Here is a 60948-nt window from a genome sequence, read left to right as displayed (position 1 = left end):
AAACAGGACACCAAGTTATATTTAGAGTTTAATCCTAATTTTGTAAAAACCAAAAAATATATAATCCATATAATGTATATGGGTGATATGTGTGTGTCCATACAGAAAAAAAGAGAAACAGAAAGAAGAGATATATCAAAATATTTTGAGGCAAGGGAGGAGCCAGGATATATAGGAGTTTTTGTAAGGAAGCATTAAGCAAACCAACAGAAAGCCCAAACAATCAGGTAATTAAACATCAAAAGATTACTGCTAATTAAAGAAAAACCAGACATCTCAAGTTAATGAACTTAGTGCTTTTCTGTGTATGGGAAGAGTCTAGGCCTAATGAAATAATTCCTTTGATGTGCACCTTAACTATCTAGGGCCATTCTCCTGCTTTTCTTTATCCTGAATCCTCTCAGGGTGCACTTTGGGCGAGGGTGGCTTCAGTGGCTGATGGGGTCATGGCAGCAACATCCTTTGTTTACTGTTGCGGCTCCTCCCTTACCTCTTTGTAACAGTCCCTCAGAGCTATCTTAGAGGCTGTACCTCAGGCTTACGTCCTCAGTAATGCCCCAAGCAAAATATAATTTTCAGCTTTTAGGTTGTGCTTTTTTTTTTTTTTCAGTCCACACTGGATACCTAAAAACATTTTTAAAATTTGAAGATTAATTATTGATTGTAGGGTTTTCATATTTAATTTTATATGAGGAAAATGATTGATATTGGAATTTTCATTTTCTTATGAGGAAAATTATTTACCAAGCAATATAGAGGCACTGAAAAATCAAAAGGGGCTTCCCTGGTGGCGCAGTGGTTGAGAGTCCACCTGCCGATGCAGGGGACGCGGGATCGTACCCCGGTCCGGGAAGATCCCACATGCCATGGAGCGGCTGGGTCCGTGAGCCATGGCCGCTGAGCCTGCGCGTCCAGAGCCTGTGCTCCACCACGGGAGAGGCCACAACAGTGAGAGGCCCGCGTACCGCAAAAAAAAAAAAAAAAGAAAAAAAGAAAAATCGAAAGTATTTTTGGAACAGTTTCAGATTTACAGAAAAATTGCCACAGTACAGAGTTCCCATAAACCCCTACCGATGTCCTGTTATTAACATTTTACATCAGTATGGTACGCATGTTACATTTAATGAATCAATATGGATATAGTGTATTAACTGAAGTTATAGAATCACCCTGAAAATCATACTATGTGACTAATAGTTTCTCTATGGTCGTTTAGTCGATTTTGTCTTGCACATGCTATACTGAATAACAGTGTTCTACTGCCATCTACTGTTCTGAATAATTTTTTTTAATTTGATTCTTAGAATTTTTCATTTATCTATACTTTCATAGCCTTTTAGAGCTGTAACTTTCCCTACGGTTCACTTTTTTAACCACCTCAATAAATAAGTGACTATATTGAGGCTCAGAGAGACCAAGGCTCACAGGTAGCTATTGACACAGCCATTCATCCATTCATGTATTCATCAAACAATTACTTAACACCTGTATTAGAAAAGGTGCTGGGGATACAAGGCGAATAGGAGAATGGTCACTTTCCTCAAGAAACTCACTGTCTAATGGGGACAAGAAAAGGATGATTATAAAACAATCTGATTACTACATATGCTTCAAGTCTTGTGGGAGCACAGGGAAAGGACACATGGTTACCTTAGGTCGGACGCGGGAAGGTAGGGAATATGCCAAGATTCAGGGCCATCTCGTTGGAAGACATGTGGTCTGAAGCAGATCTTAAGAGATCAGCAGGAACTAAATGGGTGAATAGGGCGGGGACTGGGAAGAGAGGAATTCCAGAAATAACGTCAGAAAGAAAGGCAAAAATAGTCCGCTGTATGTGAGAAATTTAAAAGAAGAGCAGAGAGTGTAAAATAACAGAGGTGACAGATGAAGCTGGAGAGGCTCACAGGGGTCAGACCATGGAGGAATTTGTGTGTCACTTTTGGAAATCTCATTTTTGTTTGTTTGTTTGTCTTTTGCGGTACGCGGGCCTCTCACTGTTGTGGCCTCTCCCGTTGCGGAGCACAGGCTCCGGACGCGCAGGCTCAGCGGCCATGGCTCACGGGCCCAGCCGCTCCGCGGCATGTGGTATCCTCCCGAACCAGGGCACGAACCCGCGTCCCCTGCATCGGCAGGGGGACTCTCAACCACTGTGCCACCAGGGAAGCCCTGGAAATCTCATTCTTGATCACAGAGGTGACGGAGCAGCAGTGAAGGGAGCCTGGAGGAGTGTCAGGGTCAGGTTCACATTCAGTTGCATCATGTTAGTAGTCCTGTGGAAGATGGATTAGGGAGGGCGGGCGGTGTCCAGAACTGGAAACACGGAGGGCAGTGAGGAGGCAGCGTGGCAGTAAAGACAAATGAAGTAGAGCAGGAGGAACAGGGATGGAGCAGAGAGTCTGCATTGTAGAAATACTGGGGAGGTAAAGTAGGTGGCAAAGCTTTCAATGCTGCCTATATATTGGATACACAAGAAAGAGTCAAGGATGATCTTGGAGTTTTAATTTCGGTGACCAAGGTGATGGAGATACTGCAGAAAGAAGCTAATGGTTTAGGGAAGAGAGGGCCATTTGAACTCTGCACAGGTTGAGGTTAAATTGTCTGAGGGAGAATCCAGGTCGTGCCACCTTGCTGGAAGTTGGTCTAAAGGTCTGAAGCACAGAGGAAAAGTATGCACTGGAGACGTGTATTTTCAAGTCATGAGTATGTAGGTAGGGGTTGAAATCATGAAAGTGGATGATGTAACTCAAAGCAAATGTATGGAAGGAACAGAAGAGTGGTGAAAGGAAAGAAGCCCAGAGAACGCAACCCTGGATGAAGGCAGGGGCAGAGGAAGACTAGCACAGTAAGGACACAGGGAGGGGGTGGATGGAGAGCTAGCGTGAAAGAAAAAGACATCTCTGACAGCTGGTAGTTGGCCTGGCAACCAATGTCTAGGCTATGACGATCCAATGCCGAGCATAACTAATTTCACAGACTATTAACACCAGACAAGGTTACTCTGTAATTGTGGTAGCACAAGACAAAAACAAGCCCACTCCATAATTAGATTTGAATGCAGAAAAAACAAAAACACCATGCAATTCTTCCTGAAATAATGTAACTCAGAACAAAACACCCACTTCCTTGAATCCTCTTCAAAATCACCCAATAGAAGCCTAAATCTTATTACTAGCCCCCCCAACACCCCCTCACTGAGACATCCTCATGGGGTACAGCCTCCCTAGCTGCAATGAGTCAGTAAATCTAACTTTATTTGACTATCAGTGTGTTCCTGGTGGTCTTTGGAATGGCACTGGAATTTAACATCTTTTTTTTTTTGCGGTCCGTGGGCCTCTCACTGTTGTGGCCTCTCCCGTTGCGGAGCACAGGCTCTGGACGCACAGGCTCAGCGGCCATGGCTCACGGGCCTAGCCGCTCCGCGGCATGTGGGATCTTCCTGGACCAGGGCACGAACCCGTGTCCCTGCATTGGCAGGCTTACTCTCAACCACTGTGCCACCAGGGAAGACCCTAACATCTTTACAGAAGCCAAGAGAGTAGAAAGCTTCATGGAGGGAGATATTAAAGTATCTATTGCCACAAAGAGGCCAATGATATCCATTGAATTTGGCAATAGCTTACTGGTGACCTTTGTGAGAGCAGTTTTAGTAGGATATTAGGAGTAGATGCAGTGGTGTGCTCTTACTAGCTTGAGACAAATGATTATATATATTCTTCCTAACTCTGTGTTCAGGGACATCAAATTGGTAGCTGGAAATCAGCCATGGGAGAGTAGCTACCCCATAGAAATTGGCAAATACTATATGTCAAGGATTTTTTTTTTTCTTCAGAGAGTTGGTTGTTAAACTTTGGCCATCACATCACTAGGTAGAAGGAAAATTACAGTTGGCTGAGGAAGGAAAATGGAGAGAGAGAGAGTAGCGATAATTGAAAGGTTGCATAAGCCAGGGAGAAGAGATTGGATGAGGATTAGAGGGGAAATACAGGGTCAGCAAGAACCAGAACTCAGACTACCTGATTTTCTGTTCAGTGCTTCTTTTACCATCACCTCTTTACCGCACTGCTGTCAGTTTGGTTTACTAGTGAGGACGTGACAACTTACACGGGGGTCATTTCACTACAGCTTGGGAGAGAACTGGCAGTGGTTTGGATGCTTTTGAGGGCAAGGAGAGGAGAGAAAGAAGGAAACTTCTGGAGGAATATCTCCCAAACTCTAATGAGTGGCTGTTATAAACAGTACTGTCTCTGGTGTCAAGCTGGGTGGCGTGTGGCTTTGCCACTCAGGGACTGTGTGCTCTTGAGAAAGCTTCTTAACTTCTTTGTGCCCCAGTCTTATCATCTATATGCAGGCGATAGTGGTACACACCTCATTGGGTGGGTGTGAAAAACTTACTGGCACATAGCAAACTCCCAGCAAATGTGAGTCAGCTATTATTATTACTGTTACTTTTTCTGGACAGGAGGGTAAAACAACTAAAAATTTTCACTTTAAAATGATATATTTATGTATTTTTGTTTATAACACTCATTGCTTTTATAACCATAAAACCCCCAGATTTATAAAAATAGAAACTTTTTTCAGTAACAATTTACGTTGTTGAGTGTTCTGCAATCCACATATTATCCAGTAGGGGGCGCTATTTAACCGTCTAGTATCCGCTATAATCCATCATTTCAGGAATATGGCTGGGTGAATGATTGCATTGTCTATGGTAATTATTTACTGTTAATATTCATACATAGAATTTGCCCCTTACAAACATGAAAAGCCCCATTTCCAGCCTCATTAAAATGGAAAACCTATGTGAAAATCATCATCATCATCATCATAATCATCATCACCAACACTTTTGTTGCAGCTTACTAAGTGTGGGCATTATCCTGAGCATTTTACATATATTAGCTCTTTTGATACTTATTACAATGCTGTGGGGTGGGCACCATCCATTCTATAGATGAGGAGACTGAGGCACAGAGAAGTTAAGTGGCCCAACGTCACACAGCTAGTATGAGAAAGGATCTGAACCTGAGCTATCTGGTTCCACAGTCTCGGAATCACGTGTGAGGTATGTTATTGTTGCAACCCAACCAGGGTCAGTTTGGGTCTCTTCCAGAAATTCTGAAGAGTACTTTCCTTGCTTTCACTTCAGCATTAATGAGCTCTATTCCTCAAATCTACTGAAACAAGACAAAGAAATCACATCTCATCCAAAATTATCTGAAGATGCTAAGACACCAATGAAACTCTCAATTTGTTTGAAATCACTTTGCCTGCAATCGGTACTTTATTTGATTTGTAAGAATATGATTTTTCGTCACAAATATATTATACAGCTAATAAAACAAATATTTTCATTACTTTTGAAAACTGAGAGCATTTTCTTCACACAGTCTACACCGTATGCAGTTAACTCTCGGCAGAATAGCCCCTCGTGCTATTTAAAAAAAAAATAATTAATTTTTTTTTGCTGTGTTGGGTCTTCGTTGTTGCACGTGGGCTTTCTCTAGTTGCAGGCAGCAGGGGCAACTCTTTGTTGAGGTGCGCGGGCTTCTCACTGCGGTGGCTTCTCTTATTGCGGAGAATGGAGTCTAGGCATGCAGGCTTCAGTAGCTGGAGCATGTGAGCTCAGTAGTTGTGGCTCACGGGCTCTGGAGCGCAAGCTCAGTAGTTGTGGCGCACGGGCTTAATTGCTCTGCGGCATGTGGGATCTTCCCGGACCAGGGATTGAACCCATGTCCCCTGCATTGGCAGGTGGATTCCTAACCACTGCACCACCAGGGAAGCCCCTTTGTGTTACTTTTGAAAGTGAAAATTTTTGTTTTTAATGAAAATATGTGAAGCTGGTTTATGTAAAATGAAGGCTGGGGAAATTATTTCAGGTGGTTTCAGACACTAACTTTCTCAGTAATTTTATTTTATTCATCCTCAAAAATTGCCAGAGAACTGCATAACACAAAATATAGTATTTTGTTTCTATTGAGAATACCAAACTGAAATATAGGAGACTAAATTTTAAACACTGCTAAATATTTCCCACTTCTTTCATTTTAAATTAATGGGAAAAGTAAGGGATTCACATCTGAGAAATGCAAATCAAACCCACAGTGAGATATTTCCTCATGCCTGTCAGAATGGCTATCAAGGATAACAAATGTTTGTGAGGATGTGCAGAAAAGGGAACCCTCCTACACTGTTGGTGGAAAAGTAAATTGGTATAGCCACTATGGAAAACAGTATGGAGATTCCTCAAAAAACTAAAAATAGAACTATCATACGAGTCAGCAATTCCACTCCTGGGAATGTATCTGAAGAAAAGGAAAACACTAATTCAAAAAGATACATGCACTCCAATGTTCACTGCAGCATTATTTACAATATCCAAGATATGAAAGCAACGTAGTGTCCATCAACAGATGAATGAATAAAGATGTGGGGTGTATATATATATATATATATATATATATATATATATATATATATATATATATATATAATATTAAAAAAGAATGAAATTTTGCCATTTGTAACAACATGGATGAACTTGGAGGGTATTATGCTTAGTGAAATAGGTCAGAGAAAGACAAAGACTATATAACTTATATGTGGAATCTAAAGAAATAAAACGAAACAATAAAACAAAACAGAGAGACTCACAGATATAGAGAACCAACTAGTGGTTACCAGTGGGAAGAGGGAAGGGGGAGGGGCAAGATGGGGTAGTGGATTAAGAGGTACAAACTTCTATGTATAAAATAAATAAGCTACAAGGATATATTGTACAGCACAGGGAATATAGCCAATATTTTATAATAATTTTAAATGGAATATAATCTATAAAAATACTGACTCACTATGCTGTACACCTGAAACTAACAGAATATTGTAAATCTTCAATTAAATAAAAAGGAAAAGTGATTCAGAATAAATCTTTGGAAGTACAAGGTAAGATATGACCCTCATCGGATATTCTTCACGCTTTGCCCAAGGCCATGGCGGTGCGGACATTGAGAACTTGTTTCTCCTCAGTCACCCTCCCATCCACACCTGAGGAGTCATGGTGGTGACAGAAGCAGGGCCAGGACACAGGAGGTGGGGCTTTAGGTGCTGGTTGCATGCTGACATGACATATGATTTTTATTTGGAGAAACCTCAAAACAGGAAATGAAAAGGGTAGATGCAGCGGGATCTAAATAGGTAAGAGATTTGTGGTAGGGAGTGGACTGTGGCAAAGAGGACCTGAATTTATCTGGAGAAGCCGGGTGGAGCGCTTCTAGGACGGAAATGAGCATTTGTTAATTTCAGTGTGTTCACGCATAAAATGTTTATAGCGTCCCCCTTGAGACCCAGACACAGTGCTGGACACCAGGGATACACAGATTAATAAAACATGGTCTTTCTGTCAAAGAGTTGGCACCCGAGTGGGGAAGGTGGGGATGTAAGCAGTGAGGAGTCTGAAGCAGCCATGGTACAAGGTACAAAGGTGGACCCCAGCAGGAATCGCCCAGCCCTGCCGGCGAGGGTCAGGGACCGGCTCCTGGGTTCGGTACACGCGCTTAGAGTGCGGCAATGACCCCTGTCCAACGTGAACACTCATCTCAAATGGCTCGAAACTTAAATATCGTATTGTTGAAAATCAGACCGTGATCCGACTTCAGGGGTTAAATATTTAATTGGTGATGCGCAGATTAAAATGTGTACACGTTGAAGCACTGAGAAGAAAAGCACTGGATGCGAGAGGACCAAGTGAGAGGGAAACGAGGCAGTGGGACCCCGCGGCTCCAGGTCTCTCCGGGCAGAGTAAGCTCACACACACCCAGTGTAACCCGAGCCCGGCCCCTCCTCCCCCGCGCGCGCCTGGGCCAGCCGGGCAGGTCCGGGCGGTGCGCTCTGAGTCACCGGAATCTAGGTGGGGCGGGCGCCTCGCCCCCGAGGCCTGCCCCGAGCCGCGTCCTCCAGGAGCCGCCTCCCCGAGGCCTGCTCCCTTTTGTCGCGCTGCCGGCTCTCTAGGGTCACTCTCCGCCGGCGTCCGAGCCCCACGCGCTCCTCTCCTCTCCACCACCGCCGTCGAGATGCTGGCCTGCGGCCTGGCCTGCGAGCGCTGCAGGTGGATCCTGCCCCTGCTCCTGTTCAGCGCCATCATTTTCGACATCATCGCGTTGGCCGGCCACGGATGGCTACAGTTGAGCGGTACCGAAGAGTACTCCTCGCTGTGGTCGCGGTGTAACCCCGACGGCAGATGCGACAGCCTCATGAAATTTGGTGAGTGCCGCCGCCTCCGTGAAGTCCTCCGGGCGGCTGCTGGGCGAGCGCCGGCGCCCTGGGAGTGCGGAAGTCGCCCTATGAGAATGGACTAAACAGGGTCGAGAAGGGACTGAACAGGGTCGGGGGTAATGGGTGATTCAACAAATCTCTCTTTAGAGCCTAGGTTCATACATCCGACCCGAGCAAAATAAAGCAGTAGCAGCTTTCCGTGTCCAAAATCAGGCTCGACACTGGAAGAAAATGGCCCTAGTTCAAGCTACGTTTATTCGTAGGGTCTGTCGGTACAGCAAAAGATGATTTCAGCCATTTGAAAAGGGTTTGATGAGTAAATGTAATGAACAAAGTATATTTTCTTGGAGACCTACTGAAATTTCTTCCCATTCCGCCACCTATTTTATATCTTAAAATATGAAATATGGCTTATATTTTAAAATGTAAGTATTTAAAATGCGTACCTTCCCTAATGTTGCTGTATTATTCGTTTAACTTGAACTAAGTGAAAGCAGCTCTTCTTCCTTTAAAAAAGGCCTTTAAATCAAAGTTTCAGCAGGGAAGATTTCAGTAGATACTGCAGTGTTTAATGCTGCAGGCTAATTCTTGTTAGAGGGAGTGTCTTTTGGGCTTAGGCCTGGCATTGCTGTTTAGAAAACTTTATTTTAATCTGATTTGAAATCTAAAAAGCAAACACATCTTCTACACCAGCGAAATGAAGCAGAGTTGACAATTTAATATACTGCAGATAGAGTATTTTATTTTTCCAGCATGGAGGAAGCCTCAGGGACTACCTGTTACTATTACGCGGGACTGGAGAGGAGCTTGCTCTGGGCCGGTACCACCCCCTGCTTTCTCGTAGATGGGAAGAACAGCCGGGGTCTATCGTGATTAGCATTGTGTGAGGGGTTCCGGAGAGGAGGGTTTAAATATGAGAATAATCAGAAGCTTAAAGTCAACTACTACTGAATGGAGCCTTACCGACTGAGTTTAATAGTTTAAAACTGAGAAAGAAGGCTACCCTGCTTTTTTTCCCCATTCTCTGCTAGGACCTTTGACTTGCCCCGCACCTCCAAAGTGGCCCAGGGCTTCAAACCAAACTCTGTTTATTTCTGGGACCCTGTATCAGGGGCTTGGTGCTTTATCGTATCTACTGTGGAATTATTTGGAAGTTCTCCCCAAAAATTTACTCCCCAAAGGAGGCATGGCTCTCCTTAGCAGGTAATAAAATGTAAAGGCTAAATGGAATTCCTACTTTCCTTAAAGTCTGTCTTTTTCCTCTCTTAAAGCGCAAAGAGCACACCTGCCAGGGTTTGTATTACCCCAAGTCTTTTAGGTTTTCGAAGGGCATTAATTTCTTTGAAATAATATGTCTCTATCTTCTGGTTAAAATGCAACAGAGTTCAGTATCTTGTAGGGGATTTAATAGACTTGCTTAAAACAGGTGTGTTTTTAAACAAACTTTGATAATCGTATCTCACTGCAAAGACTAATACAGACCCAAAGAATATTCAGCGATCCTGGGCATATGAATTAAGGAGGTTAGTGTGCCGCGGGGAGAAGGGTGCAGGCAGAGCCTAGATCAGCACTATTGCTGGGACATGATCTGGCCTGCACAGCTCTGGCTGTGACCACAGCCCTCTTGTGAAAAATACACAATGCAGTTTTTATTTTTCTTGATTTGCAGGATGAACTCACCTTCCTAGGGTGTGGCTCTTCTAACCTCAGGCTGATAGAGTGCTTTGATATAGAAGGGAGTAAGCAGGTTTTGTTTCTGTTTTCTAATTTTTCTAATTTTTTAATTAGACAGGAGTCTAAAGCATTAACTTTTTTTAACCGTAGAGAAAAGACAGATCCAGTCAGTGTACAGTTGATGTTTCAATTTGATATAGAAATTGGTCTTTAGAAAAGTTCGGTTTTCCAAGTGAGCCTTGAGGAATCTAGTACTGCCTCTGTGATGCAGCTAGAATGATTTTCATAAGTGGTCGGTGGCTTTCACATTCCAATTTGGTTATTCTGGTGACCTTTGCAAAGATAGTCAAGTGCCAAGGATGTGTTAGACGTGGCTTTTGCTCAAACCCTAGAATCAAATCATGAATCTGGCACCCACTGTCACTAGGTGACCTTGGGAAGAAGAAAACAGCTATGATTTCACCAGGAGAGGTCCATCCCAGGCTATTGAAGTCAAAGATGAGCTGGAGTGATTATTATACTTCCACTCTGTCTCCTGCCATGGACTGTTGGCTAGTTTTGCCTCACAGGTGTAGAAATTGTGTATTCCTATCCCGTAGGTTGATTATCTAGGCGTCTCTGAACTTTTGAGATTTTCAGATAGCTGCAGTTAGGCCTTGCCAAAAACAATATGTTCACGTGAGGTCATATTTTATCTAAAATACAGTAAGCAGTTTCCACACACTCCCACGTATGTACAAACACAACAAGGAATAAGGTTGATGGCTCTAATTAAAATGATATCTCAATATTGAGAATTAAGTGTGTATAATCACTTTTTAAAAAATTCTTGCTATGTACTAGAAAATAAACCTTGTGATTTACCACTGTAAACTACAGTATTAAGAAAGTATACCTGTTTATTACAAAGTGCTTCACTATCTCTTTTATTTGCTGACATTTGTAACAATATGTTCATTTTGCTGGCAGGTATCAGCAATAATAAAATAATAGAGACTTTTTTTATAAAGGTAAATAGTTCCATAGAATTATGTAAAAAGCAGAATGTTATATTCTTCACTGTCATTAACTTTTTTAAAAGAATTTCAGATTACCATATCACCTCATTTTTCCTCATTAATGAATCAAATTAAACACTGAATATTTTCTTTTACATAATAGTAACAACGAAATAAATACAAATTCTTGTTTGAATTTTTAAAAAAGTCATGGTTTCTAGTCCTCAAAATTGGAAAAGAAAACTCTAGATTTAAACATTGAAATGATCATTCAAATTTCATGTATAAAGAAAATGCAAAGTTAGGACTTCCCTGGTGGTACAGTGGTTAAGAATCCGCCTGCCAATGCAGGGGACACGGGTTCGAGCCCTGGTCCGGGAAGATCCCACATGCCGCGGAGCAACTAAGCCCGTGGGCCACAACTACAGAAGCCTGCGTGCCTAGAGCCCATGCTCCACAGCAAGAGAAGCCACGGCAATGAGAAGCCTGCGTACTGCAACTAGAGAGAAAGCCTGCGCACAGCAACGAAGACCCAACGCAGCCAAAAATAAATAAATAAAAGAAGATGCTAAATTAAATTTGAATCCATGTTCACAGATAGTATTTTTGCACTCCTGGCACCTTCTTTTACAGTTTTAAGAAAGAGTACATCAGGAGGATATTTTCAGCATCAGAGATGTAGATTTCAAGTCCTAAGCAAGCTCTGACTTGTCAGGGTAGAGACTAACGAAGATAAGTTTATGCATAAATTACAGGGACAGCTGAGATGAATTTACGCTCCAAGAATGACGGCGGGGAGTCAGTGTGGCAGCATTGGAGAGCCTTTGCCTTGGATCTGAACTCAGAAGTGCAGAGCCTCATTTTTACCAAAGATACCACATTGAATGTTTTTTACATGAAATCAGCCTTGGATAAGTCAAAGAATCAGGTTAATACAGGAAATATTTTTAGATCATCTAGCCCTATGGTTCTTAAATGTACGAGAAATGAGAAAAATATCAGTAAGTATGAAGTTAATAGTTTTACATCAGCCTAAATTCAACTTAAAGGATTTCATTTTGAGATTATGTTCTTGTGGCTTTTTTGCAGAGGGGCAGGGTCACGTATTCAAATGTTCTTATTTTATGAAATTAGGCATTAGTAGATAGATTAATCTTTGCGGGCATGTGTTCACATTCGTACATAGTAAAACAAAAAGTTGGACACTCTCAATTGATTTTCATAATTAAAAATATATATATATGTTGATTTATAAAATCTAGACATCTAGGAACCAGTGATCTTGACCAGTTTACTCCACATTTGCTGCGCTTAGCACTACCAGAGAGCCTCAATTCCTGATTTGTCTTTTCTCCTTGTAAATGGCCAGAGACTCCTACACTATTAGATCTAGGAGGGATGAATAGTGAGCCTACTCAAGCTTTCTCCAAAGCCCACCTATCAGCATCGCCCATGGCTGATCTGAACTTCTTCCCGTTGTTCAGCAACTTAATTTTCTCCACGATGCTATTTGTTTAAAAGTACCTCTCTTACACTGACAAGAGGTGAAATGTGCTTCTCTGTAAATTCTTCTTTTCAGCCTTCTTCCAACGGACAGATTTTCAAACATTTGAGGGTAGATTCCAAATTTGCTGCTAGTTATTTTGTCTGAGTTCACACAGAATTTCCTGTATTTTCCCATCTTCCCGTGTAGGATGGTTTCCCCACTCAGACTTTAAAAGAAGGCCATAAAGGGGTAAAGTTCCATAAACACCAATGGGAAAGGGTTATCATCTGGCTCAGTTTCAGGGGAAAATGTAGAGCATGTAAAGAATCTCACACCTACTGTGGAATTTCTCCCCAGAGACCCCGGCATCATTCTTCCTTTAAGCCATTCCTTTCCTGCCTTCCAAACCTTCTGCAGAATCATTCTTCCTGTGTCGATTTTTTGGAGGCTTTCCTGAGTCATCCTCCAGATTTTTGCTACTCGTGTGTTACGGACCAGCAGCATCAGTATTATCTGGGAGGTTACTGGATACTCAGCATCTCAGGCCTCACCTACTGAATCGGAATCTGTATTTTAACAAGGTCCCCAGGGGATTCGTGAGCACTTTTAAGTTTCAGAAGCACTGGCCTGTATTACTGCAGATCTCCTCATTGACTATGCAACAGCCTTTTTGAATATATCATCTACCCATGTTTGTATTTATCTGTAGATAGCATCTTTTTTTTTTTGAACCTGGAGGATATATATATATATATATTTTTTTTATTGGAGTATAATTGCTTTACAATGGTGTGTTAGTTTCTGCTTTATAACAAAGTGAATCAGCTATACATATACATATAGCCCCATATCTCCTCCCTCTTGCATCTCCCTCCCATCCTCCCTATCCCACCCCTCTAGGTGGTCACAAGATAGCATCTTTTTTATTTTTTCAATTATGGTCTTGTCCAGTTTTCAGTTCTGCTTGTGTATGACATAAAGAACTTTATAGAAACAATAGGAAGGAATCTGACAAAATCTTGTATTAATGGGTAGGGCTTTCTGTATTGTTCATAGATAAATCCTTTGTTCTGGAAAGGAACCATCCTCTACTCTAGTTGGGTGACAATTTGGAATCTGCAGGGCACTGAGTAAGGGGCTAGGCCACAGACTGTTTTGGTCAATGTTTGGTGCCCACATGTAAAGCTACTGAAGAATGCAGCAAATCCATTAAAAGAAATACTAATTTGGGTTGAAAAAGTAATGACAGTCTCCAAAATGTCACCCACGATATAGCAGTAGTGCTCGCCTTGTCTTAAAATAAAAGTTTATTTATTTTTTTCTTTTCATAAACTTAACTTTGATTTACGTTTTCTAGCTTGATATTCAAGGTATTTATTTATTTTTACTTTTATGGCTCTTTTCCTCTCAGTCGATCTTACTGGTCTTTTCCCAGCTGTATTTGCCTTGTAACATCATGTTTTAGTATATAATCTCTGGAAAAACGTATAGCATTATCCCTCACACAAAAAACTTAAAAACATTTTTTAGAAGAAACTCAGAATTTCATTAGTAACCAGTGAATGGTTTCCATGTTGTTGACTTAATGTTGAACCTTTGCAAGCAATAGCAAAATCTGATAGGCCCTTCATTACCTAACTGGATCTTTAGTGAATCTTATCTAAAAGTGGATTTATAATGTTGCTGGTTTCTTTGATAACATAAATTTCTTCAAGTGGTACTTAGAAAATAAACTTAGGACAGAATAAATTATATATATATATGAAACACCAAATTTATCTTCCCTTAAGGAAACAAAACAAAAAACAACATTCCTGCGCAGAAACTCTGTTTACCTGGAGTGCAGCATGCTTTTGTGGTCTCAATTCAGAGAAAGATAATTGACAATGACAATCCTTCCCCAATCCCCTACACACACACACACACACACACACATTCTGCTTATTTGAATTTAATGATAGTATTTAATTGAATTTAATGATTGGCAGTAACCATGAAAAAAATCTATAGAAATGAGACTATAATTGACCGTAGGTCACATACTGAAAGTTACACACTCCTTTTTGGCAGTGCTGCAATCTGTTTTTATAAGGAGATTAATCATCTATCTTAGCTATTCTCAGATTTTAGTATGGATGTAAGAAATACCAGTAAAATGCGGATTAGGAAAGGCAGAAATTTAGTGTATAAAATATTAACGAAGGACAGACTTGTCTTCAGAATAGATGAAGATGGACTGTCTTCAAAGACCTGAGGACCATCTGTTGATGTTGAATCATGAAAGAAGTAGCTTCAAGATAAGTTTTACAAATTGATGTTTTTCCATTGAGGCTGGTAAATAGGGTACAATTTAGACCAAGGTATAATATAAAAATATATAGTTCCCAAAGGGTTGGGTAAATTTATAGATATTAGACTCATTCTGGGTGATTAAGGGAGACCAAAGGCACTTAGCCTACAGATTTACCTTAAGTTTTCAAAATGTATGTCATGGAGAATTGCCATGTTGTTAGTCTACATGGCTGTTGGTTCCCTTCTCAGGCAGAATATTGGGCTGGAAGGACCCTGCTCAGACCTGGTAGGATCCATCTCATCATCTTACAACAAAATAGTCATTGACATGAGGCAGCAGATTGCCTTCCTTGTTATCCATCAGACAGGACCTTCAAAACCATGTCAAGATTTGTATCTTTTTTTTTTTTTTTTTTTTTAGTTGATACCTCATTGTAATTTTTTTTTTACATCTTTTTTTGGAGTATAATTGCTTTACAATGGTGTGTTAGTTTCTGCTTTATAACAAAGTGAATCAGTTATACATATACATATGTTCCCATATCTCTTCCCTCTTGCGTCTCCCTCCCTCCCACCCTCCCTATCCCACCCCTCCAGGCGGTCACAAAGCACCGAGCTGATCTCCCTGTGCTATGCGGCCGCTCCCCACTAGCTATCTACCTTACGTTTGGTAGTGTATATATATCCATGCCCCTCTCTCTCTTTGTCACAGTTTACCCCTCCCCCTCCCCATATCCTCAAGTCCATTCTCTAGTAGGTCTGTATCTTTATTCCTGTCTTACCCCTAGGTTCTTCATGACATTATTTTTTTCTTAAATTCCATATATATGTGTTACCATACGGTATTTGTCTTTCTCTTTCTGACTTTCTTCACTCTGTATGACAGACTCTAGGTCTGTCCACCTCATTACAAATAGCTCAATTTCGTTTCTTTTTATGGCTGAGTAATATTCCATTGTATATATGTGCCACATCTTAAATGATAGTTAAGTGAATCAGTGTGGGTGTTTCCACTCTCAAGGACCAGGTTTTACACGTTCTACTTCCAAGGCAGCCTTTCTCCAGACAGACTGTTTCTTAACTTTCCATTTTGATTTTCTTTAGACTCAGCATTTTAAATAAGATGCTAATTGAGTTGATTTAACATAACATAGGAAAATTTCTTAAAATGATCTGTTCATATTTACATTCACCTGTTGGTTTTAGGTTAGGTGAATTGGCTTACTATTTCTTTTATTTAATTCCTTTCAAGTACCTGAAACTAAATGTAAATTACACCTCAGCGGTAATGTCAGCGGAAGCAGTAATAGCAATAATCTAACTTTGTATTAATCTTCCTCAAATAAACAGGCAAAATGATTGATGTTACTCTTTGTAGCAACATCATACATAATTTATTTAGCTATACTTTAAAAACCTTAATCTGTGATTGTCAAAGTTTGATTACTAAATATGTTCCCTGTTAGGATGCTTCTCCTGTTTTCATTGAAAACTCACATTCTGCTATACAACTGATCTTCCTGTTTGCATTCCTCTGTATGGCTTATATAGCTGTGTTGCCTTTTCATTGAACAGTTTCAAACATGTGAACTCACCTTAAAAGGAAAACTCAGTGTCTGCTTATTGGAATTTAATTTAATTGAATTTAATGATTGGCAGTAGCCATGCAAAAATCTACAGACATGAGACTGTAATTGACAGTGGGTTACATACTGAAAGTTACATGCTCCAGCTATTTTTATAAGAAGATTAATCATCTCTCTTAGTTGGTCTCAAACTTTAGTATAAATGTAAGAAATACCAGTAAAATGCAGATTCCTTTCCAACTCTGATTCAGTATGTCTGGAGGGATGCGTAGGAATCCATACTTTTTTTTTTTTTTTTTTTGCGGTACGCGGGCCTCTCACTGTTGTGGCCTCTCCCTTTGCGGACCACAGGCTCCGGACGCGCAGGCCCAGCGGCCATGGCTCACGGGCCCAGCCGCTCCGCGGCTCGTGGGATCTTCGCGGACCGGGGCACGAACCCGCGTCCCCTGCATCGGCAGGCGGACTCTCAACCACTGCGCCACCAGGGAAGCCTGGAATCCATACTTTTTATAAGTACCACTGATGATTTTGAGTCAGTGGTTTATGGGCTAGACTTCGAGGTGGTCTGATTAATTAATGTTCTTTCCAAAGCATGGTCCGTTTTCTCTGGAAAGTTACCTTACTCGAAGGACAAGGCAAAAGTGAGAAAAGAGACTTAATCTCACATTTTGGCTTTATCCATGTCTATTTTAAAATAAAACATTTCTATTTTACCTTGGTCTTACTGATCTCACGGGAAGAGAGCAAGACGTGGAGGAAAGTAATAAAAGTTATAAACATATAACTAGGCCCACTCAGGTACTGTCATGACGCCATCCTGACCAGTGCCACTAAGGGGTAATTTGTGTGAAAACATGGTATTTGAGCATGTAAAAAACATTGAGCATGTGTCGTTTCCTTAATTACCTATTATACCCCAGTCATCCCTGAATCTAGATGAAGATTTGGAGGGAGTGTGGAGGCTAGAGAAGGGAACAGAGGAGCTCAGCCCAGGTTTGTCTCTAACAGTTGAAGATGTAAACATGCAGTGGAGAACTGAGGAGGAGTCTTCATGTGACAGTGTAGAACCTTGAGAACGTTGAATAAAGTGAAAACTTGAGGTACTGGAGAAAGTCATCGGAATACATGAGGACATTTTTGAACAGAGAGGGCTGGAGAATTAATAGCTCCATGACTTTTCACACAAGAGCTCTCATCCTCACCGTAATCTTGAAAGAAGGCATTTTAGCCTTGGTTAACAGAGGAGCAGACTGACAGTGGCTAATAGGTAATAGAGGCAGGGTATACACGAGGGCAAGCTGGCTCCCAAGCCCTTGTTCTTTCTGCTAGTCCTTAACTTTGTCTAACACTGACCAGTCCAATGACCCCAAATTAAGTCAGGATTTGTTTGCCAGCCAAGCTCGGTTAAAGCTGGAGTAAAACCAGTGCCGAGGTACACGCAGCTCTCCTTTTCAAATGCAATAAAGAAAAATAGGTTAAGGGTGCATGTTCATCCATTAGTGAATGAGTGGGTAAACATAATGTGGGCTATCCATACAATAGAATAATTATTGGTCATAAAAAGGAATGCAGGGCTTCCCTGGTGGCGCGGTGGTTGAGAGTCCGCCTGCCGATGCAGGGGACACGGGTTCGTGCCCCGGTCTGGGAAGATCCCACGTGCCGCGGAGCGGCTGGGCCTGTGAGCCATGGCCGCTGAGCCTGCGCGTCTGGAGCCTGTGCTCTGCAACGGGAGAGGCCACAACAGTGAGAGGCCCGCGTACCGCAAAAAAAAAACAAACAAAAAGCAAAAAACAAACAGAAAAGCAGTCCTAATCCATGCTGTTCCAACACGGGTGAACCTTGAAGACATTATGCTAAGTGAAAGCGTAAGTAAGACAGTCACAAAGGCCACATAGTATATAATTCCGTTTATATGAAATGTCCAGAATAAGCAAATTTATAGAGGCAGAAAGTAGATCAGAAGGTGAAGGAAGCGGAGAGGAGAAGGGCACTGCTAACGGACGTGGGGTTTCTCTTTGGGGTGATGAAAATTTTGGAATTGAAAGTGGTGATGGTTGCACAACCCTGTGAATGGAGTGAAAACTACAGAATTGTACGCTTTAAATGGATGAATTTTCTAGTATGTAACTTATATCTTAAAAAAAAAAAGAAAAAAGAGTCCTGTTCTGGATTCAGACAGTCTGGAAATCAAACTTGGCTGCCAGCTGTGTGGCTCTGGGCAGGTTATCTGGACTCTCCAAGGCTTAGTATAATCTCACTTCTAAAATAGAAATGATAACAGAGTGTGAACCTTAAAAAGTTATTGTGAGGATTCAGGTTGCTAAGGCACGGCGGGTTCCTAGCCCAGTGCCTGGCACAGAGCGATTACTTCCTACATGTCAGTTACTACCTCTAGAGAGAAGGTTGTGTGGGAAGAGATTTTACAAATCAGTGCGGTTTGAACAATAAGAATGATTGGCTGGAATCCTTAGCTTAGGAGTCATGACTCTTCTCTTTCCACAGGGCCAGAGCAGAATGACCCAGGGCTAGAGCTGCCCATGTAGATCTTCAAATCTAGAACTCAATTTCCACCTCATCCTTATTGTTTTTAGGGCCCATGTCAATAATTGAGAATTATTGTGCAATAAATTCTGAATACTTCACAAGTTAAAATTTAGAAATGTTGTTTGCACCTAAACTTGTTATAAAAAGCACAGCTAGCTACTTTACAATTAAATTGTTTTATTTTATATCTCTGTCTAGTCATACGTACTATGAGTTTTCAGTAATTATTTTTGCATGGGACCAAACCTTAATATGGAAAAAAGATCTTTTTAAAGGTATTTGAAACAGTTCCTGAAGAGATTGTAATTTGGATTGTTCCATAGTAAAAATGTTGTTTATTGTGGTCATGTTATAGTAGAACTTGAGTGACTCTTTTAAATATTCCTGTTTATATGCCAGTTTATTAAATGAGATACAGTTTGATGTAGTTTACTTTTCATTTCGGAGGTATAAACATTTGCCCCAAAACTGAGGGGATAAGGCATTACTGCATATCAGTATGTTAATGTCCTACCTATGAATTGCCTATTCTTCCCTTAAAATATGGAGATGCTTAAGTATTGTCTCAAGAAAATCTGTTCTTCCACCCAAATACAATTAGTAGAAAGAAAAAAAAAACCCATTGATGCTTTGATAAGTAACTTTTAAATTTGGCTTGTCTGTCTTACTAATTGCTGTTTCTTTCTTATAGCGTGGGGAAAGGCAGCTGCCGCCATGCTCCTCTGTGGCTTCATCATCCTGGTGATCTCTTTCATCCTCTCTTTCTTTGCCCTCTGCGGATCCCAAATGCTTGTCTTCCTGAGAATGATTGGAAGCCTCCTGGCCCTGGCTGGTAAGACTGTGCGCCAGCAATCCTTTCTTCCTCTCTGCAGGGGACATCAATATAATAATGTCCACGCCACAAAAAGATCTCTGACAATACAGTTCCTGATCTGTTCTCGGAAAATGTGTCACCAAAGGCAGAAGTAACAGAGGAGAGATGTATTTTAAGAGCTGGATCCCTTTTATCCTCTGCCTGAGACAGCGTTCCATATCCCCCATCCAAGTGAGGAAGGTTGTCACTCTACCTGCTGGTATCTCTCGTAGATGACCCCATGCCCTTGACACCCCTGCCCCGAGGGACCAGGGCTGGAAGTGCAGTGTCTCCATAGTGGTCCCAGGCTGGCCTCCCATGAGCCCCATGCCTGAGGGGACTGGAATGTCCCTGAACCATTGCACTTGTTGAAGGCGTTCTGCAGTCCTAGGATGTGGTGGGTCACAGAAGGTTTTCTGCAGTGGGATGGGGGATCTGGGAGGGGCCAGATCTGGAATTGCCTCTTTGCAGTTTAGAGCCAGGGTCGGGGGATGGGAAACTTAGTTATGCAGCTGGGTGGGGCTTGGAGAGAACATTTATTAAGGGAATATCAGAACTAGCAAGAATCTAGAGGCAAGAATTATTTGAAATTTTAGGTGGGCACCTGGCAGTAGGGAAGTCTGCCAAAGGAGCAGGACCCCAGCCACAGAGCTGGATTTAGATGCAAATCTGGATTTCCTGAGGAGGGGAAAGAAGAAGATGCTGATAAGGGCAAAGTGAGGCGGCCATAGTCCATTTCTCAAGCTACTAACTTAGGCTCATGGAACAAATGCCGAAGTCCAGCCACAGACCTGGGGTATAAATACAAAGTGAGCATATGGTTTTGGAAACAAGTCAGAAGCCTTGTAACTAGAGGGATCCATAGGATCAAGCCTGAGCCTGAGTGGGACTGCTGTGCGCAGGGTTCCCTGAGTACAAAGAAGGTGATGGCAGGATCTAGGGCAGGATAAGTGAGGAGCAAAAAGGCCCTGGCTGGGAGGAAGGAGGTAGCCTCCGAGAACCAGCCAGTGCAGGTCTAACCGTCCCCTGTACATTTAAACATGTCTCTTGATTCAAAATAAAGTTTACTCGAGTGTTCCTCATGTTTCAAACTTTGCTTTTGGAATAATATTTTAGAATCAGAAATGGCTAGGAATCACAAAACATATGAAGAATCTTGTTGAATCCCCCCTCCACTTTTATTTGGTGTTTTGTAGTTCAAATTTACAAGACCTTATCAAAGAAACAATTTGATGTAGCTTCCTATCACATGTCTTAGAAGACTAGGTAGATGCCTATATAAATCACCATTAGAAATAACACTATGACATTAACGTTCATTGAAGAATCCTTTATGACCCATCAATTCCACTTCTAGGTATATATCCAAAAGAACCAAAAGCAGGGATTTGAATAGGTACTTGTACGTCCATGTTCATAGCAGCATTATTCACAATAGCCAAAAGGTGGAAACAACCCAAGTGTTCAGCAGCAGATAAATATATAAACAAAAGGTAGTCTATACCTACAATGGAATATCATTCAACCATAAAAAGGAATGAAATTTTGATGTGAGCTACAACATGGACGGACCTTGAAAACGTTATGCTGAAAGAAATAAGGTAGATACAGAAGGACGAATATTTTATGATTTCACTTGTATGAAGTACCTGGAATAGGCAAATTCACAGAGACAGAAAGTCGATTGGAGGTTACCAGCAGCCGAGGGGAGGGGGTAACGGGTACATGTTGTAGATGTTGAAAATGTTTTAGGTGTGGATAGTGGTGATGATTACACAACATTGTGAATGTATTTAATGCCACTGAATCGAACACTTAGCAAATGGCTAAAATGATAAATATTATGTTGAGTATATTTTACCAAAATTAAAAGAAATCGTAGTAAAACTCTTCTGTCCACCTTAACATTAAAACATTAAGATCTAGTAATCGCCATCTCTAGCTAACAGGCTTGCAGGAGTTATTGTAAAAAAAACTCGTTCTGGTGAGTTTCGATAGATAAACAGCTGAACTGTCCTGCTTAACCCCGTGTTCTCATCTTACAATTTAATTCTCCTCTTCTTCAAAGTTGGACAAGTGGAATGGGAAATGTTTAATAGAAAAATAAAAAGCCTAGAGATCTCAATACATTTTTAGTGGTAATAATGTTGAATAAGCCCTACTTGATTTTTAAGATATATTTCATAACAATTCTTTTTAATGTGATGTATATTATTGGGTTAAAATCAGAATAACTGAACACCAATACAATTTAGATTTTGTAAAAATTGATCCAAACCATTACAAGAACTTTATGTGATGAACCAAAATGGGTAAATAACAATGTTTAACATTTATCACTAGGCATATTAGAGAAAAATGCAGAGAAGTGTTCCTTTTGTGTCATACACAATGATTTGCAGAAAATGACAAACTTAACTAGTGAGAGTTTGTTATTTAAACTAGACAGAAAGTGGGACTTCCCTCGTGGTCCAGCGGGTAAGACTCTGAACTCCCAGTGCAGGGGGCCCGAGCTTGATCCTTGGTGGGGGAACTAGATCCCACATGCGTGCCGCAACTAAGAGTTCGCATGTTGCAACTAAGAAGACCATATGCCACAACTAAGAGTCTGCATGCCACAACTGAAAAAAAACAAAAAAAGATCCTGCATGCCGCAACTAAGACCTGGTGCAGCCAAAATAAATAAATAAATAAATATTTAAAAATAAATAAATAAAGTAGACAGGAACCAGAGAAATATTTAAGATCTGCACTAAGATTGCCTTTCATAAGTTGCCAAAGAAGAACATTTTAAGTTGGGAAATAGAAGCAACAAATCAAGATGTGGAAACATCTACAGCCTTTCTAGTAATTTAAAAAAAAAAAGAAAACTAGTTAAGGGTATATCTGTGGAGCTAGTAGAAAAAAATTAAGGTGAAAGAAAGGTGGTGGCGAGGACTGTTCACTCCCTGACGTACTCCTGGGAGCTCAGCCAGCTGATCCCTCTTTGTGAAGAGTAGCATCTGAGTGTCACAGAGCTAAAATCTGCTTATACCCAAAGTCATGGCAATGCATATACTAAATACTAGGTAAAAATTGCATAGCATAGCATAGCATGTGCATACTCATTAGAGCTTTATAGAATTATGCATGTTCATTGAAAAAGACTACAAAGTAGATTTAATAAATTCCTTTTATTTTTAAGCAATGTAAATTGTTAATACATGATTAATAATTGTAACAATGTGACTCATATCAAAGAGTTTAGAAATTTTTTTGACATATGTTTTCCTTCCCGTATCTTCCCTTTCACTTGTTTTTTTTTTTTTTTTTTTTTTTTTGCGGTACGCAGGCCTCTCACTGTTGTGGCCTCTCCTGTTGCGGAGCACAGGCTCCGGACGCGCAGGCTCAGCGGCCATGGCTCACGGGCCAGCCGCTCCGCGGCATGTGGGATCTTCTCGGACCGGGGCACGAACCCGTGTCCCCTGCATCAGCAGGCGGACTCTCAACCACTGCGCCACCAGGGAAGCCCCCCCTTTCACTTTTTAAAGCACTGTGGTTATTCCCCTCTTTTGCTTCTATTTCCCCAGAGGCTGGAATGCTCTTCTTCCTCTCCTCCATCTCTTCATTTCTATTTATTCTTCAGATTCCCCCTTCCTCTGCAGGCTTTTCTCCTGATTCTCCCATTGATCATTCGCATCATTGATTCATTGTTTTATTTAGTCATTTATTTATTGAATGAATATTCCTCTATCTGTGTCTGTGTGTGCATACACACAGACATATGTATATGTACATATGTTTTATTTTGCTAACAGTGATAATATTAACTTATGTTTGGCACAGGAAAAGCAAAGATGAAAAAGTAGGCTCTCCTCTACCCTCTTGCTTCCTGTTGCACACCACAATTCAGCACGTTTTACTTTAGTATGTATAATGCTTACATAGGTACATGAATCTCTAATTTTCTGTCTGTATTTCATATACTCAGTATTCTACTCAGCCAGGTATCTCTGACACACAATATTCAGTCATCTTTTTTGGCTTATGATTAACTAGACTCCCCCAGCCCCTTTTATCAGCATTATTTAGGTGGATTTAATACTTATTTTAAGGCAAAAATGTTGTGGAAGAGGAAATAATCTGTTGTTACCATGCATTCATTCATTCATACATTCATACTTTGTATTTTTTTTTCCTTCCTTTTAGCTGTGTTCCAGATCATCGCCCTGGTAATTTACCCTGTGAAGTACAACGAGACCTTTAACTTGGCTGACAGTGCTGGTGGCATCTACATCTATAACTGGGCCTACGGCTTTGGGTGGGCGGCCACGATTATCCTGATTGGCTGTGCCTTCTTCTTCTGTTGCCTCCCCAACTATGCAGATGACCTGCTGGGCAATGCCAAGCCGAGGTACTTCTACACATCTCCCTAAGGTGAGGAGTGAGCAGAAGAACATCACTGCTGCTGAGATGGACTCCAGAGAAAGAAACTGTTTCCCCCGGAATACTCTGAACCTATGTTTGGGGCAGTGTTCATATCATTAAACTATAGTCAAAATGCTACAATACTTTGGGAGAGGATATTTCTTAAATAGTTTTAGAGTTTCATATTCATCTTTTATCTGTGATTTGTAGAGTTAAACAAGACTTCTTTTAACTAATTACCTAATTACTAATATGCCAGTGTTTCCTTATATCTAGCCATACCATTTATATTGCATTTGTAAAAGAATGAGAAGGAAACTTACGTAATTTATAAGGTAAAAACGAGAAGGCTTCAGAGATTTGAGTAATCTGATCAGGTTTCTGTTTTTCCCAGATGGAATGAACGGGGTCTATTAAGGACTAAGGAGAAGAGGAAGATATTGGTAAAAATTGCCAGTGACCAAATATTCTAAAAGAAATGCAAAAAATAAATATTTTTTCAAACCTTCAGCTATTTAAAGAAGCCAAATCATTTCCTAAATGCATATCATTTGTGAGGATTTCTAATTAACATCATGAATAACTGATTTGGGGCTAAGCTTCCCGTTAACTTGATATGGCATCTAGGAAAGTATTCTTTCATAGCCAAAGCCTGTTGCAGTAGTAAGACCTCCTTAAGTAGTGAAATCTTAAGATGAAATTTTCTCTTTTAAAGTGGTTTGTAGGGTTGGGGTGTGGTAAAGTGCTACTAATAATTCTGCGCTGTTTGGTGTCTATATGTTCTAGACTAGGGTAGACTGGATTAAAAGGTGGATTGGTCTAATTCTTCGTAACCTCTAGGTGGGATTAGGTTGTTTAGTAAACCATTAGGAGGGCCATTCCCATCACAAAGTAACGTGAAAACAGCCTAAAGAGAAGAAATGGCTTGAATTTTTCGCCTTAGGCTTGACCAGGCTCTAATCGTGTAGACACAGCTTCTGATAGATTGCAGCTGTAATCAAAAACTCAAATACGGTTAAAAACCTGGTTTCCCTTGGTAAACAGATTAAAAATATCTGAGGTAAAACATGCAACAGGAGAATTCAGGGATGTGGGATTTCTCTGAATGGCAAATATGATATATCACATGGATTTTTTTTTAATATTTGTACTTATGTAATGAAAACCAATTCATTTTATGTATCAAATTATTATAAGTTGTAAAAATAAGCAGTTGCAGTTTTCATTACGAATTTTTCCCAATAAACCAGGTGTTCTAATCTTGTATCTAGTTTGCAGTTTTTTTGGTTTTGCTTCTCAGCGCCCCCCCCCCCAATCTGAGGAAGGGGATTTCTTTTTTAACATCTTTATTGGAGTATAATTGCTTTACAATGTTATGTTGGTTTCTGCTGTATAACAAAGTGAATCAGCTATACATATACATATATCTCCATATCCCCTCCCTCTTGCGTCTCCCTCCCACCCTCCCTATCCCACCCCTCTAGGTGGTCACAAAGCACCAAGCTGCTCTCCCTGTGCTATGTGGCTGCTTCCCACTAGCTATCGATTTTACGTTTGATAGTGTATATATGTCCATGCCACTCTCTCACTTCGTCCCAGCTTACCCTTCCCCCTCCCCGTGTCCTCAAGTCCATTCTCTACATCTGCGTCCTTATTCCTGTCCTACCCCTAGGTTCTTCAGAACCATTTTTCCCCCCTTAGATTCTATATATATGTGTTAGCATACGGTATTTGTTTTTCTCTTTCTGACTTACTTCACTCTGTATGACACACTCTAGGTCCATCCACCTCACTACAAATAACTCAATTTCCTTTTTTTTATGGCTGAGTAATATTCCACTGTATATATGTGCCACATCTTCTTTATCCATTCATCTGTCAGTGGACACTTAGGTTGCTTCCATGTCCTGGCTATTGTAAATAGAGCTGCAGTGAACATTGTGGTACATGACTCTTTTTGAATTGTGGTTTTCTCAGGGTCTGTGCCCAGTAGTGGGATTGCTGGGTCGTATGATAGTTCTATTTTTAGTTTTTTAAGGAACCTCCATACTGTTCTCCATAGTGGCTGTATCAGTTTACATTCCCACCAACAGTGCAGGAGGGTTCCCTTTTCTCCACACCCTCCCCAGCATTTACTGTTTACAGATTCTTTGATGATGGCCATTCTGACTGGTGTGAGGTAATACCTCACTGTAGTTTTGATTTGCATTTCTCTAATGATTAGTGATGTTGAGCATCCTTTCATGTGTTTGTTGGCAATCTGTATATCTTCTTTGGAGAGATGTCCATTTAGGTCTTCTGCCTATTTTTGGATTGGGTTGTTTGTTTTTTTAATATTGAGCAGTGTGAGCTGCTTGTAAATTTTGGTGATTAATCCTTTGTCAGTTGCTTCATTTGCAAATATTTTCTCCCATTCTGAGGGTTGTCTTTTCGTCTTGTTTATGGTTTCCTTTGCTGTGCAAAAGCATTTAAGTTTCATTAGGTCCCATTTGTTTGTTTTTGTTTTTATTTCCATTACTCTAGGAGGTGGGTCAAAAAGGATCTTCCTGTGATTTATGTCAAAGAGTGTTCTGCCTATGTTTTCCTCTAAGTTTTATAGTGTCTGGCCTTACATCTAGGTCTTTAATCCATTTTGAGTTTATTTTTGTGTATGGTGTTAGGGAGTGTTCTAATTTCATTCCTTTACATGTAGCTGTCTAGTTTTCCCAGCACCACTTATTGAAGAGGCTGTCTTTTCTCCATTGTATATTCTTGACTCCTTTATCAAAGATAAGGTGACCATATGTGTGTCGGTTTATCTCTGGGCTTTCTATCCTGTTCCATTGATCTATATTTCTGTTTTTGTGCCAGTGCCATACTGTCTTAATTACTATAGCTTTGTAGTAGTCTGAAGTCCGGGAGCCTGATTCCTCCAGCTCTGTTTTTCTGTCTCAAGATTGCTTTGGCTATTCGGGGTCTTTTATGTTTCCATACAAATTGTGAAATTTTTTGTTTTAGTTCTGTGAAAAATGTCATTGGTAGTTTCATAGGGATTGCATTGAATCTGTAGATTGCTTTTCTCAGGGTCTATGCCCAGTAGTGGGGTAGTAAGAACATTGGATAAAATGAAAAGTTGCTTTTATCATTTTCAAGTTTTAAGGGTCCTGCTCATTTTAGGTGAGCATTAAAAAAACAATTTTTGAATGAACTTTAATGGTTTCTAGTAGTCTGCTCCCTGAACTTCTTCCTCAGTGACCAATACCCAGGACACAGATATCAAATAGTATTTATCCAGTGCTGTCACCAGAGGGAATGGACCAAGAGCTTTCTGGTAGGTCAGGACACCCGGGAACATCAGTGTGGTTTAGTTGGTGGTTCTCGTATCTTCCGTGGCACAGCTTCCCGCTTGAGATGGGATCTTCTTCCATTCAGGTCATGGGACTGCAAGCAGTCTCTTTACTTCTTTTCCTCTTGTCCATCTTCCATTTGCCGGTTGATCGTTTTTTTTCCATGATGGCTCGTAGGTGAATTCTCCTCTGGGGTACATAAATGTGAAGAAGGTTGCAGAGTAGCATGGTGGGAGAAAGGATATTTCTTCTTAGTGCTTCTGTTGGCCAGTTGGTCCTTGCCAGTGACTTTTTCTTCTGTGCATTTCAAAATTTGAGGTGAACGTTTCTCATCATAAATCCACAAAGATCTGGTCTGGGTGATTGTTTACACCAAAATTAAAACAAAAAAAAAACTAGGGTTTGAAGTGATCATTAACAATGTTTAAAATGCCATCTTTTAAAATAATTGCATAGCTAATTCAAGAAGATAATGGATATCTAGAGATTCAGAAACTGGGTCTCCCATTAGACATGAAAATGACTCTCAGATACAGGTCCTCTAAAGCAAGCACTTTTGTCTTTGGATTTTTTCCCTTCCAACTCTCTTCTTCCCCTCCTAAACAAGTAACACACTAGATCCTAAAGATGCACATTTAGGAAAAATACAGCTTCCTGGAATCCATGGTCTGTACTAACAGAAACATTTCTGCTGGAATGTTTGTGACAAAGACAGAGGAAGCATCATTACTTTGGTTAAAATGTTCCGCTTCTTTCAGCCTTGTTCCAGCATAGAGATCCTCCATTCCTTGTTAGTTCATGTTCATTAGGACAGAAACCTTTCTGTCATAAACAGAGCAGGAGAATTCCAGGGAATTCAGGAAAGTAATGGAGAATTTGACTGAGAAGCCATCTGAGGACTAACAATGCATTGCATGAGATTTCCCATGATTAAACCAAGCTGGTTTCTAGCTCTGTAATTATATTGAGTCCCCAACCTTTAAACAAGCAGTTCTAGGTTCCCAAACAATTATCTCACGCTCCCACTGTAAGTAGTCAGGTATGCCAAGTGCCATTTGCCACTGAATGTAACAAAGAGGTAATGTGTCTAGGACTTTGGGGTCTCACACAAAGTAACTGTGGAGTGTAATTACTTTTAGCTTCAAAACCATACGTTGCAGGGCTGACATTAAAGTTTGATAGGCTTTCCTTCCTTAAGAGAATCAAAACAATGGAAAAATATAGTCATAATAACCTCATTAGGTTGATTTTTGCTACAAACGCCTGATGACAGTCCTATTAATATAATAAACACAAATGCTGAATCGACTTCTTTTGTTTTCCTAGGAAGACCTGAAAAGGGCATATTTGAGTCTCATCCCATTGTTGGCTCTTGCTAGCTATGCAGGAGTCTATAGCTTGAGCGGTTTACCACCCCATGTGTTTCATAACCTCATCTGTAAAATGATTGCAGTGATCCTTTTCCTTCAGAATTCTCTGATTTAGTGTGTTTGTATGTGCAGCTGCTCATTATTAATTTACTCAAATATTGTTGGGCAAAGGAAAAATGGTAAAGTAATGCTATTTTTTGGTGTGTTTTTTCAAGTTGATTTTCATAACTAGAGACAATGACTAACATCTTTTTAATACTGTGATGGAATTTTTTTCTTTAATTGAAAATTAAAGACTATTCCTTTCATTGGAAGATCTACTAAATAAGTGTATATAGACTCTATCATGAGCATAAGGAGCCCTGAAGCCTAGAAGAAAATCTTTATATTCCACGGAGCTTCTGATTCAAGATGGCGGAATGGACTCTATTTAATAATCACTTCTGACCAGGATAGAAAAAAGTGTAGAATAGTAAACAAGTGCCAGAGGAAATAAATCCATAACCAAAGAGGGATGTTATCAGCTGACCACAGATTCTGTCAAATTTCTGGAAGACGAAAAATGAGTGACATTGTCAACATAGCACTGGAGCTGCCACCCAGGATAAACTCAAGCTGGCCGTCAGGCAAGTAACAGCTGTGCTGCTTGATGAGTGCCAAGCTTGACGCTGGCAGGGAAAAGTAGGTCTGGGAAAGGAGGAGGGTGTAAATCAGGGGGATTAGTTAGAGGTCTGCCTCATGAGGAGTTCACCAGTTGGCCTGGTCTCCCATGCCCCCACCAGGCTGCCACCTGAAACTTACAGAGTGGAAGAACCCAAAGATGATGGTCATGCTTCCTAAGTAGCATGCTCTAAGTGCTTCCCATGTACTAACCCATGTAAACCTGGCCTAGACCCTCTGATATGAACTTAATGATCTTAATTGTTCAGAGAAGAAATGGAAGCACAGGAATGTGAAGTAATTTTCTCAAGGTCAGACAGCTAGTAAATAACAACGGTAATTATATATACAAAACACACCGTGTTGCGGTACAGTTGTTTTTTTTGTTTTTTGCAGTCCGCGGGCCTCTCACTGTTGTGACCTCTCCCGTTGCGGAGCACAGGCTCCGGACGCGCAGGCTCAGCGGCCATGGCTCACGGGCCCAGCCGCTCTGCCGCATGTAGGATCTTCCCGGACAGGGGCACGAACCCGTGTCCCCTGCATTGGCAGCCGGACTCTCAACCACTGCGCCACCAGGGAAGCCCGCGGTACTGTTTGATGCAGTAAGGCATAGTCCAGTAGGTATTGATACCATATGAGGATTCCAGGCTTCCCTCTCCTTCCATCGTGTCTGTATGGGTCTCTCAACCCCTTCTAATTCTCCATACTCCAGGGAGGGTTCTGCCTTGCCTGTGTGTTCTGGGGGCATTTTATTGTATAATGGAGAAGCATGGAGGGCCGGAGTGTAAAGGACTAGGCCTGGGTGAGGGCTGGTTCTTCAGAGAGAATTGGGGGTGAGAGAGGAAGATGAAGGAAATTAATGGGAAAGAGAAAAAGGGAATTAAAAAAATCTTCTAGGATCTCTGTATCTCACTGCACTGTGTGTGAGAAACACAGTTCACACTGTGTTGGGTTTTCATGGTTCGACTATCTTCTTTTGGGCACTTCTCTGTGCTTGGACCCTTACTTCCTGAGTCATGACTTCATGAACATCACAGGTAGGAGCCATTTTCCAAACCATCCCAGGGGTGTGGCTGATATTAGAGGGGCCAGTCTTTTTTTTTTTTTTTTAGGAACTTATTATATTACTGATAGTTTTAGCCTCTTAAATTCTCAAGTCCTATGAACAAATTATAAGACCGATATTATCAGCACAGTTTTAGATACAAAGACAAACATATTAACAAGTAATAGTAAAATTAGCATACAAAAGAGGGCCTATTTTGACTCTCAAGATAAGACTTTCCTAGAGGGGCCAGTCTTGATGGAGTGGGCATTGTAAAGAAAAACCCTTTCATCTTCTTTCCTAAGCACTAATTTTTAGACTTTCTAAAATGTGCTGCTTTTGATACTACAGATTACTGGTCCTAACTGAAGTATAAGTTTTAAAAAAAATAGTCATCCATACACTATACAGTATACACTATACAGTATAGAATGCTGTGCATCTTCATTGTTGTATAAAGGATATTTTGAAATATGTATTACAGAAGAAAACACAGTGAACACATGATATTCACATAGAACATAGAGTATATCAGTATAGATACACCATATCTCATCCTTTTGGCTTTTGTGACACTGAATATTCCTGATCAGAAAAAGAAATGCATGGAAGAAGGGCTCCTTTTCACTTTCCTACATCATCACCCAAGTACTGTCAGGAGAGGAAAGTGAATACATAACCCCCAGTTTTACCTTAATTTTTTTTTTTAATTTATTTTTGGTTGTGTTGGGTCTTTGTTGCTGCATGCGGGCTTTCTCTAGTTGCGGCGAGGGGGGCTACTCTTCGTTGCGGTACGTGGGCTTCTCATTGCAGTGGCTTCTCGTTGCAGAGCACGGGCTCTAGGTGCACGGGCTTCAGTAGTTGTGGCTCACGGGCTCTAGAGCGCAGGCTCAGTAGTTATGGCGCATGGGCTTAGTTGCTCCGTGGCATGTGGGATCTTCCTGGACCAGGGCTCGAACCCATGTCCCCTGCACTGGCAGGCAGATTCTTAACCACTGCACCACCAGGGAAGCCCTACCTTAAATTTTTGTACAAATGTTTAATCTGAAATATAGATTAAAATATATATAAAAATATATAATTTTTTAACCATAAAAATGTTTTAAATCACAAATCTATTAATTACTTAACCCTCCACCTTCAGTCCACAAACTTTCAAATAAAATAGAATGACGTGAGTGAAGCTTGTCCCATTTGGGGAAGACATTGTTTCCTTAGAGGCAATTATGTAAACTCCAACTCCTTGATTTAATTTAGGTAGAAGATACAAATAAACGTTTTTAATAGTCCTAAGACTTCATTCCCTTCCAGCGCACCGCAATGAAGAGTAACTCCCGCTCGCCACAACTAGAGAAAAGCCCGTGCGCGGCAACAAAGACCAAATGCAGCCAAAAATAAAATAAATAAATTTACAAAGTATTACCAGTAAAACCATGATAGGAATTCAAACAATTCTGACATCTAAATTGGTCTGAAAAAGCGATGACTTTGAACGAGAATATTTCTACAATTATGCAGTAAGGATGTAATTGAAACTGTGGCCAATGGTTCTGCCACGGGCAGGAGCAGGTTGCTAGGACGCTGGGGTGAAGAGATTCAGCGCCAGCTCTCTCTTTTGAAATCTCTTCTCTTTTCCTTGATCTTTCTGCAACAGTTATTTTTGCAACAGAGCTTTAAAAACAGGTTTCTTGGGGGGCAAAAGATGGCTTTATCTTATCTCTGTAGAGTGGTTTCAGATTTTAAAATTCCTGAAGACAGACCGGGCTTGGGACCCACTGCTGGATGATCAGAGCCCTTGGCCTTTGGAGATTATTCTTCAGTGAGCTTGGCTTGCCCTGTCATTCTTCCAGTGCATTGTTCCTGGATTTCTCAATTCTGGTAAGTATCTGGGTGTGTTTTCGGGGTGTGGCAGACATGAGTATAACACACCTGAAGTGTGGGAAAGAGAAAGCCAAAAAGGGAAATCAAAAGAGGTTCAGATTCTGTCCCACTAATGATGTTCCACTTGTACTATTCTGTGTTTTGCTGTAAATTTTAACAACGTACTCTCTCCAGCTGCAGAAATAAAGGAAAACTCAGAAGTGTGTGTGTGTGCGCGCGTGTGTGTGTGTGTGTGTGTGTGTGTCTGTGTGTTTAAAGATAGTTCTCTGGTGAAGAAATGGAATCCTGTTGATTTAAATGGCTTAAGATTGCCTTAGCGATAATAAGTCATCAAATAATCATAATAGACAGTTGTATAATGGTTTGCTCAGCTAGTTTTTCCCGTACAAAGATTCAAGGGAACTAACCTGCTAGTATCAACTGGTTTTGAATAAGTTACTTTCAAGAGGGTACTCACTTGGAAACTCTGAACTTAATCATTAAAAGTAAATTGCTGAGTGAGACTTTGAAACCAAGTTTCATGTGCGAATCCTCCGTTTCCCTGTTCTATGCTTTCTCTTCAGCGGCTATTTTTAAATTGAAATGCTTCTGTGAAAATTCATATTTTCAAATTACACCTCATTCAATTCCTGGTCAAGCAACATCTCAATACCTAACCCTCTTTTAGTAACAACAACAAAAAGAAAAACTGGTTTCAGTGCAGATGTAGAAGGTTAATAAACTGAAGCGTGTATAGGAAGCCGGCATTTGCCATGATTAATTTCATGTTGACAGAATTTACCATTGGAATAATTTCCTCTTCTGAAGATGTCTAGCAGGTCAGAAATTGGGTCTCAAGACTAGAGATATCAGTGTGATAAAATGAATTCCCGGCTGACACCAAACAAACACAAACCGCTTTTGTAAATCAGCCTCCCGGCCCTCACTCTGGAGGGATCTTCCCAGTAGGGCTGTTACAACTCAGGAAAAGAACAGATGCAGCCTCCCAGCAGGAGCAATCTGGTCTGGGTGCCCTCGTGCAGGACACAGCTGCACAGCCCCACCAGGGGCAGCCCTGGCTGTGGGATCAGGGCATCCCAACGCCACAGTGGAATAGCCCTCACTCCAAAGAGGAGCTCTGGTATGGATGAAAATTACTACCAGAATAGTTTTAAGAAGTCAGCCATGCCTCCTTCCATCCCCTCTGCACACCTCCCTCCCCAGATGTATCAGTAACTTCTATAAGGCTCAGAAACACAGAGGCATCAGGGACTTAGTACCAGGTGAACACACTAAAGGGTAAATTCAACATCTGGAAACATCACCAGTTAAGTTGAAACTGAGTCAAATGATTTGTCTTTTTCTATCCACATGTGCCGCAAACACAGGGACCTCAAGGGAAACTATGCCATATTAAAATAAACAAAAAGAAAAGAAATGCTGCATTGAAGTTCCTCAGCTCAGAATGCTACTTCTGCACCCCCTGACTGAGCAGATTAACAATAAGCTTCTGGCTCTAACTGGCTAATTCCTTGCCTAATTGTCCTGGTGGGATTCTCTGAGAATCATTGGAAGAGCCGCGACTTTCACACTTGCGTAGATTGGCACTGTCCTTGTCCCACGGCAAAGGTGAGTTGTTACGGGAAATTCATTTCAAGCAGACAGCCTGCCTTTAGGCTTCCACTGGAGTTGTCTCAATTCAGCCTGTTTGGTACTAAGGGATTTGTGTATAAAACATGCCTAGTTGTTCATGTTCTTTTACTTGACAGGTTTTTGTTCTGAGATTAGAAAACTTTTCAGAATTTATAGCTGTGTAATCTTAGGGCTGCTTTAGGAAATGAACGAAGAATGGGGTGATGTTAAGCCCAAGGCAGCCTGTCTTCTGTAGTTTTTCTTTTCACAGGTCATCCACGAGGAAAGCACTGTTTGCGGCCCTATGTTTCGGTAACAGAGCAGCCCAATCTTTTCCTCAACCTGGGCGGTGAGTCATCACAGCATGAGTTAAGACTGGCAGACCCGGTGTAGACAACTGCTACACGTTAAAACACAAAACTTTCAAATGAGGAGTTTGGGATTAACATACAGACACTACTATATATAAAACAGATAATCAACAAGGACCTACTGTATAGCACAGGGAAGTATACTCAATATTCTGTAATAGCCTACATGGGAAAAGAATCTGAAAAAGAATGGTTATATGTATGTGTATAACTGAATCACTTTGCTGTACACCTGAAACTAACACATTGTTAATCAACTATAGTGTAATATAAAATAAAAATTAAATTTAAAAAAAACACAGTGCTTTCTCCTGAAACACCTTTTTCACTGAACAAAGAAGTTTGGAAACATGGACAAAATGAGAATCCTCAAAGAAGCTTCCAAGGCTTATATTCCATGCCAAGCTTACATGTTCAACACAGGCTTCTCCTTTGCAGGAATTAACTGATACAAATGCTTTTTTTCTTTTGAGTTCTACAAATGCCTTTAAAACTTTTGTAGAAGAAAAGTCACCACATAGAATCATGATTTAATATTCTAAGCACAAGAGGAGAGGTTGATTTTCCCTAGAGAAATGCATACAAAAAGCTCCAAAAAATACTTGTGTTCCAGATGTTAATGGCTGTTACTAAAAAAGATGCTATAGTCACGTAACTGCGGTAACATCTACGTTTTATCACTTTCTTACTATGTACCAGCCATTTATTTTTACCTTAACAACAATCCATTTAGGCAGTTACTTTATTAGCTCAATTTTAGAGCTTGGGATCCAAAGGCTTAGGAGAGGTGAGTGACTCCAAAGTAAATAATGGAGCCGTCATTCAAACCAGGTTGGTTTGATTCCAAAGTCCATTCTTTCAACCATATACAAATATGCTAGGGAAATACAGTGGTAAATGCAGTGTAAAGAATTTTGTCTTATTTTTTGTTTTTTATTACAATACAAATTTCAGAACTATTAAGGTGCTAAAATGAATTCTAAGTCATCAAGAGGAGCTTTTTTTTTTTTTTTTTGCGGTACGCGGGCCTCTCCCCACTGTGGGCCCTGCCGTTGCGGAGCACAGGCTCCGGACGCGCAGGCTCAGCGGCCATGGCTCACGGGCCCAGCCGCTCCGCGGCACGTAGGATCTTCCCGGACCGGGGCATGAACCCGTGTCCCCTGCATCGGCAGGCGGACTCTCAACCACTGCGCCACCAGGGAAGCCCAAGAGGAGCTTTTGACAAGAGAACCCTTTGTCATGGCACACTGCCCTAGTTTGGATTCCCGAGACAAGGACTGGGGGTAAGTAGTTTATTTGGGAGGTGATCTCAGGAAGCACCAATGAAGGAATGAGCAGAGTAGAAGAGCTTAGGATAAACGACAATCAAGCATGTGTTTATAGTCACATCACTGACTTGGGGCTCAAGATCGCTGAGGAGCTGTGAAGAATGCACCTCTGGGCTTCCCTGGTGGCGCAGTGGTTGGGAGTCCGCCTGCCGATGCAGGGGACGCGGGTTCCTGCCCCGGTCCGGGGGGATCCCACATGCCGCGGAGCGGCTGGGCCCGTGAGCCGTGGCCGCTGAGCCTGCGCGTCCGGAGCCTGTGCTCCGCAACGGGAGGGGCCGCAGCGGTGAGAGGCCCGCGTACCGCAAAGAAAAAAAAAAAAAAAAAAGAATGCACCTCAATGTACTTCTACTGCAGGACAGGGCGGCTGGGCTATTTATCCAACGGCTGCTGTCCTTTATTGTTGATATTTGCTCTGGGGTTTAAATCCCAGCACGTTTGAACTCTCCTGTGTGCAGGCTAAGCAAATACCCATGGCGCCAGGCAAAGGTCTCAGGCCAAGGGGCGGAGAGACAGACATTTGGGCTGGGAAGCTGTCAGTGTGCAAGGCCTCTGTCCTGTAGCTGCGGGGCCAGATGAGTGCCAAGGAGACATGGTGGGACATTGCCTGTTACAGTCCCTCAGTCCTGGCTTTGCTCAGAGTACCCCTGCCCCACACTGAGCAGCTCTGATACTGATGGCTCAAGGTAGTTGAAGGCCATGGTCTCTAAGTGGACTTATAAATGGGAAGATGAGTGAAATGAATTACAGTCCCCATAGCTTCAGCCTTTGCTGAGGCTTTAATCGATATTTTGTAACAGCAGCTGTTCCCTTCTGTGATGATCAAGGTCAATTAACACCAGTACAACAACTGATTATTGGCCTGTTGGTCCACCTACATGAGGAACCCAAAATAACCCTTGGCAGTAGCTTTAGGTTCAGTGTAACACTTATGTCCCCTGGTTGAAGCACAACCCCACAAAGACGTAAACCTCGAATTCTGCCGATCCTAAAATTCCTATTACAGGGGGCATAAGTTCCCTCAAATTAAACACTGGGAGTGAAGGTACAAGGGCCTGACCCCAGCTCTGAAAGGTCTGTGAGCTGCTACCTTAGCTGAGACTATAAAAGGCCGTTTTAAAGAAGACACATTCAGAGGCTGGAGAAAGCTCAAAGTAATCCTCCCCCAGGTTTCATCAAACTCCCTTGGACGTAATTCTTTCTACTTCCCCTCCTCCTCCATAGCAACCTGACTCCTATTTTATCCCCACACCCACCTGGGTGCAGAACTAAACAGTTTTTAACGTTTCTACAAAGCCTTGAAGAGCACCAAGAATTTCATTGATGTTCATGACCTTCCCTGATGACCACATGGGGATGTGGTCACAGCGAAGAGCATTCAGTCATCTTAACCATTTATCCTTCCCTATCCTCTCCCTTTTGGATTCTCCCAAAAGATCCAAATTCTTCTTTCATATTATCCAGAATTGTATCCCCCTTTCCGTGAAGCCCTGACACGAGCTAGCAGCCAAGCCCTGGACCATGTAGGCTCACCACATCACTCTTACTCCATCTCATTGCTTATCTATGAAGCAAAACAGCACAGTGATTGTGATGTCAGACATCTTTGCTCATTATTTGCTGTGTGTCATTCAACAAATATTTAATATCTTTAAGACTCAGTTTATTTATCTGTAAGTTGGGGATGATTATAATGTTTGTGGTGATTAATTGAAAGAATATATGAAAAGAGTCCAGGGCTTCCCTGGTGGCACAGTGGTTAAGAATCCACCTGCCAGTGCAGGGGACACGGGTTCGAGCCCTGGTCTGGGAAAATCCCACATGCTGCAGAGCAACTAAGCCCGTGCGCCACAACTACTGAGCCTGTGTTCTACAGCCCACGAGCCACAACTACTGAAGCTTGCATGCTTAGACCCCATGCTCCACAATGAGCAGCCCGTGCACTGCAACCAAGTGTAGCCCTTGCTCTGCGCAACTGGAGAAAGTCCACGTGCAGCAACAAAGACCCAACTCAGCCATAAATAAATAAACAAACAAACAAACAAATAAATGAGCCAGCACAGTGTCTGACACATACCAAGTGTTCAAGAAATTAGAGCTCCTGCTCTTTGTAGATAGCGTAGATGTTTTGAAAAATTTTCTAGCATTGTTTTCTCCCATAAACCTTGTTTTACTGGGGCTTTTCCTTGGGTTGAGGATAGGAATCAAGGAGGGGTAGAAATCGCAGAGAAATAAAGAGGGCTGTGTATAGCATTCACCTCTTCACAGAGAGGATATAAAACACCAAAATAAAGAGATGACTGGTCAGCTCTGAATCTCAGAGCTGACTTTCTTGAGTCTCCTGAATTGTGAAATCAGCCTAACTGGAAGAAAAAAGGAATTTCTATATTCTAAGAATTCCCCTTACATATCAAGAGCAAAGCAGGGAGGTCTCATTACAAAGTTCTACTTTAAGCCTTAGACAGAGAGAACTTAGTATGCGATTTATGTTAAGTTCCCACTAAACAGAACAAGAAAGCCTTTTGCTAGAAAAGAGGAATTATGGGTGGAAGTAGAGGGTAGACAGAGGCAAGCGGTCAGGTTTAAAAGTCCTACTTACCCTCTTAGGATAAAGATCTGGGTTGAGAAGAGGCATCAGGAGGGATAGAAATTACAGAGAAGTAGAGAGGGAAGCTCAGAGTGAGGATCTGTGTGTGTGTGTGGGGGGGCGGTATTTATCACGTGCCTCACTTTCCACTGAAAACTTCAGAAGGAAGCCATCTCTCTTAGCTTGCCAGGTGGCATGGAAGGGACCCAAATCCTCTCCACCACACCCCACAAGGTTACCAGGCAGTGCTGACCGCCCAACAAGGTAGACAATGTTTTTTCTTGTCCCCGTTTTACGGATGAAGGAATCAAGGCATACAGAAGTTAAGTAACTTGCCTAGAATCACAGAGCTAGTAAGTGGCAGGGTTAGGACTCAACCTCAGGCTGTCCCATGCTTTCAGCCTCTCTACCACATTGCCATTTAAGGGTACAGATATTTACAGCACAAGCTAAGGACAAGGAGGGCCATGTCAGCAGCAACTGATGGCTAAGGTCCCTGAGAAACTGCACCCAAGCCTTGCTAGAACCAAGGAAACAGACGACCACTCCAAGGATGGGCCTTTGTTAAGGGAGAGAGAAGCAAATGGGGATCAATTAGGGAGATTATGATTCAGCAATTATGAAGACCACTCCTCCCCACAAGCAGGTAAATGCTCCCTGCACCCTGTTGTCTTCCTGGGAAGGGGGAGATGGATGGGAGACCCTTGAGGAAAGGATGAAACAAAGAAGTGTGAACTTTGGATAACTAAGTATTTGCCTGTAGAGGATTAAGTTCCCCTCAGAGAGACTATTAAACTAGAACAGGCTACTTTACCTTTCATTGTCAAGTTTAATTTCACCTTCCCTCACTCTCCTGCCATTACCAAAATGCAAGCTGAGATCAGTTATGGAAAGTACAAGAGCTACATCTGTTTGTGAGGCACGCTTGCCTCACTCACCCACAGTGTGTAAATTGATTTTTCTGCATTACGTATCTGTTGCACGTGGTAATCTGGCAACTCCCCAAGGGCGCTGTGCATGTCTTATTTGTTTTTTATTTCGTGGTGCATACAGGTGCAGGTCTGGTGCATACAGGTGTTCATTAGTGCCTCCTGAACAAATGCATGAATGAATCCCTTAGAGCATTTGCCTCTGTGGTCCCACAAAAAGTCACTTTAATCAACTACTGCGTCATTTGTCATCCTTGTGGATTGTCTTCATTCACTAAAGAACTGTTTTTTGGTTACCCAGCAACAGCTATAGCAGGGAATTCCTTGAGAAGCCATGGTTGTTAATTTTTCTGTTGCCTGCATTAACAGGGGTGTCTCAGTAAATTACTCCCTAATGTTGGGGACTTAGGTTTTTATACAATACCTTTGCTACTATCAATACATGCTCTAATAAATATTTTTGTGCATTTGCATTTATCCACTAGATTTCTTTCTTTGAGAATAGGTTCTTGGGGGTGGAACTGGTAGGTTATATTTTAATGAGAGCTAGTGTGGTGCTGTAAAAAAGCACAGACTTTGTTATCAAATGCAGGTAACTCTTGAACATCGCAGGGTAGATGGTGGTTAGGGGCACCCACCCTCCTCAGTCAAAAATCTGTGTATAATTTATACTCAGCCCTTTGTAACCACGTTCCTCTGTATCTGTAGATTCAACCAATGTCAGATTGTGTAGTACTGTAGTGTTTACTATTGAAACAAGTCCCCCTATAAGTGGACCCACACAGTTCAAATCCCTGTTGTTGAAGGGTCCTACCTTTTTCACTGGTTACTGGCATGGCCCAAGCAATGGGTTTGACTTCACCGACTTTCAGTTTACTTACACACAAAAGGGAAAAATACGTCACTCTCACAGGTTTGCTAAAATGATAAAATGAGGTATTCCAGTACCTGCCATAAAATAAATGCTTGATAAGTGCTTCCCTTCATCCTATAGTTTTGAAATATACTGCCTTATCACTTCTAAGGTCTTCATGGTGCTAGCAATTCTAGGTGTCATTAAAATTTCCTCTTTGTCATACAGTCATTAAAAAGCATATATATATACACACACATGCACACGTGTATGTTTGTATAAAATAATTAGTATGTAATGTTTAAAAAATTTCTATAAATGAATTAGAAAAAGAAAATACATAAGAAAAATAGGCAAAGAACATGAATAGGTAATTGAGAATGTGAATGGCAGAAACATAGAAAAGATAGTTAACTTCATTAATTTTTAGATAAATGATAACTAAACAATGATATGCTATTTCACACCCACTAGACTGTCAAAATCAGAAATCTTAAGTTGAAAATACTTAACTTACTCGAGAGGGTTACTTACACTGCTCAGATCCAGTAATTTCACTTCTGGGTATTTACCTCAAGGAAATAACGCTAATTCAAAGACATATGCACACCAATGTTCACTGCAGCATTATTTACAATACCCAAGATATGGAAGCAATATAAATGTCAAATGGATGAAGAAGGTGTGGTATATATACACAGTAGAATATTACTCAACCATAAAAAAGAAATCTTACCAATTATAACAACATGGATGGATCTAGAGAGTATTATACTAAGTGAAATAAGTCAGACAGAGAAAGACAAATACTGTATGATCTCACTATATGTGGAATCTAAAACACAAAACAAATAAACGAAACAAAACCAGACTCATAGATACAGAGAATAAATGGATGGTTACAGGGAGGGGAAGAGGAGGGGTTGAAATAGGTGAAGGGGATTAAAATCTACAAACTTCCATTTATAAAATAAATAAGCCACAGGCATGTAATATAAAGCATAGGGAATATGGTCAACAATATTGTAATAACTTTGTAAGTAGACAGATGATTGCTACACATCATAGTGATCGTTTCATAATGCATGCAAATGTCAGATCACTACGTGGTACATCTGAAACTAACCTCATATTGTATGCCAACTATATTTTAATTTTAGAAAGACAAAAATAAATACATAATAGTTTATGTTTTCCACAGTAGTCAGAAAATTTAATCTTTCTGATTAAATTCATGTAATTATTCAGCTTAGTAAGGATGGACAAAATATGCTTAGGGTTCCAAGAAATACCTTCCCTGAGAGATTACACTATAGCATTGCAGTGCTCAGCTGGTATGCTGAGGCGCATTGATGGACCACAATTCTGTCATTGGCTTGCAACCAAATTTTGATTAATGTGTAAGTTGCTGTGTGTGTGTGGTTTTTTTTTTTGCTATAATTAATGACATTGGACATACCAAAGAGGTAAAGGAATAACGACGCACTTTACATCAGAGAAAGATCTCATTTGCTAAAACATGTGTGAGCTTTAATCCGAAGTTTTGAAGGGAGACTTGCTGAGGCAGTGAGCACTTTCAACAAGGGTGCCAAGACCACTCCAACAAATGGTACAGAGAAAACTGGATATTCACAGGCAGAAGAATGAAATTGATCCCTTAGGTTATACCATATACAAAAATTAATACAAACTAGATTAAAAATCTAAATGTAAGACCTAAAACTACACAGCTCCTAGAAGAAAACATAGAGGAAAAGCTTCATGACATTGGATTTGGCAATGATTTCTGGATATGACCCCAAAAGCAAAGGCAAGAAAAACAAATATAGATAAACGGGACTACATCAAACTTCAAAATTTCTGTGCAGGCCTTCCCTGGTGACGCAGTGGTTGAGAATCTGCCTGCTAATGCAGGGGACAAGGGTTCGAGCCCTGATCTGGGAGGATGCCACATGCCGCGGAGCAACTAGGCCCATGAGCCACAACTACTGAGGCTGCGCGTCTGGAGCCTGTGCTCCGCAACAAGAGGGGTCGCGATAGTGAGAGGCCTGTGCACCACGATGAAGAATGGCCCCGCTTGCCACAACTAGAGAAAGCCCTCGCACAGAAACGAAGACCCAACACAGCATAAATAAATAAATAAGTAAATAAACTCCTACCCCCAACATCTTCTTTAAAAAACACACACAAAAAAACCCTAAAAAAACACAAAAAACCCACAAACTTCTGTGCATCAAAGGTCACAGTCAAAAGAGTGAAAAGGCAACCCACAGAATGGTAGAAAATATTTGCAAACCATATATCTGATAAGGTGTTAATATCCAGAATATATAAACAGCTACAAATCAACAAAAAACCCAAATAAATCAGTTAAAAAATTGACAAAGGACTTGATAGACATTTCTCCTAAGATGATAGGTAAATGACCAAAAAAGCTTGTTAAAAGATGCTCAACATCACTTACCATTAAGGAAATGCAAGTCAAACCACAATGAAATGTCATCTCAATGGATAAAGAAGATGTGGCACATATATACAATGGAATATTACCCAGCCATAAAAAGAAATGAAATTGAGTTATTTGTAGTGAGGTGGATGGACCTAGAGTGTGTCATACAGAGTGAAGTAAGTCAGAAAGAGAAAAACAAATACTGTATGCTAACACATATATATGGAATCTAAAAAAAAAAAAAAGGTTCTGAAGAACCTAGGGGCAGGACAGGAATAAAGATGCAGATGTAGAGAATGGACTTGAGGACACGGGGAGGGGGAAGGGTAAGCTGAGAAGAAGTGAGAGAGTGGCATGGACTTATATACACTATCAAATGTAAAATAGAAAGCTAGTGGGAAGCAGCCACATAGCACAGGGAGATCAGCTTGGTGCTTTGTGACCACCTAGAAGGGTGGGATAGGGAGGGTGGGAAGGAGACGCAAGAGGGAGGAGATATGGGGATATGTGTATGCGTATAGCTGATTCACTTTGTTATACAGCAGCAACTAACACAACAATGTAAAGCAATTATACTCGAATAAAGATGTTAAAAAAAAAAAGAAATGTCATCTCATACCCATTAGGATGGCAACTATCAAAAAAATGGAACATGGCAAGTGTTGACAAGGATGTAGAGAAATTGGGACTCTTTTGCATTGTTGGTGGGAATTTAAAATAGTGCAGCCACTAAGGAAAACAGTTCTTCTGAAAGTTCAAAATAGAATTACATACAGTTTAGCGATTCCACTTATGGGTATATACCGAAAAGAATTAAAAGCAGGATTTTGGAGAGATATTCACATTTCCACATTAATTGCAGCATTATTCACAATAGCCAAGAGCTGGAAGCAATTCTAGTGTCCATCGACAGATGACTAGATAAACAAAACATAATATATACACCCACTAGAATATTATTCAGCCTTAAAAAGGAAGGAAATCCTGTCACATGTTACAACAGGGAAGAATCTTAAAGACATCACGCTAAGTGAAATAAGCCATTTAAATAAAGACAAATACTGTACAATTCCACTTGTATGAGGCATCTAATGTAGTCAAATTCATAGAAACAGAAAATAGAATGGGGGTTGCCAGGGGATGGGAGGATGGGAAAATGGGGAGTTATTTAATGAGTATAGAGTTTTAGTTTTGCAAGGTGAAAAATTTTTGGAGATCTGTTGCACAACAATGTGAATATATGAACACTATTGAACTGTATACTTAAAAATCATTAAGACGGCAATTTTTCATTATGTATTTTACAACAACTTTAAAAAGATTTAAAGAAGTGTGCTATATTCCCCAAAGTTTGGAAATCGGTGATGTGAAACACTAAGTGGTATGATTCTCACTTCATACAACACCACTTGCAGCTCTGCTGTTCTGGGCAAAGAAACTCAACATACCTTGGCCTCAGTTATTTCTTCTGTAAGATGGGGTTATTTATCTCTGTAGGTTATGCAACTTTACTTAATAAGGAGAAAAAATGTCAAACCTCTTAATTGGTTTGTTTCCTTGAAAGAAGCATTTCCTGATAGGGAGGTAGAGTTGGGCCATACTAATTTTGTTCTGTATCCTGAAATTTGCTCTCCCCCTCAAGCTTCAAATTACCACAGACCTTGCCTCTAAAGGAGTCCTTCCTCTCTGATCCATCAGGGTAATGTGGACCTATGACTCTTCCCTCAAGTCTGGGAAGCATTGGTGAGACAGGCTGGAACATTCAAATAAGGCTTTACCTACACTAGGAGATAACACATGGAAAATAAACACAGAGGGGCCTATGGGCCTACATAACCTGGTTTATAAAACAAACCTACCTCTGGTTTGAAAACATGCCCTTTCTTGTGGAATGAGGAGGAAAGACTCTAGGATTATACCTTTGCTTTTAAGCTCCCAGTCTGAGTACATATGGCGCTGATGCCATCTTATTACCCAAGCTCTTAGGAATTCAGTCCTTGATTTTTGATCCAATTAAGAGATGTCCACTGTAGGGTTAACTTCATGATGGAGGCTGGAGGGATGATGCAGAAACACTGTTCTAGAAATCTCTTTTTCTGAATTAAAGTAATCCGAACCAAATATCTTAACAGATATCAGAAACTGGATTAATGAAACACATATTATCACTAAAATTCAATAATCAAATAAACTAATAAAATGCATTTCTTTATTTAGTATCTCCCCATGGAGTAAGGGAAATCACATTTTGGTCCAGTGTTTTTTTGAAGGTATTGAGCACTGCCTGTGTCTCCTGAGTCTGATGTGAGACCAACATCACCAATGAGGAAATAGTAGAACAGACAAAGAAGAGGAAATTCTGCACTTGACATTTGCTCGTCTGGGATGTATTCCACCTTGCCATTCCCCACAAAATTTCTGGCTTCTGAGGGAAAGCAGTGAATGGGGGAGCAGTATATTATGATGCCTCTGAGAACGTTTAAGCTACTTTCATCTTGCTTTCTTATTTATGGCACGTGTCAAATTTATCAGTCCCTTACCTGTTGGGATAACCAGGAAGGCGATGGCTCTGAGGCTCTGGTCAGTGTGCGGAGTTTCTCCTAGGTGGTACTCTTCTGTTTCATTTTGAGAGAAAATATAGGTAGGAAGTAAAAAAGTCAATTTTACAATCTTAAACTCTCATTAATACATGCTCCATGATAGTTGTTCATCTTTTATAAACATTAATCCTTGGAAAAATTAAATTTTGATAGTAGGTCTAGAACTAATGGAAAATAACTGCAGCACAGAGGGCTTTCTGGAATGTATTATTTTTACAATAGAGCTCTGGTCTATGCTGATCATGGAAATGAGCTAGAAAACTTTAAAATAATTTCCCAGGTACCTGCCTCCCTGACCTGGGACAGGGAGGGGGGTGAATACTTTTTTTCCATCTTGTAACAAACATTTATTTGGCAAACTATTTTATAGAAATAGACCCTAAAATCAAAACCTGGGTGGGGCTTAGGAGTTATTTTTAATTTCTTTAGTTCTTCAGGCAACTCTGAAGTATGGTAATTAACTACTGGTCTAAACTAAACGGGAGACTGACCCTTCCCTCTCAATGCCTGAATATATCATTCTTAGTTTCAGCTTCCTGTCCAAGGCCCTCTTCTCTACCTGAAGATTGACACCAAATGAGCTTCTTAGAGCAAAAATAGTATGAGTTACACTATTTGTGATAAGCTTCTAAAACCAGCTTCAAAGATAATGACTAACATGATGCTCAGAAAGAAGACCCAAAGTGCTTCTGGCAAAATACCTTTGTCAAATGACATGAGGGACATTGCACAAAGGAAATGGCTTTCGACATGGAAGAACAATTAGTACTGGGCATTTGTGGGCAGATATTTTGCTGTAAGGTTAGGGAAAATACTAATAGAATCTGTATGGAGCAGTTCTTACTAATGTGTGATTGATGTGTGGAGAATTGCTTAATGGTGTTTTGGCCAGCATCTGACTACAAATCTCTACTGTTTTAATTTAGTTGCTATTTTTTTTTTAACATCTTTATTGGGGTATAATTGCTTTACAATGGTGTGTCAGTTTCTGCTCTATAACAAAGTGAATCAGTCATACACAAACATATGTTCCCATATGTCTTCCCTCTTGTGTCTCCCTCCCTCCCACCCTCCCTATCCCACCCCTCCAGGCTGTCACAAAGCACCGAGCCAATATCCCTGTGCCATGCGGCTGCTTCCCACTAGCTATCTACCTTACTACGTTTGTTAGTGTGTATATGTCCATGACTCTCTCTCGCCCTGTCACAGCTCACCCTTCCCCCTCCCCATAACCTCAAGTCCGTTCTCTAGGAGGTCTGCGTCTTTATTCCTGCCTTACCCCTAGGTAATTTAGTTGCTATTATTCTGTGAGCTCTGCCTCGGTGCCTACTGAGCTCAGTGACTTGGGCACAGGAGGGCTCTGGCCCCCGTAGCAGAAAGAAGGAATAGCTCTGAATGCCAACCTGGTGCACGGCTGGTGCTTCTCAGGATGCTTCTTGATGGTGATTCAGTGATGGAAAAATGCTACAAGCTTTGCCCCAGCCAGTCACCTCAACTGAATGGAGTCATGTTTTGTTGGGGGTTAGGGTCTAAACTCAACATTTGAAGGAAAAGCCCAGATAATCAAATTACCCTCGAAAATTCTATCCTCACACTGAAACCCCAAAGCAAGTTATTTTGGTTTCCGCTTGTGTTTTAATTATGGTCTCCATCTCCCCATGGGAGTGAGGTCAGCATCAGATTTAAATGGAGAGAACTACAGAGTTGATAAAAGGATAGTTTTGTTCCTCTGATTTCTTTTTTGTTCTGTTTTTTCCCCCCAGTTCAGATAGTTTAACTCATGTTGGTTTTCTATGCCATTCACATATCATTCTTCCATTTCTCTCAGTTTTTTTTTTTTTTTTTGGAGTAACATAACATTTTGGTACATAGGTCTTGGAGTCAGGCTTCCTGAGTTCAAATCCAGGTCCTACAATTTATTAACGACACCCCTGGGCAAATTACTTAACCTGGGCGAGCCTCAGTGTCCTGTGTGTCAAAGGGGGGTACTAAGTGTGCATACATCGTAAGGTTGTGAGGATTAAACCAGTCAACATGTGGAAGACCTAAGGACAGTCCCTGCTAAGAGTAAGGGCTGAAAGGACAAAGTTATTAATATTTAGTGGTGACTGTGGGGGGATTGGTTGACAAGGCAGTGTTCGATCTTGAGAGACCCACCACAGAGCTGTGAGGATCCCAGGTGCTTTATGAACATAGGTGTTCTCTTCAGGTGAGACAGTGCAAATATTCTTATATGACTCCAGTGATTAATTTTTGAATATTACCCCATTGCAGCCTAAATAGCCATTATATCAGCCTCTGGCTAAAGGAAACACCACCATGAGCGACTGTTCTCTCTTTGAACTCAGTTGATGAGTCCTAGAGCCTCCTTCAGGGCATCTCAGGACCTCCTGTCATTCCTCCTCCTGGGTGATAGACAGGCTGGCACATTCTCATTAGAGGGAGTAAGTAGCGCTTATTGTCATTGTTTCCAGGAAAATAACGTGTTCTAGGACATAACATGTGTAAGTATTGCTTGAGCTTCTTACATGATGGTGACATGGCTTAGAAAGTATGTAAATACTCATTCGTGGAAACGGCACAGAGAAATCAGCTGGTGAGAGATCAGATCAACTGGCTTTTTAAATAGAGGCTACCTCGTCTTTGGTTAGAAGACAGGGTAAGCGACTAACAACCTCAGCAACAAATGGGTGGCTCACTCAGTTAGAAGATCAGGGTCTTGTCTCTCAGAGTCCCTGCTCGTACGGTTCATGGAAATTTTATTACTTGGGACCAACCTACATGGCCTCCCGATTGGTGAGGGAGGTCAACTTCTGAAGGCGTGTCTTTGATGTTGGGAATCTGTTGGCTAGCCAAGTGGGGTCAGGCCGAGGAGGCCCTCAAAAGCCAGGTAAAGGGATGGGATGCATCAAAGCAGGGATGCATCAGAGCAGGGCCAAGTGTAAGCGATTTTTTTGTTTGGTTTTGGTTTTTTGGTTTTTTGAAGTGTAAGTTATTGTGTCAGGTTGGTCATCCTGCAACTCTTGTACCTTTAATGTCTCATCTGGAGCGCCCTCCATTTCTCAGGGAGTAGACAGCTCTCATGCCCAGCTTCTAGTCTACAGGAATAATTGTGAGAACTAAACCAGCATGCACACAGAAGCTGAAATTGCTTCTCCCCTCCCTACCTCACCCAGGTTTTGACAGCGTTCCCACCTCCACCTGGGGCCCTCTACCTGAGCCCCTCCCATGAGCTGACTCAGGAACGCTGGCCTCCGCACTCCCTGGAGGCCCGGGAGGATGGCAGCCCCTCTGCCCAGGGCTCCATGCCCTCTGCCCTAACAAGCAAGGCAGCAACACATAATTCCCTGGCTTGGTAACTCTCCTGAGATGATTTCTCACAAGGTGTGAAGATTTTTCAGATGATAGTTTCCAATTTCTTAGGGAGACTGGTTTATACAAGGATATCTTGCATAAACCTAGCAAGGTAGAGCTGTTCTCAGGATAGCTGCAGTCATTTACCAATTCACCATACGTTTGCTGAGCACTATCTGTGTGCCAGGCAGGTACTGTGTCAAAGAAAAGCTGAACAAAGATGAATAAAATGTGGTCTTTGGGCTTCCCTGGTGGCGCAGTGGTTGAGAGTCCGCCTGCCGATGCAGGGGACACGGGTTTGTGCCCCGGTCCGGGAATATCCCACATGCCGCGGAGCGGCTGGGCCCGTGAGCCATGGCCGTTGAGCCTGCTCGTCTGGAGCCTGTGCTCCACAATGGGACAGGCCACAACAGTTAGAGACCCGCGTACCGCAAAAAAAAAAAAAAAATGTGGTCTTTGTTGTCAAGGAGTCCTACGCTAAATAGCGGAGGCTCATGCTACTCAGATGTCAGCTGCCCACCCTCCTACCCTCCACACATCTCTGACATCTAGATGGGCATGGCTGGACCTCCACTTTATGGCTGGGAAGTTCTAAGCCTCGTCAAGAGATAACTATATCTATCTATCTATCTATCTATTTATCTATCTATCTATACCGACATATAAAAACATAAAAGGATATATCTATATATACAATTAATTCCAAAGGGTTTGCAATCCCACAATTCTTCTGTCTCTGGGTCTGTGTCTACACATGTTGCTTCCGATTCCTTTCAGATAAACCTGGATGCCAAATCCCAACTCATTTCTGCTTTCTAACAACAACTTATTTATTGTAAGGCTGGTTGGCTTTTCCAGGGGAAAGGATCTCATCCTAGAGTGTGATCTAGGACACTTCCTTTCCCTGCCCATATATTTCTCCTTCCTTTATTCTCTCCCCTTGCTCTGAGGATCAAATAGATGGCTCTCCTTGTCTGGTGTGATCTTGACCTTTTCTCTGAGGTCTAAGCACCAGATGATATTTCTTGCAGGAACTCACTAAAGCCAAGCAATCTTAAGAAAATTTTCCCAACAAAATGCTTCCGGCCCTAAGAGAAATCTCATGCCTGCTACGAAGGAAGAGAATATTCTCTACCCTGTTACATATATTACAAATTAAATATTATTATGGTGACAGGTGTCTTCATAGAGACCTATCCAGGGAACTCCAAGTTTACCAAGGAAGATGGCCAACTTGGCCTGGGGAATTTAGGAAAGCCTGCATAGAGGATGTGACACAGCTCTATGTGGGGTGGAAGACAAAGGTGCTGTTGTGCTGATCTCAGCATAGGGTCAAGCTTTCATTCTAAGCAGCATCACAGCTGAGGTGTCAGCTCTCAGGAGGTAGTTGTTCCACCTGTCTGGGGACTGGGCATATCCATCCCAGGGGTTCAGGGCAGAGGCTGGGAACAAACACAGCTGCAAGCAGTGGGGAGTCCCGGCAGGTGGAGCATGGTATGTGAAAAGGATGGAACTAATGCCAAGTGGCAGTCCAGGCAGGTGATGGCGTCAGGGAGGTCTAGCCAGGCAGCTCAGAGCTCTGGGAGGGGAGCAGAGCGTGGGGATATAGTAGTTGAACGAAGACAATCTGTGGAGATGTGGTCAGGTTGATGGTCTGACAGAAGCCAACAGGATGTAACTGCAAAAGGGGCTTCAAGATCAAAGCTCTCATCCTGGGAGGGAGAGAAGGGACAGGCAGAAGCTAAGAAGGTTATTAGCTCAGAGGAACTGGGAGGTAGCTTGGGGTTACTTGGAGCACAGAGTCAGGAGAAAGCTGACATTAAGGCTGACATCTAAGTGGCTGAGTGGCTTGGGGCAGGGCCCCTCCAGTTCTGTCTGATGAGGTTCAGATGCATAGCTGGATACAGGCGGTGGGCACTGAGCCGGAGGAGACTCTGCTGACAGTTAAGGATGAAGGTGCAGAAGCTGGGTAGGGAGCCGGGCAAAGCACTGCTGTCTGATCCTAACCTACTCATCTGTCACCTTGCAGCATCAAAGACTCCTCTAGGTCTTCCAGAACTTGGGGATGTTTCAACTCTTTCCTTTTCTGGACCTGCATCTTTATCATAATTTCAGCGCTTAATTCTAGGCCAGGAGGTACTATTCTTATTTTCTGCTTTTAGTTTTATTTCTCACTGGTGCTGAGTGAGACGCAGCAGCGTTGGACCCCGGCATATGGTCTTCCCTGGGGAAATAGGCCCCGCCCACCTGTAAGCTACCAGGCTCTGAGGCAGGACAGCGTGGGTTTGAATACTGGCTCGACTAGCTGGGTGACCTTGGACAAGTTACTCAACTTTTCTTTGTCTCGTTGTCCTCCTCTGTAAAATGGGGATAATAATAGCGCCCACTTCACAATGTGGTTGAGGATTAATTAATGTGGATATTATAAGCATTTAGAACAGTTCTTGGTACTTAATAAACAACTAATAAATGTCAGTTATTATTTCTCCAATAAGGAGGGAGCCTGAGAAGGATCCTAGGCTGATCTGAGGGTGTTATTCACTCAATTAATGTATTCTGAGTGCCTTCCATGTGCCAAATATTGCTCTAAGGTTTTGGGGTGTATCAGTCAATAAACAGACAAAAACCCCTGCCCTATGATGTCATCTTTTTCTGTTGACTCTGAAACAAAAAGTGGGATTTTCAGAACTGCTCCTTAGGGGAGCTGCAAGAATTCCTTTTCATGTTTTTTTTTTTTTTCTGTAAAATCATTTACAAGGATTGAGGTAGCAAATACTAAGGCCAATCCAAGGGCCTCAGCCAGGACAGACCTGACCCACCACCACTGCTTCCCTCCTGCTGGGAAGCACTGTTACTCCTCACAAACCTCCTCGGAGGAAACCCAGGACAATGCTCTGCTTTCTCTTTTATTTTCTGGCCATGCCACGTGGAATGCAGCATCTTAGCTCCCCGACCAGGGATCGAACCTGCGCTCCCTGCAGTGGAAGTACAGAGTCTTAAGCACTGGACTGCCAGGGGAGCCCCAACGCTGTGCTTTCTTAAGAGCCAGTGAGCACTTTGTGGATCTCCTCTCCCTGCTTTCCCTCAGTGTAGGATTGGTGACATACTCTATCTAGATCAGGGCTTCTCAACCTTGGCACTATTGACATTTTGTGCCAGATGACTCTTTGTTGAGGGGAGGCTGTCCTGTGTGTTGTAGGATGTTTAACAGCATCCCTGGCCTCTACCTGCTAGATTCCAGGAGCATCCTTCCAGCTGTGACAACCAGCTCCAGACTTTGCCACGTGTCCCCTGGGGGTAAAATCATCCCTGGTCAAGAGCCACTGCTGACAGTTCCACAGTGGATGAGGCTGCTCGTCACAGCCTCAGGGCCCACGTGACTCTAGTCTCCATTGTCAGTGAAGCTTCTTTGGTACCCAGAATCTGAGCACCTCTCCTGGCCTGTGCTGATGGCTCATGGCTTCTACACTCTTATCACACAAATGGGCAACCCTAGAAGCTGACTCGGGTTCACTCAGGACAGAAGGGTGGTTTGTGGATGGGGGAGTAGAAAGAGGAAGAGGCAGCTGTTCACTCCTTTGCATTTTTACGGGTCTCAGACCATACTTACAGATGGAAGCCACGCCAAGAGTAGCATCCAGTTCTTTCTGAGACAGAAACTGGGCTCACCGCACTTGGGCAGAGTCAGGTACAAACAGTGGCACATTTTTTTCCTTTATGTTGTTTCTCCTCCATGTTACAATACTGTCTAAGCTGGAGTCAGCTCATCTGGGTGTGTTCTGAACTGGTTTGATCTAGCTCGGGGGATCTAACAGCTAGTTTTTTTGTTTTTTTTTTGTTTTTTTGCGGTATGCGGGCCTCTCACTGTTGTAGCCTCTCCCATTGCGGAGCACAGGCTCCGGACGTGCAGGCTCAGCGGCCATGGCTCACGGTCCCAGCCGCTCCGCGGCATGTGGGATCTTCCCGGACCGGGGCACGAACCCGTGTCCCCTGCATCGGCAGGCGGACTCGCAACCACTGCACCACCAGGGAAGCCAAACAGCTAGTTTTGAAGTTCTCAAAAACACTGGCAGAGAGTGGTCATCCCTGAGAGCTGTGGCTCAGGCAGGGCTGAGTGCTGGCTCTGAGAGGAATTGAAAGGCACATGGTGCCCTGCATCCCCCAGCACGTCAGCAAGGATATTCACTGGCCCTTTTGTGTAAATGCCTCGTTCAGTGTGCAGCTTTGGAATGGTATCTCTTCTCGCAAGGTGACTGCCACATGACTGAATTATTTTGGAGTCAGAATTAAATCTAGAATATATGTTGGGATATTGATTTTGAGCGCACCCCTTGTCCTTTAAAATTTTTGTTTTTAAATTCAAATCTCGTTTCTTTGTAAATTGCCTTTTGAAAGACGTAGGCGTGCAAGGCTTGAGGGACTCCATTCTTACAAGTTTGTAAAATGATTTTCCAACTCAGCTGGACTTTGCTCTAGTGCAGCCCTTGACAGCACAGTTCTTTACCCTGTTCCTGATGCTTCTGGTTCTTTCTCGAGCTCAGACTTTTTAAGGGGATCCATCATAAACCATTACCATAGGGTGTTTTTTAAAAAATATATGGTTCTAACGTTATGGGCAAGAAAAGAACAAGCGAAACAAAAGAAGCAGCCACGCTGAAAAGGTACACTGAGGAAGAGGTAGCGGAGAGTTTTGAAATGATACGTGTCTTAGAGGCAGGGCCTGCTGGGAAGCCGGGCGTGGCCTGCTGTCTGGCAGAGGCCCTCTGCCCCGACAGGGTCCCAGCCACAGATGCCTCAGAGGAACAATTTCATACCGAAACTTCTTTCCTCTTGAAAACTACACTCAGTTATCTTTCAGTTTAGTTCACTCTGAGTCGGACAGCTGAGAAATGTGAAGAAACCCTGAGGATGTGGTTTGCTCCAGGTGACTCAAATCAGTGGCTCATAAATACATGACAAGTTTCTATCCTGGGAATTGTTCTTCTTCAAGTCACCTGAATGGGGCCTCCTGGCAGGGCTTTACAAAGCCTTTCTCCAGCCCTTGCTACACCTGACAGAGAATCAAGCGTATCTTTTCGCCCTTTCTCATAGAATGTGCTGGTTTAGCTTCTCTGTTCTCTGGTATTAGCACAGCCCAAAGCCTAGAGAGCTTAGGGAATGGGACATTTTAGACAGTTCGTAGAGAGACTTTTTTTCCCACTTTCTCAAAACAGCGCTGCTCGTAGCTATGTTTCTCAAGGGCATCCACCTTCTCCTGGGAACGTTCTGTTCCTAATGGTAAATGGTCTGTAGGAACCTGCCCAATCTTGCTTCACAGTATGTCTACATCACTTAGGAATTCAAAACGAGTTCACCATAAGCAAGGGTCACGTTCTAATTATTTCACAAATATCAGACCAAGTACAGAGTTGGGTTCTAGGAAACACTTTCCAGCTCGGTTTTTCCTCCTTCAATATGAAACTTACAGGAAGAGCTACTTTCAAAATCCATTTTTTCGGACTCCTGGATTGTATATTGGTGAGTGACTAGATTGCAAAACAACCAGGTACAAAAAGGAGCCAATAAACTCAACGGAAATGAACCGTTCAGCTGAGAAAGTCACCACTTGGTGATAATATAGAAAGAATAGAAAAATGGTCTCAGAATTGTCCTCTAGAATAAGAATACTACTTGCTAATAATTGCAGAAATTTTAAAAAGTAAAAGGTTTCCAGATAACTCTGCCTGAGGGCATGATCAGTCAGTTGTTCATCTGACAGATGTACTGTAGTGACCACCGCCTTGCAGCCCAGCTCTGCCCTGCTTCCCCTGCACAGCCCCTTTCCGTCATATTTGATACATCATCTCACATAATCCCAGCCAGGCCGGCCTGAGCCTTCCAAACACCCAGCCAAAACCTGACATGGCTCTTCATTGCTGTTTTCCTTTTTTCTTGTACTTTTGAAATTAATTTTCCCATGGAAGTAGCTCCTGGAGATTTTCTATGGAAAGAAAATATATAAGATCCCATAGGCAACAGGCAATTTGGGTGGCTGAGCAAGGGCCCTTCGTCCCTCTCCAGTCCCTCTCCTTATCCTGCATCTATTGTCATCCAGGTACACATGTGAGATTTCATTTTGCAACTCAAGTTGGAGGGAAAAGATTTGGGGGAATAGGATTTGGTTGGAGGGTATAAGGGTGAGGTCTGTTTTTTCTCCAATCTGAGTGGAAACAAAAATGATAATACTTTTCTCATGTGAGACTTCAAATTCTGGCAAGGGGCAATGGCTAGAATTAAAGATTTGGGAGAGCCGGGCACAAGCAGAGACAGCCCTGGGGGCCAGGTAAGCCGTGTGGCACGGAGTGAGGGCTGCAATGTGGGGTAGGGTTTCCTGAACTGCAGTGAGTTGTGCTTGATGACTTTTAGGGGATCTTCCAATTTTAAGAGTTGCCTGTGATATTGAAGTCTCTTAGTAATTTGATAGTCTATGTTGTTAAAAACACATTGCCATAAGGTAATACTTCATTATATCTTTCTTCTTGCAACAATTGTCCTGTAGATTTTCAATAACAGATTTAAAATAGGGATTGCTTAGGGGAGAATAAAAAAGAATCCATTTCACTTGGCCTAGCAACAGAAGACGATCTGTATCCCAAGCTGCCGGCATACTTCACACAGCACAGCTGCGTTCAGATTCCATATGGCTGCAGTCTCCATCCTAACTGAAAGACAGCATCTCATTGCTCATGGTCAGAGGGCTGGGGCAGGCCTCCAGCACAGGTCACGGAGAAGCTAGTAATATCCTTGTACCCACTGTAGGGGTTCCTACCGCTGCACAGGAAGCTCTGTGCAAATTCTTGGTTGAGTTATGCTACAGAGGAGTGGTTCCCAAGGTCTGAACATGGACTCCTGCAGGTCTATTCTGACCAATTGACATTTATCTGGAGCGAAATGAGGAAAAGAACAAGGCAGTAATTTTTTTTTCTTGATGTTAATTTAGTCAAAGGCTCTCCCTTATTTGAATCACGTTCTTCCCATCTTTAGATGTTAAAATTTCCTTTCATTTAAGATATAACGGTGAGAATAAATGGCAGGGTCTCTTGTGTGCTTGTAATGCCTACACATGACAAAATAAAACTCTGCCATTCTCTGAAATTTTGTTTTGAAATTTCCCCAGCCTGTGCATCCCTGTTATAGATGCAGTTGCCAACTAGACTTCTGAGGAGCAAGTCTTATAGTTCATATTCCTATCGAGCCCTGGGCTGTGAGCTGGTCACTGACAACCTCGGCAAGGCCTTCTGATGCCTTTAGTACTTTGTTAAAAATAAAAATGATCATTAAGTTATGATCACATCTCTCATCTCTCCAAAGCATTATTTTCACTTATCTGCATTTTTTAGTGTTTTTCATTCTGGAGGAAAAAAAAGGTGGGGTGAGGGGCTCCTCTAGGGCTCATGTAGGGAGGAAAGCTGATGAGAAAAGTGGAGTCCAGAACTGCATTGGCTGGTCCACGTGAGATAAATCACGAGGAGAAGTGCCTGGCACTCATTCCAGGTGAAACAAGGAACGGCCCCTAGGGAGTGGGACCTGTGGCATCATTTGATGGGCGGGACCCGCTGGATGGGATTGGGTCACTAGCCCCAATGCTGTGAAGCACCTCTCACCAGGGTACAGGCTTTACCTGTCTGGTGGCTCAGGGAGCCTGGGGCACTGGCTGAGGATCCCTCTCTAACCATCAGCACCCAGTGTACCATGAGAAAACCCAAAATCAGATCAAGCAAAGCCAGAGGAGGAAGAATCCGAATAAACTTTGCTACCCATCCTGCGGGAGACTCACAGAAGACTCACATTGCCTTTCTTGGGGAGAGCCTATTGGACACTCCCTGCGACTGGAAAGGACTTGAACACTCAGGTCTTTTGCTTGAGCCTGCTTTGCCTGGGGGGCTTTAGTGTGTGGGGAATATTGGAGTCTGTTAAGTACCTTTGTGTTCTGATGTAATTTCCATAATTACTTGGGGCTCAAAGACAGAGATAAACTACTGAGGCTGTGTTGGGTGGTGAAGAGTTTGGGGGGAGGTGATCTGGGATTTCCCCTTGAGTGAGTGGCATTGTCAGTATGGACTGTTGGGTTGGGAGTAGTGGGAGATGGATTGAGAAACAGTTATTCGCTCAGCTCCCTTTCCCATTGGCTACATATTGGTCCCATGGGACATGACTTCTGAATTTCTGGGTGGTGACTGCATGAACCCCGACAAGTTCTCTTGGGGCCTGATTCCTTAGCGTCAACAGGAAAGCCAAGGGAGGAGGTAAAGAGTATGTGGCACTGGCGTGAGACAACTGCTATTGGGTAGTGGCTGCTTGAAGTTCAGGGCGTATGTGGAGATGTGGAAACTCTGCCCAAAGACCTCAGAGGCAGGGGAGGCTGATGTGGCACCTGAGCGTTTTACACGTTGCACCACTCGAATTCAGTTGTGCTCTCTAAGTGTCTAGCACCCATAACTAAAATGTGGAGACTCCATTTTTGTGAGAACAAGATTTTCTCACTTATTCCTCAGGAGAGAAAGTGTACGTTCAATTGGTCACAGAGTCTGTTTCAAGGTAGTAGCCAGTTATATGTCTGAAAAGATTGAAAGCAAGAGATTAGTGAAACATTATAGTTCCTAAAGCTGTAGCTAATCCAATAGGCATAAGTGATTTTCATTATCTTGTTGCTTCACCATCCCTTCTAGAATTCCCTTTTACTCAACCGTCACTGAATTGGCCTCAGTGATTTGACTGATGGTTGACCCAGGTTCTTATTGTCAAGTGATGTTACCTTGCTTTTATTTGGGGGTATAATACCTGCAATTGCCCATTTATCCTTCTCACTGGGCATGGAGTCACCAAGAGAGCCCCAGTATAACTCTTAGATTCTAAACATACTCTTCTCTGACCCATTGTGTAGAAAAGATCCTAGAACTTCACGTTAATCCTTATCAGTTACTTCCGTGGTAGTATAATTCCTTTATGTGGTTGCTGGTCCACTGCTAGATGGTGATCTGGTGGTGGTTACAATTCCAAGTTCAATGGAACCTTTACTGTATCCTTTGGCTGATGGTTTCTCCCAAAGAACTAAGATTTTTAACCTAGCAGAGTCAAAGGCTTCAAGGAAGGGAAGCATAGATTCTATAAGTGGGATACTGGGAGAGGTGGCAAGAAGGCCCAATTTTATTTGTGCTACTGGGTTTCAGGACCAATGTCTTATAGCCATTGGGGATGCACTCTGTATCAATCTTTGGTTGAATGTGTCTATCACATGCTAGCAGAAATTACCGCTAAACCACAGGGTTTTGCCCCTCAGCTGACTTCTTATCTGAATCTTTAACAGACTGCCATTTTTTAAAATACAATCTGAATGATGGAGCACACGATAAGAACAGTGGGTACTGTGTTCATGTACCATATTTTGTACCTCCCTCACTGTTAAAAAAGTTCCTCGGAGGGGCTTCCCTGGTGGCGCAGTGGTTGAGAGTCTGCCTGCCGATGCAGGGGACACAGGTTCGTGCCCCGGTCCGGGAAGATCCCACATGCCGCGGAGCGGCTGGGCCGTGACCCATGGCCACTGAGCCTGCGCGTCTGGAGCCTGTGCTCCACAACGGGAGAGGCCACAACAGTAAGAGGTCCGCATACAGCAGAAAGAAAAAAAAAAAAAGTTCCTCGATCTAAGGCAATGTTCTATAGGATACCAAGTTGATAATTCAAGTATTCTATAAACTCTTGGTTCATGGTACTGTGGACATACTGAAAGCAGAGAAGGCAAATGCTTATCTGGACTTGGTATCAATTCTGCTAGGAACTGTGAGGTATGGGATTTATTTTACCTTACTTTTAAGTTAATAAGTTAATCTGCTACTATTTTATGGATGTTGGCAGAAGATACAAGACTCTTAGATCAGAGACAAAGACTTTTTACTCTTAGTAAGCAGCATGATGTACAGCATTTCCTCCCGTGTCCAAGTCTCACAGAAGAGTGACAGAAGGCCCAGGTAGATTTGTATCACAAATGAGGAACACTCAGCTTAGGGAATCTGTTGTTCTATAGCAAGCAATAAACCAGCCTTCTCTTTGTCCTGAGGGGAGACCTTACCTCATCCCTCATGATAGATTGCTGCAAACAAAACCCTGAGACATGGTCTGGGTAAGAGCTATGAGGGCTTTGTATTCTTAGCAGACTCAGAAAGAATGGGCATGGATGCTTACGGGCCTACGGCAGATTCCCTCTCTGAACAAGGACAACTCCTTGTCTCCTCTCTGGTAGAGGGACTAGTGTTATCAACTTGCCACCAAGTGGCTTTATGGCTTCCTTGAGGAATGGCTCTATATTGAGGGTTCAGTGTCCATTACTGCTGCCAGAAGGTTAGGGATTCACCAGTAGCAGCAGCAAGGTCAAGCTTTGTGTGAAGAAGCACAAGTGTTGGGCCAATGCAGAGGCGCCATTCATGGGCCCATTCTGCAAAAACGAAGGTGGCCTAGGAGACAGGCTGGATGACATCCACAGAACAAGCCCTCTCCTCCTCTTGGTGGTTAAGTGCCACTCCGCAGTGGATGCTCTCTATTGGGCGTTTACATGAGATGTAGAAAACCTTGTGGTTTGTGTCCGTTCACATCAATCCACCTGTATATCTTTTTGCTAAACTTCCAATCTTGCACCTTCTGAGGCCCTTCAGAGGAGTCTAGTTGCTGATTAAAAACTATGTGTAATGGGCTTCCCTGGTGGCGCAGTGGTTGAGAATCTGCCTGCTAATGCAGGGGACACGGGTTCGTGCCCTGGTCTGGGAGAATCCCACATGCTGCGTAGCAACTAGGCCCGTGAGCCACAACTACTGAGCCTGCGTGTCTGGAGCCTGTGCTCTGCAACAGGAGAGGCCGCCATAGTGAGAGGCCCGCACACACTGTGATGAAGAGTGGCCCCCACTTGCCACAACTAGAGAAAGCCCTTGCACAGAAACGAAGACCCAACACAGCAAAAATAAATAAATAAACTCCTACCTCCAACATCTTAAGAAAAAAAAAGTTAATGACATTAAAAAAAAAACCAAAAAACTATGTGTAATTTTTCAGGCCTGACCAACTACAAATGTAGTTACAAAAGGCTTCTCCCAGCAGGTCTCACCAGGAAAACCGCCCTCCCTACACCAGACTTGGTGCACAGCAGATTTTGAAAGAAGTTGCCTTCAAGGACAGAGGCCCCTCTGGCTGTCATGCTCTTTATATATTTGCATTCTTAGCCCAGGTGCTGGGCTCTCTATCTGAGACCTTGGTCCTTTTCAGATGCCTCTGCTGAAATGTCCTTACGGGGGAAGAAAGGGGAAACCCTGAAGGTGCTTTTTTCCCAACTCTCAGTACCTATTACTTTTCTGCTCCTAGCCCTCTACCTATCCCCTTGACCTTCCCCTGACCCCAGAGCCCATTAAACTGCTAGAGCCTTTTTCTCTGAGTTCCTTCAACAGAGAGAGGCCCCCCACGTCTGTGCTTAACCCCCTCGTCCTTAACCAGCACACTATTCCATGGGAAAAAATGGGGACAGGCGGAGTCAGCACTTGCTCCAGTTTTAGCCTTTTCTTAACACTGTCACAGTAAGTGATTAAAGGTTTAACCCTTTCATGCCTCTCTTCATTCTTTGTGGCTTCTTCCTTCAGCTGGCTACTCCCATACCTGGTAGCCCAGCTCTCTCTCCCAGCTCAGCTGAGCTCCTGACACCTTCAAGTCAAGCAATTTTTCCATTATCCAGGCATTCATGTGTATCCTTACCTTAAGCCATTTTTGCCAACCAAAAGCTATAATCCCTTAGCACCTGTATATACTTCTATAGGTTATCATCTACAACATAGATCAGTCAAGAAAACGAAAACCACTCAAGGTATTTCAGGTAGGAGGGGATACAATACAGGAAATTCACTTCCAAGAAAACAATGTGATGGATTGGAAGAGTCTAGCCACTGCTAGCTTTCAGGAAATCGGGAATTCCAGTAACTGTGGGCAATCCCCACAGATTATCTCAGGTACCAGCAACACCAAAGTGGGTGATTTGCAGGAAGATTTTTGGAGAAGCTGCAAAACTTTATATCTGTCCTCTGTCCAAGACATGCCTGACCACTGCTGCTGGAGCAATAATGGCCTCTCTTTCTCTCATGCCTCCCAGATCTCATGTGGTGCCTCTCAGAACCAAAATGGAACCTTGCTGACAAGAGAAACTACAGATGTAGTTTTTAGGGTTCCAGATCCTGGGATACAGGGAGAGCATATGAGGGAGCAGGAATGGGATTGTTACACCCACACACAAGCTGGGCCAGCATATTAGATTAAGATTGTGTGTCTCTCTCCTGTTCAAGGACTGCCTCCCATATCTTTATGCCCCTAACACCTAGTCCAGTAACTGACACAATGTGGGTGTTCAGTACATTACTATGCTTCTTCATCCACTAGCTTTCAAGAGGTCACATTCCTGAAATTTGGCT

General features: G+C 42.2%; 1 protein-coding gene across 1 annotated transcript; it reads left to right on the top strand.

The window, feature by feature from the left end:
• Positions 1–7919: 7919 nt before the first annotated feature.
• Positions 7920–25371, top strand: PERP (p53 apoptosis effector related to PMP22). The gene is made up of 3 exons (XM_082669291.1): positions 7920–8259; positions 19543–19683; positions 23893–25371. Exons 1-3 carry the CDS (start codon positions 8070–8072, stop codon positions 24117–24119), a joined length of 558 nt encoding a protein of 185 aa, XP_082525417.1. The 5' UTR covers positions 7920–8069; the 3' UTR covers positions 24120–25371.
• Positions 25372–60948: the final 35577 nt, after the last annotated feature.

The sequence above is a fragment of the Grampus griseus genome, assembly GCF_964374135.1.
Source record: "Grampus griseus genome assembly, chromosome: 13".
Lineage (NCBI taxonomy): Eukaryota > Metazoa > Chordata > Mammalia > Artiodactyla > Delphinidae > Grampus > Grampus griseus.
Note: the sequence above shows the minus strand (reverse complement) of the source record. Positions and strands in the feature narration are given on the sequence as shown.

Coding starts and splice junctions, on each gene's coding strand:
- PERP (XM_082669291.1), top strand. CDS start 8,070: ATGCTGGCCTGCGGCCTGGCCTGCGAGCGCTGCAGGTGGATCCTGCCC. Junction 8,260..19,542: donor CGACAGCCTCATGAAATTTG/GTGAGTGCCGCC, acceptor TCTTTCTTATAG/CGTGGGGAAAGGCAGCTGCC. Junction 19,684..23,892: donor AAGCCTCCTGGCCCTGGCTG/GTAAGACTGTGC, acceptor CCTTCCTTTTAG/CTGTGTTCCAGATCATCGCC.